The sequence below is a fragment of the Zingiber officinale genome, chromosome 6A, assembly GCF_018446385.1.
Source record: "Zingiber officinale cultivar Zhangliang chromosome 6A, Zo_v1.1, whole genome shotgun sequence".
Taxonomy (NCBI): domain Eukaryota; kingdom Viridiplantae; phylum Streptophyta; class Magnoliopsida; order Zingiberales; family Zingiberaceae; genus Zingiber; species Zingiber officinale.
In genome coordinates, this window is record NC_055997.1 from 106,260,191 (window position 1) to 106,332,279 (window position 72,089).

The following is a 72,089-nucleotide window of genomic DNA, read 5'->3' on the forward strand; positions in this document are numbered from 1 at the left end:
AGAAGGATTCGCCTCACTCCGGGTCCTCAAAATTGAAAAAGGCGTCCGGATATCATCAATCATAGGCGGGAATGTGCATTCCCGAAGGTGGCCACCCTTCTTCAAGTACGCCATGGTGACCTTGACCGCCTCGGCGAAAGTTGATGAGACGTTGCCGAATTTTGCGCCGAACCGTTCCGAGCGGAGGTATTCTTGCTAGGCAACTCGGCTCCCCTTCCTTATACTTTTTGAAAGCCGCTCGGGAAGCGTTAAGTGAATCTTGGACGCCTTTCAAGTCCACTTCCGCTTTAGTGCGCTCAGCCGAGCGGTCCTCCCGCTCGGCAGCTAGTTGGGCCTCCAGATCCTTGGATCGCTGATCTAGCGCACGGACATCTACTTTCATCTTGTCCAGATCAGCTATTGCTCGCTTCTTCCGGGCAGTAGCGCGTTTGGCATCCGCTTCGCGCTTCTTGACTTGGCCCTCTAGCCGAGCCACCTCTGTAGCCAGGTCTGTTCGGCCTCGAGGGTTTGTTTCTCCCGTTCGGCGATGGACCCTCCGACACTTGGAGTTTTTCCAGGAGACCCTCCAGTCGGCATCAGAAGCCAAGTGGCGAGCATGGCACAGGAAGAAAAATGAATTTACCTGAGTCGCCTGCTGCATGTTGTTATCGCCGAGCTGCTTGGGCGTCATGAGGGCCACCTGAATCTGCACGTCCTCGAAAAGCTTGGCGAGCGGACCCGTTAGGGTTATTTCATGAACGGGGCTTGCGGGCCGATCGGCTGACAGTAAATATTCCTCCGTTGGGAATCGAAGGGTAGTCTTGATGGTCGGGTGGCCGGCCGGCGCTTCCTCAGCCGCAGTCGCCTAGCCTGAAGACTCCCCTATGGTAGAGGTTTCGCCCAACCGTCGTAAGCGACGACGAGTTTGGGGAGGAGAGCCAGAGGGCTGTGCGGTGGGCGAAGCCACGGGGGTCCCGATCTGCGGCGGCGTGCGGTCTGGCGAATCTACCCCGATCGGCACCTGTGGTTCCCCCTCTTGGGTCGGCGGGAGGCTGGGGTCTCTTCGACGTTTCCGCCGAACTTCCAGTGGGGGATCCCCGACCTGGGGGACTCCCAGCTCTGCTGGAGCAGAGGAAACAGGATCCGCCTCAACCTCCGTTGAAGCGGCTGAGGTAACTTCTGTTTCAGGGGCGGACTGCGTCCCCCCCTCTCCGGTAGCTGCCGGGCGGCTGGGAATAAGACCCCGCTCGGCGAGTTCTTTTTTAGTCGCCGCCTCAATTTCCACGGCCTTCAACTTCAGATGATCGGTGGCCTTGGAGCGCCACATGACTTCAACTGTAATGGAAGAAATTAAAATCAGTTAGACAAAAAAGGCGAAGAGAGTAAAAAGTTCTTACTCATGCGGTAGGGGAGATTGGCCCGAACGGGAGATAATCCGAAAATATACAACACCCCCTTAAGAAGCAACTGGTCGATTTTGTACCGCTGACCGGACAACCAGTTCGCCGCATGAAGGTAGGCCGGATTGCTTCTGAATTTGCCGAGCTCCGGCTGGGTCGGCACAGCGGTCTGCCATTTGGTTCTGAATGCTGGCCGCTCGGGAAGTCGTATGTAGAAGAAGAACTCCTTCCAGTGCTTGTTGGAGGTCGGCATATTATCAAAAAATTTAAAGCCTATTCTACTCTGGAAAATGAAAGTGGGATACTATGCAGCTTAAAGAGGACAACCACCCCGCTCAGCAACCTAAAGGAGTTCGACACAAGTTGGCCGAGCGGGATGCGGAAATAATTACAAACCTCCAAAATGAATGGATGGGTAGGAAATCTAAGGCCGCCCTGGAATTAGTCTAGAAAAAAGCAAATGGTGCCGATCGGCGGGTTATGGGGCCGATCAGACGGGTCGGCTAAAATTATTTCGTGGTCATCAGGGATCCCATACGTCCGAACAAGACGCCGAGCGCCCTCTTCATCAAACCGACTCTCCATGGTCATATACCAAGGGCCATGAACACCAACAGCGGGCGCAGAGGAGCTTGCCATCTCGGGGAAGCAATAAGATGGCAAGAAACTAGAGGAACGGGAACGAAAGAGGCAAAACGACTTGGGAAGACCTTGTAAACGAAGGGAGAAGACTCACTGAGAAGGAAACGGGCGGAAAGGATCACCGGTGGGATGGTAGCCGCCGAAAAACAGGAACTGGATCGTCTGAGGTCGCAGCAGAAGAAGAGGCGGAAGGACAACGCACAAGCAAACATGCGGCGAAGGAAGTACACGGAGGCTTTATACGGCCGAGGCTGGTCGGCCTCCGCCGTCGGATGCAGGTCACGAGAGACGAGGTCATCATCTAACCGTCCATTTCAAAGTAATCGGCGTCCCATCGTACGGATCATCACCGCCACGCAGGAAGAGCCACGTGGCACTCTGTCACCAGGCGCAATTAATGCGCCCATACCACGCATGCTTCGACTTAATGGAAAAGATTTGCGCGATTTTCGAGAAGATTTAAACAAGCAAACATCCACGCTGGAGGCCAAGACATTCAGAACGAAGAGCCGAGCGGATGATGAGTTATGAGGGCCGAACGACTTTGGGTATATCATAAGCGGCGGTAAGATGACGACCGCCCGTTCGGACACATAGTCCAGTCAGTCGGACTCACTAGACTTGAAGAGGAGGCAAGTGATCCGGCAGTAAGAATGGGGGACCCCATTTAGCAGAGTCAACGCCGCGAGGAGGGCCACAGGCCTTGGCCGAGCGGATAAGGAGGGTGACGACCAGCTGAGGCTTCCGAGCAGAAGCAATATACCTCGCCGGAGGCGTGGTTCCGACGCTCATGATGAACAGTAGGAAAGGCAGAGCAGAGGGCCTGCTCGGCCGAAGGAATAAAACATCAACTCTGCGAACAGTCCAGAGCACATGACCCGGAAGCTCCCGTGCAGATCAGAACGTCCGATCGGCCGGACGCGAGGAAACGACCGACCGGTCGGACGATTGACGGGGAGTAAAAAAAGGCAAGGATAGGAACATCTTCTGATATGCAGGATCCTAGGACATGGGCTCACTGTCCCATCAAAGACATGCTCACTGTCCCATCAAAGACATGCTCACTGTCCCATCAAAGACGTGCTCGTACTGTAGCAGTAAGGAGTTAGGCAAGCTCCTCTGACAAGCCCATACTGGGTATGGGTTGAGGACACGTGTGTGTGCCTCGGCATATGTACATCAGCCTCCTCAGAAGTCTATATAAGGCCTCCACTTCTTCAACCGGAGGTACACGAGTCTTCTGCTTCTAAGCCACTTCTTTGTTATTCCTCGCCTGACTTGAGCGTCAGAGGGCTGTCGCCGGGACACCCCTCCCGGCTCGGTTTTGTTGCAGGTTCGCCGGAGCACTCGAGGATTCAGCAGGGAGCGCCACGTCCCCAGCGTTCGTTGACCCCTGGTTCGGACAGGATCAAGTGGTATAAGAGCCAGGTTGGCGATACTTGTTTGATTTCCGTGTGTTGGATTTTCGAGATTTATCTTATACCAATTTATTAGTATCAGAGCGGGTTATGATACCTACTTTTGGTGTTCTGGATATTTGGATATCTATTTCGGTTTGTACGGATTTCCGTTATGGTTATGTTTCGGACTTCCGTTTCGGATTTATATGGATTTCCGGCGACTTTCTCGTTCAGAATTTTGAGGTCAAATTGGGGACTGGACAGCGACGGAATATCTCTAGACGACAAATAGGTATGATGTTATTTTATGATTATTATACTGGCAATGATATCTGTGATATAACTTAACAGATATGAGGAGGTCTACACATATTGCTGCGAGACATAGTGTTGGACGACCACGTGCGAGGACCGTGGGATCTCTGGACTTGCCAGAGATGCCTACTAGTGCTGAGCCTGTCAGTCAGGGACAGACTCAGGATGCTGCAGGTGCGTCGGGCTCTCAGATCCCGATGGCTCCTTTAGAGGTATCTACCTCGGCTGCACCGACTATATCCACCCCTACCGTATTTACGGTACCACCAGGGGTGCTACCGACATACCCCGCACCTGTTCCGGCCCAGTCTACGGTGTACTCGGCACCACCGCCACTTGGATCTACAGTGTATCCGACACCAGTGGCACCTGTGCCCCCAATACTTACAGTATACCCAGCAGCACCTGCACCAGCGATACCGGCTGCTCTACATCTGGTACCATTACCTACCGTACATCCAGCTGCGACCACTTATGTTCATCCTACAGTGCCACCGACGGCTTATGCTCCAGTTTATACAGCAGCACCGGGAGTACCTCCTCCGGTTTATTCAGCGGTACCACTTGTAGCACCAGCTCCAATAGTTCCGCCAGTTCCTGCAGCCGTCCCGACACACCTCACTGACATTGTCGCGGCACGAACTAGGATTCCAGTATTAGCAGAGTTGATGAAGAGTCGATTCACACTCTTCCAAGGAGACCTTAACCCGAGTATGACTCTATCATGGATAGAGACTATGGAGCAAACCTTCTTCTATATGGCTTGCTCCGAGTGGGAGAAAGCAGAGCTGGCTGCTTTTCATTTACGGGATGAGGCTAACGCCTGGTGGATTACTCAGCGTTCCATCATTGGCGAGCGGAGCATTACTTGGGCTAGGTTCAAAGAGGCTTTTGAGAGCCGTTTCTTTCCACTAGCATATCAGATGGCTCGCCAGCAGGATTTCATGAGTCTGCGGCAGAACAATCGCTCGGTGACAGAGTATAATACTGAATTCAACCGGTTGGCTAGGTTTTGTCCAGAGTTAGTTGCGGAGGACAGATCCTGCATGATGCAGTTTATTCAGGGACTGGACAGTCATCTGCAGTTAAGGCTTGCCGGTTTAGGGATCGCATGTTACTCAGATGCACTGGATCGAGCCTTGATGATAGAGTTAGCTCAGTAGAGAGCATTTCCGGACAAGAAGAGGAAGCATACGGGTCAGGCATCCGGGTAGATCCAGCAGACACAGGCGACAGGACAGTATCAGAGTGGTCGCAGTCGGCCAGGTCAGGGTACTTCTGGGGTCTTGCGTAGGCCTCAGAAGTGAAGGCAGTCTTCTTCAGGACGTTCCAGGTTTTCTCAGCAGAACCGGCAACCACCTTCCAGTGATACTCACTGTTTCCGATGTGGGTCCAGGGATCACCTTACCCCAGCCTGCTCTCTGGGACAACCAGTTTGCTTTTAGTGCAAACTACCTGGGCACCAGAGCCGAGATTGTCAGCTAAAGGCTCAGCACACGGCTTCCAGAGGGTCGGGTCAGAGGGGACAGTCTAGTTAGACGGGGGCATATCGAGGAGGGCAGAAAGCCCAATCTTCACATCGTCATCAGGGGATAGCTTCACCTGCAGTAGCGGCATTTGGTATGCTTGGACAGGAGTACTCTAGTGCTTCCATAGCACCCCAGAGTTCTTTTCCAGGACCTTATTATCCAACGCAGGGGCAGTATCAGATGCAGCCTCAGCCTCTAGGTCAGTACCAGACTCAGTCCTAGCCATCGGCACAGTATCAGTCACCGCCCTCTCAGTCTTCTCTTGCACATTATCCAGCATGGCTTCAGTGGCAGGCTTCTGCCCAGCCGCAGCAGCCGCTTGCAGCATTACCACCTCCTCCTCCGCCAGGGACTGGACGTATTCATGCGATTACCAAAGAGGATGCGCAGCGAGCCGACGGATCCGTTTTCCGCGGTACGATTTCCATTTATGCATTTTCCGCTGATATATTGATTGATACTGGTAGCTCGCATTCTTTTATATCCCGTACCTTTATGCGGGAGATTGGTAGATTACCTACTTTTAGACTGCAGCGACTGACCGTCTCCCTACCGTTTGGTGATACTTTAGACGTCACCCAGGAGGTCAGAGGTTGCCCGTTAGACTTTGGCAACATGATACTTACGGTAGATCTTTTAGTATTGGAGATGGTCGAGTTTGATATCATACTTGGCATGGATTGGCTGTCAGTATATCATGCTACCGTTGATTGCCAAACGAGGGTGGTCACCTTCCAGCCTCCGAACCAACCCTCGTGGAGTTTCACTGGCATCAGAGACGACGACATCTCGATTATTTCGGCGATCCAGGCGCAGAAGTTGTTGTCTTACGGCTGTCACGGTTTCCTATTATCTCCGATTAGTACTGAAGACAGCAGTAGTTCGCAGCTCTCCGACGTTCCTGTGGTCCGTGAGTACCCGGATGTGTTTCCAGAGGAGCTACCTGGTTTGCCTCCCAGAAGGCCAGTGGAGTTCGCTATTGAGCTGATTCCGGGAACCGCGCCGACGTCAAAAGCTCCGTATCGTATGTCACCAAAAGAGTTGAACGAGCTGAAGGTTCAACTCCAGGAGCTTTTAGACAGGGGATTTATTCGCCCTAGTGTTTCTCCATGGGGTTCTCCGGTATTATTTGTCAAGAAAAAGGATGGCACTATGAGGTTATGTATTAACTACAGATAGCTGAATGCAGTGACCGTCAGAAATAAATATCCTTTACCACGGATCGAGGATTTGTTTGATCAGCTCAGAGGTACATCAGTGTATTCTAAGATTGATCTGCGATCTGGATATCATCAGTTGAGGGTCAGAGACTCAAATATTCAGAAGACAGCTTTCCGTACGAGATACGGTCATTACGAGTTTTTGGTAATGCCATTTGGGCTTACCAATGCTCCAGCGGTGTTTATGGACTTGATGAACCGCATATTTCTGGAGTATCTGGATCAGTTTGTTATCGTTTTCATTGATGACATATTGGTCTACTCGTATTCCGAGGAGGAGCATGCATAGCATCTTCGTATAGTCTTGGAGATTCTTAGACGACATCAGCTGTACGCGAAGTTCAGCAAGTGTGCATTTTGGCTATCTTCAGTCGATTTTCTGGGACATGTGGTCTCGAGCAGAGGTATTTCAGTAGACCCTCAGAAGATCGAGGTTGTCACCAGTTGGGAGTAGCTGAAGTCAGTACAGGAGATCCGCAGTTTTCTGGGACTGGTCGGTTATTATCGACGTTTTGTCGAGGGTTTCTCGCGTATTGCTATGCCGTTGACACGTCTTACCAGGAAAGGCGTGAAGTTTACGTGGTCCGAGGATTGTGAGACCAGCTTTCAGGAGCTGAAGCGGAGATTAGTGTCGGCTCCGATTTTGGTTTTACCTTCTGGAGAGGATGGATTTGTACTCTACACCGACGCGTCTCTTCAGGGTTTGGGCGCTGTTCTGATGCAGCATGACAGGGTAGTCTCCTATGTTTCTCGATAGTTGAAGGAGCATGAGAAGAACTACCCAGTTCATGATCTGAAGTTAGCTGCCATCATCTTTGCTCTGAAGCTTTGGCGGCATCATTTATACGGTATTACATTTGAGATTCTCACTGATCATAAGAGTCTCAAATATATTTTCACTCAGAAGGAGCTTAATCTCCGATAGAGGAGATGGATGGAGTTCCTGAAGGATTACGATTGTACCATTAGCTACCACCCGGGGAAAGCTAATGTGGTTGGAAATCCAGAGGGACTTTAGCTTGCCACCGAGTTTCAGTTACAGACTTGGTTCAGGGTTTCTCTGAGTTAGACCTTGAGGAGCAGGGACAGACAGAGTAGGGTATTCTTGTTACCATGGTTGCTCAGTCGTCGATCAGGACGAGGATCCAAGAGGCCCAGGCCAGTGATCAGCATTTGCAGTTTATTGGCAGTCAGATAGCTTTCGAGCAGCAGACCGAGTTTACACGAGATGAGGAGGGTATTATATACTTCCGAGGCAGATTGTGCGTACCTCAGTCTCATCCGGTCTTACAGGAGCTACTTCAGGAGGCTCACCGCTCTCGATTTGCGATCCACCCAGGCGGGACTCGTATGTATCGAGACTTGAGGCGTTCCTACTGGTGGAACGACATGAAGAAAGACATCGCATATTTCGTAGCTAGATGTCTTGTTTGTCAGCAGGTGAAGGCTGAGCACCAGAGACCTGCAGGATTACTTCAGCGGATTTCTATTCTTGAGTGGAAGTGGGATCAGATTACCATGGACTTTGTGGTGGGTTTGCCGAAGACACGACGAGGTCATGACGCGATTTGGGTAATCGTTGATCGATTAACCAAATCCGCGCACTTCTTAGCGATCCGGAGGACTGATTCCCTGGATCGATTAGTAGATCTGTATTGCCGAGAGATCATCAGACTACATGGTGTTCTGCTGAGTATTATTTCAGATAGAGATCCACGGTTCATGTCTCATTTTTGGCAGAGTCTGTAGCAGGCCTTGGGCACACAGCTCCGTTTTAGTACAGCTTTCAATCCACAGACAGATGGACAGTCAGAGCGGACCATTCAGACTTTAGAGGATCTGTTGAGGTCATGTGTTATGGATTTCGGAGGTAGTTGGGAGGACCATCTGCTATTGGTAGAGTTTGCCTACAACAACAGCTTTCATTCGGCTATCCAGATGGCACCGTTTGAGGTGTTGTATGGTAGGTCTTGTCGGACACTCGTCCTCTAGGATGAGGTTGGAGAGGCTCAGATGTTGGGACCTCATAGAGCTCAGCAGAATGCAAAGTTGGTCCGTACTATCAGACGGAGGATGTCAGAGGCGCAGGACCGCCAGAAGAGTTATGCTGATCGGAGACGCAGACCACTAGAGTTCTCTGTTGGCGACCATGTATTTCTGCGAGTTTCACCCACGAAAGGGGTGAAGAGATTTGGCCTCAAAGGTAAGCTAGCTCCGTGGTACATTGGCCATTTCGAGATCTTGGAGAGGATCAGAGCGGTAGCTTACCGACTGCATTACCACCGTCCCTGTCAGGCATTCACGATGTATTCCACGTATCGATGCTGAGGAGATACGTACATGACCCGACACATGTGCTGACAGATGTCTCAGTTCCAGTTCAGCCTGATGTCACTTATGAGGAGGTTCCGGTACGGATTTTGGACCGGAAGGAGCGTCAGTTGCGGAACAAGACTATCCGACTGGTTAAAATCGGATGGCAACATCATTCGGATGAGGAGGCTACTTGGGAGCTTGAGGATACTATCCGAGCTCGATACCCCCATCTTTTCACTTGAGGTATGTGATTTAATTTACCGTTCAACATTTATACTCTATATCTGTTGTTAGTACTTGCTGATGGTAGATAACGAAATTTAGGGACCAAATTTTTATTAGTGGGGGAGAATGTAAAATACCAGAAATAGGCGAAAATTAATAAGGGAATTTTTTGGAATTTTTAGAAATTTTTCGGGAATTTTTCGGAGCTCGTACGAATGAGTTAACGCGGATAAAGACGGGGCCGGGAAAAAGCCTGTTTAGGCGACCCATTTAAGCAAGGAAAAGTTGGATTTATTTTTTTCTTTTTCTATTCTCTTTTCCTTATTTTTCTTTTTCCCCCGCTGTTTCCTTCCTTCGACGTCGAACCCGTGCCCGACTTCTCCTCCTCCCCCCGCGCGGGCGACGCCCTCCTCCGAGCCCTAACCGCCGAGCGGTTTCCTCCTTTTTCTCTTCCTCTATTTCCTTCCCGAGCCGCCGCCACAGCCGACACCGTACGAAGCAGTGCCGACCCAGCGCCGACGCTGGCCTTTCCCGCGTATAAGCCCTCGGCCAAGGAAACCCTAGCGTCGGCAACCATCTTCCCTCTGCCCCAATTCCGACTCACAGTCGCCGGTGCAAACCTTCAACCAAGGGCCGAGTCGAGCCCTAGTTTTCCTTTGCGTGCCACTACCGAGGGTGAGTTTGCTTCTCCCCTCACAGGAGCAAGGAGCACGGAGCCGAGGCCCTCTTTCCCCCTGCCTTAGTGTTGACTGCCATTTTCCCTGTGCCCTAGCGCCGGCAGCAGCCTTTCACTTTGCCCTAGATCGCCGGAATCTGGAAGCTTGAGTAGGTCTTCGGTTAGGAGAAGCAACCCAAGCCTTGGTGTCCCTTTCCGTGCCCTAATTCCACTGTGGGGTCTTCATTTGGTTCTGGCAGCACTCCGGTGAGCAGCTTCCCTTGTTCCAGCATCAAGAGGGGCTGTGAATTGAGGTAAGATTCGGGTATCAAAAGTTTTCTTGCTGTAATTCAGTTGTTTGGACTAATTCTAAGAGGAATGTATGTTTTGTTGTTCTTTAGGTAGTTGTCGACAGAAGCTTTAGGGCAGTGAGCTGGATTTCCAGCAGTCACCTTGTTTATAGCTGTGAGTTTGAGGTATGTTGTAGGAATTTGGCTGCGTGTTGTAGTGGATAATGGATTGATTTAGGTATGATTTAATTACATGATTATGTGTAGGTTTGAATTGGAGGTTGTAATTCGTGGTCGAATGTGGATTAGGTTTATGTTATGTTGATTAGGGTTTTGCCCTAATTTAGGGTTAAAGAATTTATTTAGCTATTTATAGGAATTTAGCTAAATAATCGTATATATATTGGATACAGGACTTTGACGCGAGACGAGTATCTCGATGTCGGATTTGGACATTTCTATTGGAGGCGGGTACTTCTGACTTTATGTCGTTTGATATGCATAGTAGTGAATTTAACAAATTACAATAATTATGTTTCTTATCTGTTTTGGTTAGTCACTACCCGATACTTGTAACATGTTTGGTTGATACTTGTTTTGCATATCATGTTATTTCTTACCTGCTTATACATGCTTATAAGGGGTAGTAATATACCATGTTTCACCATGTTCAGGACCTAGGTTTTATACCTTATCTTATCTGTGTACCTTTGATTTAATTCATTGACCTAAGGTGCACCTTCTATATATATATATGGTTTAGCTCAGGATATTACATGGTTAGTGTCATGCACCATTCGCATGATTGCATGCTGTGCGATAGTCCGCTCCATTATTGTTGAGCAGATCGCCAGTTACATGGATCTGCACACACCACCACTCATGGGTTAGTGGTCGATTCAGGCAGAGTGTGTTGCAGCAGGGACTTTGTTTGGTTTCGTTGGTCCGCTCATGGGTAGTGTGACGCAGCGTGGTAGCCGACAGAGATTTCCTCCCCGTCATCGTGTACCGGGAGTTGAGAGCATTGCACTCCCCCATTTATGATTTGGGGTATGAGGATAGGTGTACTCCGACAGCATCCCGTCCACTCGGTCACTCATCAGGAGCAGTGACGACAGAGTGCACGGTTGTCACAGCCCTACCCACTCTGTCTCACTATTGTGTGTGAGATGGTTGACTGGCGTCAGGGGTGACCAGGATGCATCATTGGCATCATACGCATTGATGCATTTATTTCTTGTGATTGTGTTTGCTGCATTTATTTGCTGCATTTTGGTTGGATGTCCATGCTTGACATGCATATAGGATTTCTATACCTCTCGGACTGTTTATCCTTGTACCAGGTTCTGGTTAGTACAGTATTCTCCTGTTTATTTCTGTTTGCATTTACCTTTATTACGTCAGGAGACTGTACGCATGATTAGTGCTAGATGTTATTTCCTTACTATGTATATCAGTTGTTACCCGCTGAGGAGTTGACTCACCCCGTGGATATTTACTATTTTCAGGTTGATGCTGTCAGGAGAGAGTTCCAGTTGCTAGTCCCCTGCAGTCCACGAGGATGAGCGTTGATCTTGTGGTTTTCTTTATTAGACTGTATTTAGACTTGTTACGTTTTGATGCTTGGATCTTGTGTATGGATTATTTTACTTATCGATGGGTTTGAATTTGAATTTGTTTTACTACATGCTTGCCTAGACTGCAGAAGAGGTAAGTTGATCTTATCGTCGGATTTGAGATTTATGAGTGTAGTTGAGTAGGGTGGATTTTGAGTCATATTATCATTGTTCAGTTTGTTTACTATTAAACTGCGTGGTTGTATCAGCCAGAGGCTGAAATTGATATAAACTGCGTGGATGTCTGTGTTATTGTTTTGTTTATTATTGTTATTAATCCAGCCGCATGTGGCTGAGGTATATGGTGATGTAGTAAAGTTTCAGATTGTCCGCCGTACAAGGGAGATGCTGCCGAAATTTCTTCGGACAGGGACTCTTCCGGGGCGTGACAACCCTATCGGGTAGGTTATTTTTTTTTAGAGGTGCCAATTAATTTGGAGCATCCCCCTGAATTATTGATCTGCTTTAGGTTTTAGTTTTGGGTTTATGTTGATTACTTTTATAATCATAATATACTTGATTATAATCTAGGTCTGATTAATTCCTACTTGCGTGGTTAAGCACACTTTTGGAACCCAAGTTTTGGTTCGTTTTTTATTTTGCGTTATTAGTGATATAAATTATTTATTTGAGTTTGACTTGTATCCAAGTCTAGATTTATTGTATACAACCTTTTGATTATTTAAGATGAGATCTAAATTTTTAGATCTAATTGTAAAGTTTTCTAATAACCCTTTTAGTCTGTTAATTTCATCTTTTAATGTTGAATTTTCCTCCTCGAGTGTTAAAACTTGATTTGGATTAGATTTCTCAATTTGTTTCTTGAGTTGTTGGTTTTCCTCAAGGAGCAATTTATTTTGATTTTCTTGTTCGGTTAATTTTCTATTTAAACAAGAAATAACTTTAAAAAACTTTTTGCTTAAATAAAAATTTACCTCATCGAAACCTTCGGAAATGAGTACGGGCTCGTGGCTCGATTCGGGTTCAGACCTGTCTTCCAATTCATCCTCCGATTCTGATTTGCGGGCCATCAGCGCGAGGTAGCTTCGGTTCTTCTGCTCTTCGACTTCTGATTCCTCTGAAGATGATTTGTCTAACGTTGCTTTGAGCGCCTGCTTTTTGGTTGTCTTTGACTTGTCATTCTTCAATTTTGGGCACTCGTTCTTGTAGTGGCCCTTCTTGTTGCACCCGAAGCAGGTCACATTTCTTGGTTCGTCGGTGGAGTTGATCTTCTACAGGTCTTTTCTGTTGAAGTTCTTCTTTCTCCTGGTGAACATCTTTCTTACCAAGTTCACTAGGTACTCTTCATTTTCTAAATCTTGGTTAGACTCATCTTCAGGTTCAGGCTTGGTCTTTGTCCTTTCCTTAGAGGAACCTACAAAAAGAGCAACACCTTTCTCGATTTTGGTGTTAGTTTGCTCGTGTAACTCAAGTTCACAAAACAGCTCATCTAACTTTAACTTTGAAAGATTCTTCGATATCTTATAGGCATCCACGATGGATGACCACAATGCATTTCGAGAAAACACGTTTAAAGCGTACCTAATTAAATCGCGGTTCTCCATTTGGTGGTCGATAGCATGGAGCCCGTTGAGGATATCTTTTATTCTTGCGTGGAGCTGACTTGCCGTTTCTCCTTCCTGCATTTTAATATTATACAATTTATTTAAGAAAAGGTCTCGTTTGGTTACCTTAGCGTCGCTCGTTCCCTCGTGCAGTTCGATGAGTTTGTCCCACAGTTCTTTTGCATTTTGGTGTGGGCCCACTCGGTTCAGCTCTTCCTTTGTTAGCCCGCATTACAATGTATTGAGGGCTTTGAAGTTCGTCTGGGCTTTCTTCTTCATGTCTGGATTTCACTGTTCTGAGTCCAATGGATTTTCGGAGTTGTCGATAGGAGCCTTGTAACCTCTGGTGACGCTAAACCATTGGTCAAAGTTAATCTTCAGATAAACCTCCATTCGTTTCTTCCAATATAGGAAGTCATCACCGTTGAATAGAGGAGGACAGACGGTGCTATATCCTTCATTCTGGGTCATTAATTCTGCACGCAAGGAGAGAAAGGACAAACAGATCCCAAGACTTGGTCTTGGATTAGTAGTGCGGGATAAAATTTAGAAAAAGTCTAAAACTGAATTGATGTTGCATCAGTTCAGTTTAATTTGCTACGAAAAAAAATTCCAAAGAGGCAATTATACCAATTTGGATTAAGATGAAAAACTTAAAACTGAAAAGAAAAAAAAAATAGAATTCACCCCCTTTGTCTAATTGGTGGTTGCACCAAATCAGAGCGGTACATACTCTGATACTACTTGTTGGACCATGAAAACACTAGAGGGGGGGGGGTGAATAACGATCGCCGAAAATTCAAAAATTGAATCAAGTTTGCAGTGGAAAATTTAAAAGCACAACGCTAACACAAACCAATTTTACTTGGTTTGGAGCCTTCGTCGACTCTTACTCTAAGGCCAACACTCGTCGAGTGCTTTCGTTGGACAATTCACTAGTAGTTCGAAGAATGATTACAAATGTAAGTACAAAAACTCTTTTAAAAAATACCGACAACAGGAAAATAAACTCGAGTCGCAGGTTGTCAAAGAAGCTTCACAGCGTCGCAGGAGCAGTGCACAATAGAGCAGTCGCAGAAGAAGTTGTTGTTCTTTGCTCCAAGTGGTGGCCTCCTTATATAGGAAGCTCCGGGCGCCCGAATCCCTTCCGGGCGCCTAGAGTGTGATGTCATCCCAACCAATCAGCGTGCTCCACATTGCGTCAAGATAAAATTTTACATTCCGGGCGCCCGGACCATCATTTTCCAGCAACTCAATTTCCTGCAAGAAAATGTTAGTCTGAGGTAAATACAAATTATACTACCCTGCAAGACAAAGTGCTAGCACAATTACAAAGTAGTAATTAGATTCTGTCTCACCGAGACCGAAATCTAGTCACGAGCTCAACCTAGATTCCAAAAATGATTCTAAGTTGGATCGAGGCCTAAGTTCCCTAACTAGGAACGCGTCCTCACCAAGTCACTCCCTCCAGTGACTTACCTTAACTTACCAGCTAGACATCCGGTCAGCCCGTCGACCTGTGTGGACTTCGTGTCAACTATCCCGTCAGCCCATCGACCTAACTATCTGGTCGGCCCGTTGACCTAGCTGGATTTTGTGCCAGCTATCCGGTCGGCCCGTCGACCTAGCTAGGGTTCGTGCCAGACATCCGGTCAGCCCGTCAATCTATATATCTAGACTTCTCCTGTACACTCAGTCAAAGTGTTAGATAACAACGAAACTAACTTAACCTACTTTGTCATTCAACAAAATATGAGTTAGATCGTTAGTGTTAACTGCACCAACAGGAGAAAGGTTCCACTCCCAGTGTGTGGCAGAATACTGGAATATTTCTTGACTTATAGTAGTTATTTTCTGATAGGAGATTACGATTCTTTGACACTGTTGTCACTTTTATCCATCCCGCCTGGGTTAATACTGCAGACAACTCAAGATGATTGCTCAGATGTGCCGCAAGGACTGATCCTCGACGAAGAAGATGAGTTGTGCATAACTGGACGAGGCTCATATGAGACTATGACTAGGGACCCCACCTTCATGACTTGATTGTTGAAGAGTCGGTCGGGGCGGTTTAGTAAAGGTGCTAGGGCCATATGTAAAGCCTGAGCTGGAGAGATCAGATCAGTAGGGGGCCGACCAGGAACTAGTCCAAATCTCGTGCCAGAGCTTAGATCCACGGCCCCGCCTGCTTACTATCGACTGGGAATTATATGGCTGGCAATACGAGAAGGCCTAACTCCCGTCTTCTCTTGACTGTTACCGTAACGTCCTCTTGACTATTGACTTTCTAATCTTATCAGATCCCTCGTTTACACACCGTATCAGTTGTGTTTGTGATAAATGCTATTAATATAGTATCTATTTTCATTCTATATTATGCTGTTTTTATCTGTGATTTATGTTTAACACATGAAAGGTTGAATTGAATGGTTCTACTGAATCTATTGTAGCAGACTTGCATTAGAACTGCATGCCCTTTTAAATTTTCATTCAAATATTTGGATGACCAAATTTCCTTTGGAATGATGATTTAATTTCAATCACTAGACTGATAATTTTGTTTCATCCATTTCAAAATTTAGCTTGTAGACGAACTATCTTGAACACCATAAGTATCACTTTAACCATCACCATAATCAAGCCATATAAGTCTCATATACGTGAGATCAATTGCATGAATTCGATCTCTCTATAGCATACAATGAATACTAGAGAAACTTAATAATGGGAATCGATTTTCTAAAATTCATTCAGACATAAAAAACTGAAATCATTTCATTCAATTCTTGGTTGCTAATGAGTTCACTATTTGGCCTGGTCCCAGCAGGATGCGCCTACATGACCTCGTTCTGAGTCACTATTATTTGGTCACACTTGGCCGAGCTGAAATGATCTTAGCTACCGACCTGCCGACCTACCGACTTGTCAACTTGCCGACCTGCCAATCTAATTTGACTGATCGATGAGCCGTCTGAGCTTGTTGAGCCAGACTCAACACGGGCACAAGCAAACATAGGACATGACCCTTATTTTCTTATGATCTCTTTCCTACTTTCTCATTGATACGACGTGTTGCGAGCGGCCCCAAAAGAAAGATGAGTTTCATACCACTCACCTATGAGGTAAGATGACAATCAAAGTCAATACGAGATGACAGCCAACGTCAAGGATGCAGTCAGGGTGCACATCATCATGCATACCACTCACCTATGAGGCTTAGCTCCTCGCTTTTCAAACACAAGTCGCTCAGTATAGCTCGGTCGGCCCCAAAGCCGATAAGATTTAATTTGAGGGACTCAACTCCCCACTCTTTAAGTGCAAGTCTCTTAGTATATAGCCAGTCGGATCTAGAGACGGTCGGACTTAAGGGACTCAGCTCTCCACTCTTCAAGGGTAAGTCTCTTAGCATATAGCCGGTCGGTCCCAGAGCTAGTCAAACTTAAGGAACTTTGCTCTTCACTCTTCAAGTGCAAATCTCTTAGCATACAGCCAGTCGGACCCAGAGCCGGTTGGACTTAAGGGACTCAGCTCTCTACTCTTCAAGAGCATGTCTCTTAGCATAAAGTCAGTCAGCCTCGAAACCAGTCGGACTTAAGGGACTCAACTCTCCACTTTTCAAGTGCAAGTCTCTTAGTATACAGTCATCTGGTCCAAGAGTCGGTCAGACTTATATGGCTCAGCCCCCCATTTCTTAGCGCCAAGACACTCAGTATATAGCTGGTTGACCTAAGAGTCAATTGGACTTACGAGGCTCAGCTCCCTACTTTGTAGCGTCGAGGCACTCAGCACACGACTAGTTGGCCATAGCGTCGGTTGGACCTTCGGAGTTAAGTTCTCCACTCCTTATGTGTATGTTTCCCAACATATAGCTTGTCGGCCACAAGGTAGGTCAGATTTCCTCCAGAAGACAATATTGTCAGATAATCGCAATAACCTATTAGAGAATAACGGCTACTCATCTGGGAATATTCTAATACTCTGACATGTACATGCAAAAAAACCTTCTTTTGAAGGTGGTCGTACATCCTTCGCTACTCGATATATTTTGACACCAGACATTCTCTGACTTCAGCTAGGTATGCTCTCTTAGCACACTCACGTACACACATTTACTGTTTTACCGTTCATCTTTTTTCTCTCCTTTTCGTCACCGGTCTGACTTGAGCGTCAGAATGTTTGTACCAAAGACTTCTTTCCTGGTTCTCACTTTAACATTTTCATTTGTTCTCTCTAATGTGCGCATAAAGGAGTTCTCCAAGTCATCTTCTTCCACTTTAAAGTTTTCTCATGATCAACAATAGAGTCATCTATCAACGCACCACCTCCCCGATTTCAAACAAATCACTCATGATTTTCATGGATAGCTCACACTTATAAATACCAGGTTTGTGCTCCGGAAAAGGAGTTTGACTTTCTAAAACTCTCTCTATTTTTCTTTTTTCTTTTATTATATATAAAAAAAGATAGATCCACTATTTTAATGGTCTCTCTAGTGTCGGTTCTATGAATATAGAAGGAGATACATACAGGTACACAGGTCATAAGTACATGATAAAGATAAATTTTAGATCGTCAATTTCTAAAAATCGACTCTTAATCTTTACATCAGACAAAGATATCATATATGTTTACCGTTACGTCTTAGGTTCTTCGTCCTTTCATTATAGATTTGGGGATACGATGTTGACTTAAAAACGGAAGGAGTCTCATCGGGATGGCTCCGATGAGCCATCTCATGAGTATTATTCCTCACAAAGTCGACGAAGAAAAAAGTATTTTCATTAATTTCAAAAGCTTCACGTGATCTCAAATGCGGCGGCGAATTTCTGCTGCATAAGGCATTCCTTAAAAGAATGTCAAATGGAATGAGATGCCACAGGTTACATTTGAGCTTTTTTTTAATTTAAATTTGTTATTGCCTCTTTCGGATAAAACAAAATAAAGAAGAATTGATCCCATTCAAAATTGATGAAGGTAATTGGCTGAAAATGCGGTTCAAATAAAAATTTCAAATTTTCTTATATGTTACAAAGAGAGTAAGTTGTTAGGACAAGGAGTCATAGATATTGATTCTCTGATATTCAAATCAAGTAGATGGATAGTAAAATGAACAGTAGTTATAAGCGTGTCAAAAAATATAGCATCACATACTTTTATATATAGATGGAGACCCCTTTTTATAACACCTTGATCTTATAGTGTCTATACACGAATCTCAAAGTATTTTCGAAAAAGGTCAGGTCATATAGAGATTCTGACACTTTTCCTAAAATGGGCTCCCAATCTTTGCAATTGACTGGGTGGAAGCTTTGAATATGCAGAGTACTTGTAGAATATTTTTTATTTGTCGTGGCACAAAATGTCAAAAATAAATACGAGGCTGATGGACTACAGACCCACAATAACCTTCTTTGGCCAATCGATCGAGTCATTGAAATAGTTCGATCGACCATCCCTCTCGAGGGTTACTTGGTCGACTTTTATGAATTCAGTCGATGACTCGACCTTTACTTGATTTCTTCAGTTGAGTTAGAGAACTGAAATAGACTGAGTGCCTAGCTAGTCCGATCGAACATATGGTCCGATCAGTTATATCACTCTATCGAGCTGATTTATTGTGCTATTTTAGAATCAGGGATAAAGATGGCTTAACAGAATACCGACTTAGCTCAAAGCTCTATGAACATTGCATGGATGAGCGTCCAATCAAATCCTTAGCTTAGTCAGTTTGACGACCCAATTGACTATCTTTTGACCAAAGTCACCATCTATGTTGACTTAAAAGATTGACTTTTTTTTTTTTATCTATGGGGCTATGGTGTCACGGTAGGACATCTAGTTTATCACTCAGACATCCGCGGTTCGAACCCTAGTTATGACGTATTTGTAAGAATTTTTTCTCCAAATGAGGGGAAGACACAATCAAAGGATGCTAGACTTCTAGGTTGACCGTCGCATGTACTTTCCAATTTACCCTGACGGCCGATAAAAAATTTCTATAACATCAACTCGATCATCTTAGTAATAATCAATAAAACGGAGCACCAAATTCAATATTGCACAATTTTTTTGGTTCCAACTTTGCCTATGAAGCCCGAGCCCAAGCCCAGGCCCAACACAATTTTCAGACGGGATGCAACTACTTTCTCACGTACCTATCACGTGCCACTCTCTAAGGATTCGGCCGCCCATCACGTGCGACATATCCTTCCGAGCAACAGAGGAAAACACCGGAGAGAGAGAGGAGAGAGAGAGGAGCGGAGCATCCGGAATGGGCAACACGAAAGCGGCCACAACGACAAGGAAGACGAAGAAGAAGGGGCGACCCTCTCTCTTGGACCTCCAGCGCCGCAGCCTCCGCCTCCAACAGCAACGGGAGCAGCAGTGCGATCCTGGCTCCGATGACGATCCCCGCCTCCGTGACTCAGCCGCGGCGGTAGCGGACGATGACGAAGAATCGGACCATGGGAGGCGGGAGAAGAAGCTCCGCTTGGTCCTTCGCCTCCACAATAACCCTAACGCTGCTGATTCGGCTGTCTCTGGCTCCGAATCCGATGACCGCAGAAGCAGAAACCTCGGGGCCGGCGGGAATGGTGCCGAGGTATTTTTATCTCAATTCTCTCCCTCCCCTGCTTTTCTCCGACTGTAGATCTGTTGAGACAAAATTGGGAATTTGATGGTCCGGAAAGACGGATACCATTAGATTTTTCTATTTGGAGGATTTGGGGGCAAATCTGATGCTGATTTTGTTTCAGTACGGTTTCGGCTTCGAATCGTTAGTGTTTGCGTGCTTCTCGGGTGGGGTATTTCTTCTGTTGGAGGGATCCTTGGATTCCGTCCTATTTTCCTTTTTATTCTTTTTCGTTTTCGTTTGAGAAGGAGAGGGACTGTGTGGTGGTGGTTTTGACTTGGTCAACCTCATGGTAACATGTTTCTCGTATGGAACAAAAGATACCCTTTTCTATCTTTTAGGGTTTTTCTCTCTCACCTGGTGATGTTTTTCCTCTACCAAACCCTTTTTAGCTCCTGATCAATCTTTTTTATTTGATTTTCGCTGATATGGCCTGGGTTAATTCCCTTGTTTCAGACAGAAAGGCAGAATCCTACATCGAAAGTGACGGATCTTCCACAAGGTATTTCGTTCGTCATATATTTAGTGATAACTCTAAATCAAAGAAAAAGAATTCCGTGGCTTTCATTATTTATGCCTTGCCAATGATGAATGTTTGTGTCCTTAACTACAGATTTTGGACCCACTACACCATTTCCGGACAAAAAGTTGTTGGTTTTCATCCTGGATAGATTGCAGAAGTGAGTGCTGTGTTTTCTTTGTTCGAAGCTCACCTGAACTGCCTTCTTCCTCTTCTTGGACCTTGGTCAATGTGTATTCTGTTCATTTATGAACCTTTTCATTAGATTTATTGGTTTGTTATATCCATATCAGGAAAGATACTTATGGTGTCTTTGCGGAACCTGTTGATCCTGAGGAGGTGCGTTGTCTTCCAATATGATTATCTTGTTTTGTGGACATGGCTATTGAATGATATTCTGGATTGGCCATTGTGGCAGCTTCCAGATTATCATGACATTATCAAACATCCCATGGATTTTGCTACGGTCAGAAAGAAGCTTTCTGATGGAGCTTATACCAACCTGGAGCAGTTTGAGGTCAGTTATTATGAATGCAGAATGTCTGAGTTTTTCTCTGGACTATTGATCACCTGATATTTTTTTCCTACCAAAATGTCCTCGGAAGATGCTGTATTTGTATATTTATCTATCATGTTCAACTTTGGTAATTCTGTTTTAACTGGAAGGTCCGGAAATCGTTCACTAACTAATAGTAGGATCATATGGAATTCTCGAAGCATCAAAATATTTTTTTTTGAAATCCTTTATTATTTTGTCCTTTGTGCATTGTGCTACAGAACCTTTATTTTCTTTCCTATTTGACTTCCATGTTAACTTGGTCTTAGCTTACTTTTTTTCTTTTCATTTGTTGAGTAGCATTTGAGTGAGTCTGCAGCTTTCTGTTAGTGTTCCTTTTTCCTGTCAAGGCATTTTCTGTCATGCTGAAAATGAAGATAGTAGCTAATGTTTTTTGCTTTTATAAATATCAATCAATAGTTACACTACTGTGATATTTCCGCTAAAAGAGGCCATGGATTCTCCTGCCAAGAATGCTTTAACATAAAACTTATGTTTCTACTTCAATTCATTCCCCTAAAAGTGTACTTGGGTTTGTAGTTTATTTGCTGCAACTGGAAAAAGTTAGTTGTTGTCCTTCTGGAAAAAACTAGCAGCTCGTGTATTTTTTTAATGTTCTGTTTTTTTTGCTTATCCAATGACTGAGAGCTAATGTGAAATCAGATTACTTTGTTCTTTTACTTTAGCATTTGGTGGTTCATGTGAGATCAAGGTGTTTTACTAGAACTGTAGAAAATTCCAATATCCAAGACTCGGCTCATTTGTCTATTTTTCTTCTTCTTTATACTCTCCACTTGAGATCAATTATACTGCAAATTGTTCACAAATTCAGTTACATGGGATCTATTCCACCATGCTGTTTCTTATATATTTGTTCATAAAATAAAGAATATGGGTGTTTTAGAAAATTTATTGAAATGGACTTAGACGTACTTATTTTTCATGGTCATGTCATGTACTGGGATGATGGTGAAACTAGCCATAAGATGTACTTACTGTTAATGATTTTTTTTATTGGGCCAAAGAATATGCTATTGATGGGTTTGATTGTATAAGCTTCAAGGAACTGTTTTAGGGGACTGCAAAGGAGAATTGCAACTTTGGACATTCTTTCCTTTCTTCCACTGGCTTTTCTTTTAACTACTATGCACTAAGAGGCGTTTCTAAATTGATACAAGAATTCTCTTGGTTCTGAGTTCAGAGTCATCTTCCCACAATTCATTCTTGGGATGTTTCTCTATTTCTGTTAAATTTCTTAATGCAGGTTTAATTTCCTTTTGGTCACTACATTTTGACAATTCTCTCCATTTATTCTGAAAGCTTATTGTCTGAATTTATGCATATAGTTTAGAAAAATATTTCATTTTCCCCATCTAACTTCAAATCAATAATGATGACATTTTTTCCTCATAACTCCAAGGTTCTTGTCATCATCAGGTCATGCAAATCCCAACTATTTGTGGGCATTGATATCATTATGATATATTGTTGGATTGATATGTTTTTGAAGTATATTGTAATGTTGCTATTAATATTTGACCTAGCGAGAATGGAGCTAATGCTTCTCTGTAGGTGTTGGATTACATCAAAGGTTATCATTTTAACTCCAAGCCCCTATCTTAGTCGAGAAGGAAAATATATTTTGATGAAGTAGTCGTATTAACATAGTTTTGTATGGGTATTGCATCTTTAGCATACTCAATAGGAGCTCAACAAGCAAACTGAATAATTCGCATATCATAAGCTCACTATATTTTTCTTCAATACTAAGGGATGTGAGAAATGGATAGTAATGCTTGACCTGATAATACTGCTTTCATGACTTTGAGATCCAATGATTCCAATCCCCAACCTCTTAAAATGTTTGAGCTTTCAGTCAGGTTTGCCACTCTGGCAGCCATATGACATTGAAGCCAGACATAGAGAGATGGGTTCCTAGGGAGTAGAGAGGGCAATAAAAAACTGTCGACAGAAGGAAGAGGGCTTAACTGATATGTCCATCCCCTATGATATGTTATACTGGATCTTCGAAACCCAAGATACATGGATGGACTGGATGGTTCCAATTTCTTCCCTTTTAGCTAGGCGTTCAGTGACCTTTGAGGCTGCTAGGAAGATTTCTTCCTTCCAGCATTTGTTGTTCCCCTCCTTGTTTGTCACATGGTACTGTCATTGCTTTTAATGAACATTATATAGATATTTTGATTTTAGAGACTGAAAAGTATGATAAGTTTAATAGTCATAGGTTTCTTGGTAATATTAAGATCAAGTGAGATTAAGAAAGCTTTATACAAAACTAAAGTAGATAAATGTGTATGTCCTAATGATATTATATTGAATTTTGGTAGAACTTAGGTGGTCAAGGGTATAATTTAATTAAATAAGTTATTTAGTAACATTTTGAAAAATAACAAGATGCTTAAAGAATGTAAGAAAAGTTTTTTTAGTACCTATTTATAGCTAGAAAGTGATATATATTATTGTTCTAATCATGGTTTAAGGTTCCGTTCCATTTCAACGGACACTTAGTGAAACATTTTGTTGACTAACTGACCGACATGTTGAACAACCTGACACCACTAAACTACTCGGTTATGTCTTTGACGTCAGATGACAAGGAGTGGAGGAGATGCAATGTCAATTGTAGGTGAGAAACATGTATTACCAACAGCCGGTGGATACAAGGCAGTGCTCCATGTGCAAATAAGGTTAACCATTTGATGCCGGGCAGACGGGCAGACGGGCAGACGGGTTGACGAGAAGTGGAAATTGAGAAGAAGACAAGAAGCCTCCAGATTTTTTGGAAAAATGACCTGTATTTAATAACTGAGGATTATTCCTCAAACAACTAAACACATGTTTATATACACTCTAAACCTTAAGACACAAATAAAAGAAATAAATCCCAACATATAGATCTAAATTCCAAACTTGTAAAGAAAGGAAAAGAATCCTAACAAAAAGGAAAAAGACTCACAATCCTAAAATCCCTTAACGAACTCAAAATCTAAAAAAAATATTAAAGATAAAAATTACTAAAAATACCAAACATACTTTAAATACTAAAAAAAATAAAAATTATCAAAAATAATAATAATAAATCCTCGGTTCCTCTTGCATCAGTCATCCCGGGTTGAAAAGATTCGTCCTTGAGTTTAGAGTAGTTTCAGGTGGTAGCCTAGGAGGAAGATCATCAGACACCAAATTGACAATTGTTTGTTGCGGATAAATGTGAGTTTCCTTTTGGGTGATAAGAGTGTTTGCGGTTCCATCTTCAAAAAAAACCATCACGATTGGATGTTGGAACTGGGAAATGATCTTAGCTTCTCCATCTATTGCCTTCTTCATGTATCTACGCAATTTGGACTCCTGCACAATCGTATCTTCGACAACGTTAGGTTTCCCATATTCAGACTTTGAAAGAGCATGTTGAGATTGGGATTTTTGCATCTTTGTCACTTGTTTAGAACCCTTTAGATTACTGATGGCTGCCAGAACTGTACTTGCTACCGCTTCATTTTGGTCATGCCAATTGTTAGTAATAAAATTCATAGGCTGCAACGAATAGTTACTGTTTCTGATTCCCTTTGAATTGGAATTGGTTCAATATAGATTGTCTTGATTGATTGCATTTTCCCCTTTCTCATGCTTTTTCTTCCATAAATCCATAAAGGACGGGCAGGCTTCCTTTAAATGTGAGGCACAAAATTTTCAGAAAAAGATATGAAATCTTGGAAAGGGTCCATGTCAAAACCAGCTGCAGCAACTTGGTTTCCATTATCAGCAATGATGCCTTCATTCAGATCAAAGTTAAGTTTACTAGTCTGATGCAGACATAACAACAGATGAGGTCTTTGTAGGTGATGAGACATAATCTTTAGCACCTTCTATAGCCTCAGTGATGCCTTCATTCAGATCAAAGTTAAGTTTACTAGAGTCTGATGCGGACATAACAACAGATGAGGTCTTTGTAGGTGATGAGACATAATCTTTAGCACCTTCTATAGCCTCAGATAACATAGAATCTGCAGATTTTGACACATGCGCAATTTCTTGGCTAATCCCATTGAAGTCTCATGAGATTCTTTCGTCTTATTATCATTGATGGCTCCAACGGTGCAGTTGGAGATAGTTGGTTCTCTTACTGATTCATCAGTGTTAGACGGAATGGGGTTGTTATTCTCATCATTACCATTCAACTCCATGTCACGACATTCCATGTTCAGCCATACAATTTCTAGACTTATAGTGATTTTCATGAAACAGAACATCTGGAGCGTCAGATGAAATAACCACTTTACTCCCTTGCAAAGGTCTCAACCATCTCTTTAGCTGGAGTATGTGATTGAGATTCACCAACGACTAGCTTTTCTGATTCTTCACAACCTGAAGCAGCATTCTCAAGTTGACATCCATCTTTGGGAGGAACTTCAGAGGAACATATATTGAAATTCCATCTTTTTCATTCTGCTCCTTTTCGTCAAACTCTTCTTCATCTTGGTACTCTTCTGGGTTAAATTCTTCCTCCAAATTATCTTCAAATCCGTCCAGGTCATTTCGGGGCGTCGAAGCTATCGTCCTCCATAGCAAATCCTAATCAGCCTTGGAACGAAGTTTGAATGTACCCAAAAGGAAGAAAATGATCTTTATCTTTTCTTCATCTTCTTCCCATCCGTAATCTTGGTTTTGTCTTGTTTTGTCTCATGAGCACTGTAAGTGCTCCCATCACGTCGATGCTCGACCCTTGTGTCTGATGGCAATAAGCTTCACCTTCATCCGATCTGGAACTTGCTTATAGTCGAGGATCCGCTCCACTTTGTTGATTCAATTAACAAAATTCTCTATCTATGACGTACTAGAAAATTCGAGTAGATCAACTCGAAATCCGAGGTCTCCATGTGGATCCTCTCAACCACATACCTCATGATCATAAAGATTTCGTGTCATTGTCGCTACACACTGGGTTAAATCTGCGACTTGCCTCTATAAAACCTCAATCTCGTCTTGGGTGCTACAACCACAGTACGAGGCTTTCTTATTTGGAACCTACCTTGTACGATCACGATGACCTTCCATTAGATCTAACACTTGACTTTCTCAATCGGAATTTGCCAGCTTTGATACTTGTCTTATCCTGCGGGCTAACGAGAAGTAAAAATTAAGGAGAAAACAAGAAGAGAAAACCGTTATCCTACATATTTTTTTGAGAAAAGCAAACTTTATTTAATAATTGAGGATATTCCTCAAACAACTAAACACATGTTTATATAAACTCTAAACCTTAAAACACAAAGAAAGAAAACAAAACTCAACATATAGACCCCAATTCTTAACTTGTAAAGAAAGGAAAGGAATTCTAACAAAAAGGAAAAAGGCACACAATCCTAAAATCTCTAAACGAACTCAAAATCTAAAAAATATAAAAGATAGAAATTACTAAAAATACCTACAACAACAACCAAGCCTAATCCCACTAAGTAGGGTAGACTACATGGATCCTTTTACGCCATTGAGTTCTATCTCCTATCATTATCTATACTTAAATAAATTTTATTTTGTTTTATTGTTGCTAACCAGACCATTTTTAGTCTTACTCTTCCTTGTTTGATATGTGTGTTTGTCATAGTTTCATATCGTCTAACTGGAGTATTTATTGGTCGTCTAAGTACATGTCCGTACCATCTTAAACATGTCTCTTGGAGCATTTCTTATTCTATCCATCCTCGTATGTCCACACATCCACCTTAACATTCTCATCTCTGCAACTCTCATCTTCTGCTCATGTGCTCTATATAACATAGCAAGTCTAATTGCAGTTTTGCATAACTTTCCTTTAAGTTTTATAGGTACTTTACAATCACATAAAACACCTAAAATAAAAAAAATATCTTAAAAAATTAAAATGACCAATAATAATAATAATAATAATAATAATTCGTCGGTTCCTTCGGCATCACCATTGTTGCGTCCAAGAGTTAGATGATAGTCCACGCACACGTGTTATAGGTGATGGCGTCATGGGGTGTAAACACAGGGTTGCGGCACAAGTGGCTTTTGTGCAAGGCAATGGATGGTTGGTGGCTTGCACAAGAGCAAAGGAGGTTGGGTGGCTCACAAAAGGATAGTGGGTTGCAGCGACACTCGACGATTGTGGGAGTGAAGTGGCACGATGGTCGCTAGGGACAATGCGGAGGCATTTGGGTGTGAGTATGAGCCAAGTGGGGAGTGAAAAAGAAGAAAAGGGTTTTTCTACTCCTTTGAAAATTAACTTGTCCATTTATTCAATTAACATGGCCTAGCCTAGGTATGAATTTGGTTTAGCTTTAATCTACTCATTATAAGTCCAAATCTAGAGCAAGTCGTTTGGACCTGCATGATTGTAATATCTATGCTTACCTAATGAAGTCCCCAAAACTTAATTAGACACTAGATCCCCAAAAGTCAATAAGTTGGTTTAGTTCAATGTAATTGGTCATCTAAAATTTAAAATAAATTATGGTGAGCAATTAAATAGAATAAAAATTTGATATCTAATGCCCTCCAACTGAAGTTATTTGATTCTCAAATTCAGTTATCTAAGGGAACAAGTCATACTAAGTAAAATTAATCATGTTATCATTAATAATTCAAAGCCAAAATTGTACCGGTATGACACAATACGGTACGAAAATCATATTGTTCTTCTCAATGATCAAAATGATAGCATAAGTTGAGATTTTAAAACTTGGTTCTAATTGTGAGAATGTTTGATAAGTCACATTATAGAAAGAGTGATCAAACGAAGAATAAGAGATGCGATGAATATTTTTGAGAATTTAGTTGGTTTCATATTTAGATAATGAATCATAGATATTATTTATTTAATAAGACAACTGATGAAGAAATATAGAGATAGAGGGATTTGCATATATTTTATCTACTTAGAAAAAATTTGTGATAGAGTCCTTAGATTATTATTATGGTGGAATTTGAGATAGAAAAGGAATTTCTAGTAATTATGTTGATGAGATTAAAAATAATATAAGATAATGTTATCACTAGCATTATACCTACTTGAAATTTGACAAATGATTTTCCTTTAGTTATTTTTTGTGCTTATATCAAGGTTCAATTCTAGGTTAATATTATTTTATGTTAGGACAAGCTAACACATCATATTCAAGATTAACTTCAACGTGTGCTATTTGCCACATTATGGTGTTAATTGATGAGTCTAATTAGATTTGATTCACATCTTAAATTATCGAGGAAAATTTTGAAACTGTGGTTTTTAAGATCAGCAGAACAAGTAAAAAAAAGAAGAATATATAAAATGTATCTTTTGAGTAATAAGAGAAGAACCAATGGAACAATTAACATCGGTGGAAATGAAGTTCTGTATATCATATTATTTAACTAGAGATGATTGAGTATATGGACCCTGTAGTCTCTGTTCAATAATCTGCTTTTTGCCAAGTTGGCTAAAGGGTGGTAGATTTGTTATAATGGGGCAGATCAAATTCCAGCGGGCGCATGCCCTCAGGGAAAAACTTCTCCCACCTCCTAGCCACTTGCGGTCGGTTATAAGCTGACCCCGTGATTTACCTCCCTTCATATAGGGGACGGGGTGTGAAGAGCGTCTGGGGTAAGCGTAATCACTTTTTGCTACAATAATCCGTAATGAAAAAGGGTGTGAGGGACGCCTAGGGTAAGCAGAATCACCTTTTGCTACAATAATCCGCTTTATAATGAAAAAGGGTAAATATGGTATTCCAGGAGTTGGTATATCCTTGTGTGTTTAGCTTGGATATAGTAAGATGCTGTTAATGACTTTTTTTCCTTGTGCTTTAAAATTCTAGTTAAATATTTCTTGGAACTTGTTTCATCTACTACAGCACTGTAATTTTGCCATATTGTACTTCATCATGGAACTCCGCCCATGATGACCGGTCATGGCCGGTCTCAAGCCCGGATAAAGGAGGAGGGTCGCGTTAGGTTGCCAGCCAGTGTCAAACTATGGCAAATATTCAATGAATGAATCCATTAAACTATTGTGCTAATGCTAGGTTGTTCCCCGGAAGGAACGCGTTGCAGGGTCCGACTGTAACGTCTCGGCAAGGACCGCTACATCTCCAGAACTCGGGTGTAATGATAAATATACAAGGTCTTACTGTAACGTCTCGACAAGGACCGCTACATCTCCATGAGAACTTGGGTGTAGTGTTAAATAGGCAAAAGTTCTCACACCATAGGTTGAACAAGAACAAATATGATAGGAAAACTAATAATCTAAAATTTGGAACATAGAATATAAGAACTCTCACTGATAAATCAATGGAGGTAGTAGATATGATGATTAGGAGAAAAATTAGTATTTTGTGTGTACAAGAGACAAAATGGATAGGCGAGAAGACAAAGATGATAGAGAACTCGGGTTTTAAGTTATGGTACACTGAAAAGAGTAAAGCAAGAAATGGAGTGAGTATCATTATAGATAGTTTGTTAAAGGATGAAGTTGTAGGAGTAGTTAGAAAAGGGGATAGAATTATAGCCCTTAAGATAATAGTGGCGAAAGAAACTATGAACATAATTAGCGTATATGCACCACAAGTAGGATTAGATGAAGCTACCAAATTAAGGTTTTGGGAGGACTTAGATGAAATATTACAAAATATTCCACCAAATGAAATGATTTTAATAGGAGGTGATCTAAATGGGCATGTCGGAGGGAAAAATGAGGAATATGAGAGAGTACATGGAAGTTATGGGTTTGGAACGAGGAATGAGGAAGGGAAAACTATATTAGATTTTGCGATAGCATATGACCTTATATTAGCTAATACGTTTTTTAAGAAAAGAGAAGAACACTTAGTCACATTCAAAAGTGGGAATAATAAATCGCAAATTGACTTTCTTATGGTTAGGAAGAAGGATAGAAAGATTTGTAAAGATTGCAAAGTCATCCCTGGAGAAAGCTTAACTACCCAACATAGGGTAGTAGCATTGGATATACGCTTCAAACATAGTATCAATAGAAATAAAATATATACAATTTCTAGAATTAAGTGGTGGAAGTTAAAGGATGGGAAACAAAATATATTTAAGGAGAAGGTAGAAGTACAAGCATTAGGTGAAATATACGATGACTCTAATATAACATGGGATAAGATGGTATCAAAGTTGAAAATAGTAGCTAAGAGTGTACTCGGTGAGTCAAAGGGACATGCACCACTAAGTAAAGAATCTTGGTGGTGGAATGAGAAAGTACAAGAGAAAGTGAAGAAAAAACGAATAACTTATAAAGAATTATATATTTGTAAGAACGAGGAAAACTTAAAAAAATATACAATAGCCAAGAAAGAAGCTAAGAAAGTAGTGAGTGAAGCAAAAAATGAAACTTTTGAACGCTTATATAAAAAATTGGATACAAAAGAAAGGGAAAGAGACATTTATAGAATAGCTAAAGTGAGAGAAAGGAAAACAAGAGATCTTAGCCAAATAAAATGTATTAAAGATGAATGTAATAGGGTATTAGTAAATGATAGAGAAATAAAAGAGCGGTGGAAGAGGTATTTTCATCAACTTTTTAATAAAGGTTTAGGTGACCAACTTAACTTAGGTAATTTAATTAGGTCAAATGAGCATAGAAATTTTAATTTTTATCGTAGAATTCAAACTTCAGATGTAAAACAAATTTTAAATGAGATGCACAATGGAAAAGCCGTTGGACCAGATGATATTCCGATAGAGGTATGGAAGTGCTTAGGGAAACAAGGTATTGAATGACTTACAAAATTATTTAACATGATATTGAAAACGAAAAGAATGTCTGATCAATGGAGGATAAGTACTCTAGTTCCCTTATATAAGAACAAGGGAGACATATAAAATTGTGCAAATTATAGGGGTATTAAACTAATGAGTCATACTATGAAACTTTGGGAAAAAGTAATAGTAAAAAGATTAAGGAAGGAGACCACAGTGACAGAAAATCAATTTGGGTTCATGCTTGGAAGGTCGACAATAGAAGCTATACATCTCCTTAGATAATTAATTGAAAAATATCGGGAGCAAAAACAAGATCTACATATGGTATTCATTGACTTAGAAAAACTTATGATAGAGTCCCAAGAGAAATTATATGGAGAATTTTAGAAAAGAGAGGTGTTAGCGTAACATATATTGAACTAATTAAGGATATGTATGAGGATGTAATGACCAGAGTAAAGACTTCAGGTGGCGTAACTGAAGCATTTCCAATAAAGATAGAGTTACATCAAGGATCAACCCTAAGTCCCTATCTTTTTACACTAATTATGGATGAACTCACTGCACACATTCAAGACATAGTACCGTGGTGCATGTTGTTTGCAGATGATATTATTTTGGTAGATGAGACACGTGAAGGAGTAAATGCTAAGCTTGAATCTTGGAGGGAAACACTAGAAGGGAAAAATTTTAAGCTTAGTAGATTAAAGACAGAATATATGAAATTTAAGTTTAGCAATATTAGAAGTAATGAAACAATTGTTAAGATAGGAGAGGACGAGTTGCCCGAAATCGAGAGATTTAAATATTTAGGATCATTTTTACAAAATGATGGAGGGATTGAGAGAGATGTCTTACATAGAATACAAGCAGGATGGGTGAAATGGAGGGGAGCGTCGGGTGTTTTATGTGACCGTAAAGTACCTCTTAAACTTAAAGATAAGTCCTATAAAACCGCAGTTAGACCTGCTATGTTATATGGAGCTGAATGTTGGGCTATGACTCGAGCACATGAGCATAAGATGAGAGTTGCAGAGATGAGGATGTTAAGGTGGATGTGTGGACATACGAAGATGGATAAAATAAGGAAGGAGAGCATTAGAGAGAAAGTCGGAGTTGCATCTATTGAGGACAAACTCCGAGAGACACGTTTAAGATGGTACGGACATGTACTTAGACGACCAATAAATGTTCCAGTTAGGCGATGTGAAACCATGATAAACATGTATATCAAACGAGGAAGAGGACGACCAAAAAAGACTTGGTTAGCAACAATAAAACAAGATAAAATTTATTTAAATATAGATAATAATATAATAGGAGATAGGGCTCAATGGCGTAAAAAGATTCATACAGCCGACCCCACCTAGTGGGAAAAGGCTTAGTTGTTGTTGTTGTTGTTGTTATGCTTGAAATTTTGAAGACAAGCATCCTTGGAACTCTTTTTGTGTACTGCTGTTTTGGCATATTCTACCTCGCTTCCTTTTTCTTTGCCTCTTTGCTTGATGATTTCTATTGCGATGAATAGGCCTTTCGTAACTTGTTCCTTTTATTAGCATATCAGTGGTGACCTTCTATTTATCTGATAACATATTCGTTTCATGTTTTTTGCAGAAAGATGTCTTTTTAATCAGCTCAAATGCAATGCAATACAATGCACCAGACACAATTTACTACAGACAGGTGTCAGCTGTCTCTATCATTTGTTTGTTTCCATTAACTTTCTGGTAGTGATATATGCACTTTGTTACTTTCATGTTGATGAGTATTTTGTCTGTACAGGCTCGAGCAATACAAGAGCTTGCAAAAAAGAATTTCGATAATCTAAGACAAGAAAGTGATGATAATGATGAAGAACCAAAGCCAGCAAGGAGAGGCAGGCCACCGACTAAAAATATCTTCAAGAAATTAGGTCGGCCCACTGTTGACAATGTTTGCTCCAATGTCTCTTCCAATGCGACGCTTGCTAATGCAGGAGACAATCATCAATCAACCAACTTGTTGAACAATTTATTTCATACTGGATTGGATAAAACCAAGTTAACCAACCTGCCTACAAAACCTTATGCTCTTCGCAATACTGAACCTCATAGTTTCCCCAATGAGCATACGCTTGAAAGGGAAGACAATTCAGGTTCTTAAATTGTGTTTGTTTAATAATAAATTTAGACAAAAATATGACCATTTGTGAAATATATCACAATTATTCTTTTGGGATCTTTTTGTAGGTTCTGCCTATAAAAGTGGTCCATTGAAATATCTAAAGAAGTCCTTTGTTATGGATGAAAATCGTCGCAGTACATATACCCTACCTGAGGTGGTCAACTCCCTAATGGTGCCATCAGTGTTAACGACATTTGATGGAGAGAGAAAGCAGCTGATTCCTGTAAGTATTAAGTTAGATTGAAGCATGAAAATTTCAATTGGCCATTGTTTCATGGTCTAACGATGTGGTTATCCTATCCAACATTCGTATCTTACTAAGAAATAACTCTATTCATGGTAATTACCTACACCGGAAGATTATCAGTAGACTTTAGCTGTTCACTCTCCTTAATTTCTTCCTTAGCTTCTGATAAAGTTTCACATTGTGGCTATACCATGTCATACTATGCTGCGTATTAATTTCTCAAGTTGATGTTCTGACTGTTAAAATTAGGTCGGCCTTTACACGGAGCATGTTTATGCAAGGAGCTTGGCACGATTTGCTGCAAAACTTGGTCCAATTGCCTGGGAAATTGCTGCTAAACGAATTGAGCGCCTTCTCCCTCCTGGGACAAAGTTTGGCCGTGGTTGGATTGGAGAGAAAGAGGCACTGCAACAGTCTCATCCTCTACCATCTAAATCCCCGAATTCATCCCAACCTGAAAACTTGGCAACCACAAGTGCATCGGCATCTGAACATGCGTCTGATGATGCAGCGATCGAAGTTAACACAGGCTCAAGTTCACCAGCTATGCCCCTTTCTCATCCAAGAAGATCCATAGATTCTGCAGAAGTCAGTGCTAGAAGTCAAGCTAGTTCTTTGAAACCACATAACGCTGTAGGCCTACATGGTATGTGGCAAAAGACAGGAAACCAACTTCCACAAGTAGTTGGTTTAGGGTTTAATCGTCTTTCTCAAGTCGGAAATACTGTCAAGGTATCAGCAGCATCTGGGAGTTTTAGTTCAGAGGCAACAATATTGCATTCTCACACATCGACAGACATGCTGTCAAGAACTAACATTCAAGCGTCGACTAGTAATTTAAACACTGATTCTGTATATTCAGTTACTGATCCAAGTACCTCATCAGTTTCCGGCAGCCACCTGCCTGATGGCCCCCATGATTCTCAGGGAATAAGGAGAGTGACCTTGATGCCGAAGTCGGTTTCTATTTCTCCTGACCTAAATTTAGGCTTTCAATCAACAGGATCACCAGTTTCAGGGGTTCGATTAGATTCGAAAAACCCAAACCTAGCATTGGGGCTCTGAAACTGTACACCTTTCCTTTCCACTTGGTAGAAGTTAGAGAACAGAAACGGCTTATGGCTCATGTTGTTACAAATAGCGCCCCCTAGTGATGCAGGTGTTTTAACAATTGATGAAACCCGCATTCCGTTGTAAAAGTAGAAGGGTGTTTGTACAGATTAATCATTATCGATATTAATTCTTAACAAGTCTTTTGTTGTTCTCTCTCGCTGGTGAAATTTACTTGTATTTCTTTTCATGGGTTGAAGTTGAACAGAGGACCGGATCCTCTGGTCCCCTTGTCCTGGTCCGTACTTGGACCGGGATAAGGAGATTGATGGGAGATAATGATCCCTACCTGTTAATAAGTGGGGGCCTATTGCTCTTCACCAATATAAAGGTTGGACTATGAAGTGATCCAACTTTTTCGGACAAGAGGATCCGCCTCTGAAAGAAGAGGCCGTCTTAGTATTAGGCCTATCAATGAATTATAAGATAATTAAGTTTATTATATTAATGATTATGGATTGGTTTATTAGGTCAATGGTTAATTTAAGGGTTAAAATTTTATTTAATTTAATGAGATTTATTATGTATTTAAGAAGGAAGATAAAAAATTTGAAATATTTAATATTTATTGGATGAATATAAAAGTCTTTTGAGTGAAATATTTAAAGAGACTTTTCTTCTTCTTGTTCTTGGTCGAACATCTGTGTGTGATTAGTATCACGAAGGTGGTTTTTCTTTGAATCTAAGTTCGTGCGACGAATGAAAAATGTGTTCGTGTGGATGCCATAGATGCGCGAGTGTTCTGATCGTGTTGAGATCTACATCCGAATCAAAGTTGCTGTCGAAAGTATCGTTCACGCGACAAAGGTAACCTAATTATGTCATAGAGTAGCAAAAATGAGTATACTATATTCGCATGAATCTCTGGAGGTATCCTTTTTCTGCTATGTTATGTATTATTTTATGCATAAGATCTTTACAGTGATATCAGAACCGCTTGCAAATACATATACATAATTTTAGTTCTATTTTATATGTGACATAGATGAAGAATGTGTTTATTATGATTTGCACAATTATATGAGTGTTTTTGTCGGGAATGAATCCCACATAAACATGAACGACAACTTATGTTGCCGCTGGATGTTGCCTTTTGCTCCAAACATAGACAACAATTCTGAACAACAACTCGCTAGTTGCTCCAAACATGGAAAGCAACTCACATTTAGAACAACAAGGATTGAGGCTTTGAACAGCGACTACAAGGGTCCCTTTGTTGGTGCAATATTCCCTAGGTCAAGGTTGATCTGGTTGACTGAGCTTGAATTGGTTTAAGCTCGAGTCTTGATGTTTGGGTTTCGATGTTTGACAATACATGGACACAAGACATGGAGATTGCAGGTGCAATTGTTCATGTGGTGAGATTGTGAAGGAGAGTCAAGTAGGTCAAGGTTAACTGGATACTTGACTGGAAAATCCTGGTGAGTGAAGCCAGGTGAAAGTCCTAACTGGGAGGTTAGACAGACTGAAAGTCCTGGTGAGTGAAGTCAGGCAGAAGGAAAAACCCTAGTGAGTGAAGCTAGGTGAAAGTCTCGATGAGTGAAGCCGGGCAGCTGGAAAATCCTAGTGAGTGAAGCCAGGTGAAAGTCCTGGTAAGTGAAGCCAGACAGAAGGAAAATCCTGGTGAGTGAAGCCAGGTGAAAGACCTAGTGAGTGAAGCTAGGCAGCATGGAAAGTCCTGGTGAGTGAAGCCAGACAAATGAGAAACCCTAGTGAGTGAAGCTAGGTAGAAGGAAGTCCTGGTAAGTGAAGCCAGGCAGGTGAAAGACCTGGTGAGTGAAGCCAGGTGAAAGACCTAGTGAGTGAAGTTAGGCAGAAGGAAAGTCCTGATGAGTGAAGCCAGGCACAGGAAATCCAGATGGGTCAAGGTTGATCAGACATCTGGTGTTGGGAAACCCAAGTAGGTCAAAGGGATTGACCGGATACTGGGCACGGGAAATCCAGGTGGATCAAGGTTGATTGGACACCTGGTGGAGATAAGTCCAAGTGGGTCAAGAATGACCAGACACTTGACATGAGGAGAAAAGTCCAAGTGGGTCAAAGGGAATGACCGGACACTTGGTGAGAGAGTTCTAGCAGGTCAAGGGTGACCAGATGCTAGGCATGATGTATCAACAGATCATGGTTGACCGGATGTTGGTTTAGGGGACTTATTTTTGGGCAAAAACAAGAGCTGGATTGATCAACCGATCGATTGGCTCATGCCCAATCGATCAGTCGATCGATTGGGAGAGTCCCCGCGACAAGCCTTCTCCAAATCGATCGGTGGATCGATTGGAGAGAAGTGTCGCGCGAACAGAAAGCCTCCCAATCGATCAGCCGATCGAATGGGAGCCTCCGATCGATTGAGAGCCTCCGATCGATCAGTCGATCGATTGGGAGTCGTGATTCTGCGCGATAAACCCTGGATTGATCAGCCGATTGATCCAGGCATTTCCCGAGAGCACAGAGGCGCTTTGGATCGATTGATCGATCGATCCAAAGTCTCCTCGATCAATTGGGAGCAATCCGATCAATCGGAAGCAATCCGATCGATCGGGATTTGACCGTTGGCACAGGATATAGTTGTTGTCGTGTGTTCGTCTTCGGTAAAGAACTTCTAGAGCTCATTTTTTCAGCCCAGATCTTCACAGCGACTCCACAAAGCTCTCACGCCAGATCTTGAAGGTTCTTGGAGGGTGCTGGTGCACATCCAAGTCAAGAGGCGAGAAAGAAGCTAGGGTTAGGGTTTTTGTGCATCTCTTGTAAGCTTTTGCTTGTATTGTATTTCCCTTCCCTTTCTTCTTATACTGTGAGCTTGTAGGGCTTCTCCGCCTTCGGTAGTTATCGAAAAGGAGTGTTTTATTAGTGGAGGGTACGTGAGTGTGTGGATCCTTGGACTAGTCACCTCTTCTTGAGGTGGATACCAAGTAAATCTATGAGTTAGCGTTGTGTGGTTGTTTCTTTGTATTTTCCGCTGCATTTCATCACAAGAAGCCAGCAACGACGAGCACGAGATCGCGCCGAGCTATTCACCCCCCTCTAGCTACATTTTGGTCCCAACAAGTGGTATCAGAGTGAGGTCGCTCTTTACCGGAATCATTGCCGGAAGGAGCAACAAAGCTAGAGGATGTAGAAGTTGGAGCAAATTCTATCAAGTCAAAGACTTCATCATCAAGTTCAACTTCAAATGGAATTCCAAGATGGTCTTGGATTCGACACAAGGGTGCCTCCACCATTCACAATGATGAGCTTCGATCTTTGGAGATCAAGGATCGAGAATTTCTTAATAGTGGAGATAGAGCAATGATTTTCTCTAATGGAAGGCTTCAAAGCTCCAAAGAATTCAAGGGGCAAAATTCTCAAGAGGAGCAAGTGGAGCCAAGACCAAATCCAAAGATGTGAGGCCAATGATAAAGTAACCAAGCTTTTGGTCAATCTATTGCCGAGCAACATCTTGGAGCAAATTGGAGATTTTGAAGATGCCAAAGAGCTATGGAGCAAATTGGCCAAGATTCATGAGATCCCCTCCACTGTACCAAGCCAAGAAAAATCCAAAGAGGGTGACTCATTAGAGCAAGACCAAGAGGAGGAGAATTCCGAAGGTGAGAGATGCTCATCTTCCGAAGAAGAAGTCCAAGAAGCTTCATCTTCAAAGGAATGCAATGAAGAGGGCAAGGAGAGGGCATACTCCTTGTTTCATGTACAAGATGAAGATGAAGAAGCCTCCACCTCTAGGATTGAGGGGGAGTGTAGATCATTGACACCGGAGCAAGAAGAAGCCTCCATATCCGGGTCAAGAGAAGAAGAGGATGAAGAAGCATCCACCTCCACAAGTCAAGTAAAATCAAATGGAGGATCAAGTGTCATCTCTACACATGAAGGTATAAATATTTCAATTAAAGATAAAAATCACATTATATGTTTTGAGTGTAGGGAACATGGGCACTACAAGAGCAAGTGCCCTAAATTGGCCAAGAAGAAGGGTCAAGTAGCACTAAAGGGCAAGGAGAAGTCCAAAGAGACCGTCCCCGGAACAAAGAAGAGCAAGGAGCACATTGTGTGCTTTTCTTGCAATCAAAAGGGACATTATAGGAGCCAATGTCCCAAGGGGAAGAAAGCGGTCAAGGCTCAAGGAGGAAGCACAAGTCAAGGGGGAGCCTTCAAGGTAAAACGAAAGGTATCATTTATTGAGCCTACTCCTTTAAATAATGGTAAAAAGCATGTTAATTCTAATTTTTATCATTTTAATGCTATTTACCACAAAAATAGAGAGCATAATAGTATTAAAGAAAAACATATGGCTCTCCATGCTAAGACTACCACATCTAGGGTTAAAAAGGTAGATAATCAACTAGGAAGTAATCCTAAGGATTTTAGGTATTTACCTAAGAAAAAGAAAAATCAAGGGTTTAGTGAAAAATCCAAGGTTGAGGGATTATGGAGAGAAAATCAAGTCTTAAGGTCAAGACTTGATAAATTGGAGAGGACTCTTAGGAAAATCACAAATGATACACAAGGATTCAAGAGTCAAAACCTAGGTCTAGGACAACAAGGGTTATCCAATGGTCATAAAGGTTTGGGATACAAACCTAAGACAAAGAAGGATGTACCTTCTTATCATAGGGTTCCATATAGTTATGGAACCAACCCTAGGTCAAATGGTCAAGTCAAAAATACTAGGAAGGTTATTCCTAAGAGTATTTTTGTAACAAAAGTAACTAAGACTTCTAAGAAGTCCAAGAAAGTCACAAAGAAGGTCACAAGGGAAGAAATCCCTAGGGTTGACCTAGAAAGTGTGACCAAGGCTTCTAAGAAGCCTCACAAGGTCACTAGGAAGGTATCTAGGGAGGTTATCCCTAGCGAGTACCTAGAACATCCAAGGAGCACCAATAGGTTTTAGGTTCCTAGGAGCATTTTCTCTACCCCATAGATGGGTTAGAGAGTGTCAAATCAAATTGAAAGGGTAGTTAACCTAATCATGATGAAGTTGACACTCTAAGAGCATTTTCAAGGTTATTGTTAACTTTTGAAAATGATAAGGATTAATGGCTTACTCTTGGAAAGAGTAAGATGTGCCAAAAATTTGAATTTTTGGATATAATTTTAATTGGCACAAGAAATCAAGTCTAAAGAAATGTCAAGTTGGGAGTTTGATAATTTATGAGGGACTTAAGGGCAATCTAGGACTTAAAGTTTAAGTTAGCCAAGGTTTTAGGATACTTAGATAGGTAATCTAGGTATTTTATTTATGCTAAAACTTGTCATGATTGTTTGCCTTTTATATGTCATGACATCATATTTATTTGTTTTGACATTCATACTTTATTATGAAAAATACAAAAATACCATGTCATGTCATACATACATCATATAGTCATAGGAGATTTTCTTTTGAAAATTATTTTTTTTTTATGTATGCCATAACATTATCATGCATTAGTTTATTCCTTGCAATTAAGAACTAATGTCATTTATTAACAAGTAACATCCTTGGTAGATGTTCATAACCTCAAAATGCCTAGATAGATATGCATGACCCTTAGATTAGGGCAAAACCAAAGTTTACATCTCACTAAGAACTATAAGGTGACTTGTATGTGGTTTCGTACACATTAAATACAAGTGAGATGTTAGGATGATGAACACAACTCAAGATATTGATTTAGTGCATTTTTGTGAGTTTTAGGTTCATCAAAACACATAGTTATGTGTTTTCCAATCATTGGGAAAGCTAATGTACAAGTTATGTGCATTGAGTCCAAGGAACATGGTTGGATATTGGTTTTGAAAATCATTTTAAAATACTTTTGAAAAACCTTGGTGAAAACTATCTTTTGATAGTAATCATCATTGAATAGTTGAACACAAACTAAAAGAAAACACTAACGTTTTTATAAGTTTTCTAGTTTGTGTCAATCTTGGAAAATATGAAGTATTTTCTTAGAAAACTATTTTTCCTTGATGGTATATGCCCTAAATAATGTCTACAATGATTTTTATGATTTTTAGAATTTTGTAGATTTTTCTAGGAGTTTCTGAAATTGACTGAAATGGAATTTCAGCTTTTTCAGAGTTTCAATCGATCACCCGATCGATTGAAGGGTCTCAATTGATCGAGCGATCGATTGAGAGCAAGCTTCTCGCGAACAGAAGCTTCCTGGATCGATCCACCAATCGATCCAGCCCTCCTGAATCGATCAGTAGATCGATTTAAGCAAGTTCAATCGATTGGGACCCAACTCCAATCGATTGGGAATGTTGATTTTGGCTGGTAAAGCCTGATTTCAGCATTTTGGACCATCTTTAGTCTAGGTAACCATTCCTAACCTCTCAAAACACATTTGTATACAATTAGGGGGAGTTTTCATGATGAAAACAAGGACAGATTGGTTAAGGAAGACTAAGTAGAAGTTTAGGTTGAGGTTTGGTTTCAATATTGAATTGTTGAACCTCAAAACTTCTAATTTTGGGTTTCCTAAAGGTTTAGGGATTCCAAGTCATTGTTGGTGCAATGACAGAAGTTTCGTGCATGTCTTTAGGGGAAGTTACTCTTTAAGGACATGAAATATATTTTTCATACACCTTGGAAGGTGGTTAACTTTCTTTCGCGAAAATGCTCAAGGTTGGACTTTTGAATATAATGGAGAGTGGATATCTTCATTATTCAAGTGGTGTATGCTCACGGATGAGCGTTTAGAATAATGAAGGGTATGAGACCTTCATTATTATGTTGTGAACAACGAGTGAAGTTGTCAACAACGTTGGGAAACTCTTCAGGAGGAGAGTTTTTTTTGATGTGTGCCAATAGGGGGAGAATGTAGGGTTAAGTTAGTCCTTCATTACCTAAGAGGGAGTTTGCCCTCTAGAAAAGGAGGAGAATGAAGGAAACCATCATTCTCATATTGGCATGAAGGGAGTTGAGGCTATGGGATTAGCCTAACTTACTAGTGGTATTGTCAAACATCAAAAAGGGGGAGATTGTTGGTGCAATATTCCCTAGGTCAAGGTTGACCTGGTTGACTGAGCTTGAATTGGTTCAAGCTCGAGTCTTGATATTTGGGTTTCGATGTTTGACAATACATGGAGACAAGACATGGAGATTGCAGGTGCAATTGTTCATGTGGTGAGATTGTGAAGGAGAGTCAAGTAGGTCAAGGTTGACTGGATACTTGACTTAAAAATCCTGGTGAGTGAAGCCAGGTGAAAGTCCTAACTGGGAGATTAGGCAGACTGAAAGTCCTGGTGAGTGAAGCCAGGCAGAAGGAAAAACCCTAGTGAGTGAAGCTAGGTGAAAGTCCCGATGAGTGAAGCCGGGCAGCTAGAAAATCCTGGTGAGTGAATCCAGGTGAAAGTCTTGGTGAGTGAAGCCAGGCAGAAGGAAAATTCTGGTGAGTGAAGCCAGGTGAAAGACCTAGTGAGTGAAGCTACGCAGCATGGAAAGTCCTGGTGAATGAAGCCAGGCAATTGAGAAGCCCTAGTGAGTGAAGCTAGGCAGAAGGAAGTCCTGATGAGTGAAGCCAGGCAGGTGAAAGACCTGGTGAGTGAAGCCGGACAGGTGAAAGACCTGGTGAGTGAAGCCAGGTGAAAGACCTAGTGAGTGAAGCTAGGCAGAAGGAAAGTCCTGGTGAGTGAAGCCAGACACAGGAAATCCAGATGGATCAAGGTTGATCAAACATCTGGTGTTAGGAAGCCCAAGTAGGTCAAAGGGATTGATCGAATACTGGGCACGAGAAATCCAGGTGGATCAAGGTTGATCAGACACCTGGTGGAGATAAGTCCAAGTGGGTCAAGTATGACCGGACACTTGGCACGAGAAGAAAAATCCAAGTGGGTTAAAGGGATTGACCGGACACTTGGTGAGGGAGTTCTAGCAGGTCAGGGTGACCAGATGCTAGGCATGATGTACCAACAGGTCATGGTTGATTGGATGTTGGTTTAGGGGACTTTGGACTTGTTTTTGGGCAAAAACAAGAGCTGGATCGATCAGCCGATCGATTGGCTCATGCCCAATCGATCGACCGATCGATTGGGAGAGTCCTCGTGACAAGCCTTCTCCAAATCGATCGGTGGATCGATTGGAGAGAATTGTCGCGCGAATAGAAAGACTCCCAATCGATCAACCGATCGATTGGGAGCCTCCGATCGATCAGTCGATCGATTGGGAGTCACAATTCTACGCGTTAAGCCCTGGATCGATCAGCCGATCGATCCAGGCATTTCTCGAGAGCACAAAGGCGCTCTGGATCGATCGGTCGATCGATTCAAAGCCTCCCTGATCGATTGGGAGCAATCCGATCGATCGAGATTTGACCATTGGCGCAGGATATAGCTGTTGGCGTGTGTTCATCTTCGGTAGAGAACTTCTAGAGCTCATTTTTTCAGCCCAGATCTTCACAGCGACTCCACAAAGCTCTCACGCCAGATCATGAAGGTTCTTGGAGGGTGCTGGTGCACATCCAAGTCAAGAGGCGAGGAAGAAGCTAGGGTTAGGGTTTTTGTGCATCTCTTGTAAGCTTTTGCTTGTATTGTATTTCCCTTCCCTTTCTTCTTGTACTGTGAGCTTGTAGGGCTTCTCCGCCTTCGGTAGTTATCGAAAAGGAGTGTTTTATTAGTGGAGGGTGCGTGAGTGTGTGGATCTTTGGACTAGTCACCTCTTCTTGAGGTGGATACCAAGTAAATCTATGAGTTAGCGTTGTGTGGTTGTTTCTTTGTATTTTCCGCTGCATTTCATCACAAGAAGCAAGCAACGACGAGCACGAGATCGCGCCGAGCTATTCACCCCCCTCTAGCTACATTTTGGTCCCAACACCCTTGACCCACCCCCCTGCTAATCGGCTTGTGGGACCACCGTAAGGTTGTGTCTCATAAATCGTTGCTTAGAATCATAATAAAATTTATGTCATAGATTTATTAAGAATAATGTGTTGGACCCCGTGGTAGTTTTGATGTGATCAATCAAGTTGGTTAGGTCCTGCGTTGTGTTTGATCCCTGTGTCTGAGTGTGCAAGAACTTAGGAGCACAGGAAGTTGAGCGGAAGACGCAGCTAGCGAGAAGGACGACACGGGAAAGGAGCCGACGGGCTCGGTGCGTCCGAAGGACGAGAGAGCTGCGGAAGAGTACTTTGGTGGGCGTGAAGAGCGTGCGCGGTGTTCGAGGGACATTAAGCCGGGACGGAAGACTGCTCGAGGAGAAGGCCGGGAATTGGGTTCGGGTGAGCCCTATTCCGGTTGGCCGAAATCACCCAAAAGATCGGAGCATCGGAAGCCCACACAAAGGAGCTGGAAAAAGGAGTTGTGCTGGAAAATCTAGCTCAAGGCGCCTTCAACAGTCTTGAAGGCGCCTTCAAGGCTTGTTCAAGGCGCCTTCAACAGTCAAAGTTGACCGTTTGTGCAGCGGATAAAATTTATCCGCTGACCGAGCTGGAGGCGCCTTGAACCCAGTTGGAGGCGCCTTGGACTCTCGGGATAAGATTTTCAGGACCTATATAAAGGCCCCTGGAGCTAGGAAAGAAAGAATAACTCAAGCAATCATTGTGTAGTCATTCCTAGCAATAGTTCTAAGCTTCCAAAGTGTAAAAGGCTTCTCCGCCTTCAAAGAAGGAGAATTTTTCTACTAAGCTTTTCATCGCCCTGGATGAACAACCGTCTTGGTTGTAACTAGGTTAAATCCCGGTCTTCTCTATCTTTCTATATTTTCGTATTGCTTTATTAATTTATCACTATTGCACTAATTGAGTTGAAAGTATGAGGAGGGTATATTTTATTTTTGTTTACAGCAATTCACCCCCCTCTTGCCGGCCTCCGCTGCACCTACAATTGGTATCAGAGCATGATCGCCCTAGAAGGGCTAACCGCCAACTGAAGCATTACGATCAAGACGATGGCCGGAGCGAACATCCATCCCCCGAAGTTCGACGGAGACTTCGCCACATGGAAGCGCAAAATGGAGGTATTTTTGAAAACTGAATTTGACATTCTTTTAATAATGAAATATGGCTATACAGTTCTGAAAGATAAAGAGGAAAATACCTGGACGAAAAAGGAGCAAGCAGATTTCGTCGCCAACGGAAAGGCTGAGTTCCACCTACTCAGCGTTCTGTCGCCTCAGGAGGTAAATCGGATCGGAAGCTACGACTCCGCGAAAGATCTCTGGGAAAAATTCCTGGAGCTTCACGAAGGTACCTCCGAAGCGAAGCTAGCGAGGCGCGACATCCTCCGGAACCAGTTGACAAACCTCCGGATGAACCAAGGTGAGAAGGTAGCGCAACTCCAAGCGAGAATCAAGGAGCTAATAACGCAACTAAAGAACCTTGGAGAAGAAGTAACCAACCGGGATTCCATCCGATACGCGCTCAATGTCTTCCCGAGAACTCCAGAGTGGACCTCCTTAGTAGATGCACACTACATCTCTAAAAACCTCGAGGTAAGTACTTTAGAACAATTGTTTTCCATTTTTGAACTTCACGAATCTCGAGTTTCAGAGCCAAACGGAGTAGAGAAGACCAGTCAGAACATTGCCTTAAAGGCAAAAATGAACAGTTCTGACTCCAAAGCCTCAGTCGACGAATCCGAAGCAGCACTACTGGTAAGACACTTCAATAAGTTTTTCAGTAATAATAAATTTAAATCGCAGAGACATCATCGAAAGAAAAGGACGGTTCGTTGCTACAACTGCAACGAAGAGGGGCACATCAAAGATGATTGCCCAAAGCTAAAGAGAAAGGAGAAAGAAAGGGAAAAGTCAAAATACAAGAAACCAGAACCCTCCAAGCACAAGAACCTGAAGGTTACTTGGTCAGATTCGTCATCCTCTGAGTCAGACATCGAAGAATTCTCGGGGTTAGCGCTAATGGCGAACCATCAGCCGGAAGAAGACTCAAGCACAGAGATGAGCATCGATGAAGGGGGAGGAACATCAGAAGAAGAAAGCAGCAGTGAAGGGGGAGCATCACCGAGTCAGGTAAATAAGGTACGTAATTTAACCCCGACTCAGTCCTTTAAATTTATAAAAGTACTTTCTAAAGAGTTAGATAAATTTGAAAAGGAAAATGAAAATTTGAAATTAGAAAATACAAAATTAAAAAATAATATTGAAAAACTGAAAAATGATGCATGCTTAAAGAAGTTTCCAAATTCAAAAATTAGGATTTATGGTAAATTAAATTGGTACATTAGAAATCATCAGGGTCAACTTAGAAAAGTATCAAGAAACTATGTACCCCCTAAATTTTTGAATAACCATGTAGGAAGGAACCTCTATTGGGTTCCAAAATCTGTGCTAAATTAATGTTTTTTTTTATTAAAAGCTTTAAGAGAGAAAATTAAACATTGAAATTCTTTATGGAAGCTTTGTCTAAGGAAGTGGTTGTTGCTCCAATAACCAAGAAGGCCTAGTGCCTCGCCACGACCTGGAAGCTAAAATATTGAAAGAAAATGTTTAATTAACTTTCTGAAAAAGCATTAAAAACAAGAATTAAATAATGCTTTGAAAGTTTATCAAACATTTTTTTATTTAGAAACTATTCTTGAAAATTCTAACTTAGAAATTTTTTTTGGTTAGAATTTTTTTTTTCCTGGAGAAATTCTAAATAACTTCATTTGACTTAGAAATTTTTTGGGAACATTCAAAAAGTTTACTTAGGATTTTTTTTTTTTGTTAATTGACTTAGAAGTTTTTTTTTGAAAATTCAGTTTAAACTTAGAAATTTTTTTGTAAATTCTAAAAATTCATTTTTGCTTAGAAGTTTTTTTAGAATTCAATTTAACTTCGAAATTTTTTCTAAAAAATTTATTTTTGCTCAAAATTTTTTCTAACTTAATAATTTGCTTAATATTCTCTTATTGGTACCCCATTGTTACTGTGATCAAAGGGGGAGAGAAAGGTACAAGTTTAGGGGGAGTACGGAAATTTAATATTTTTTCTAAACTGTGTTGTAATTTATTTATTGCAAATTTATGCTTAATTATATTAGTTTAGTAATTTCCTTTAAAATTATTATTTATGTCTATTTTAACCCTAACTTGAACTTGGGTTGATGCACATCAAAAAGGGGGAGATTGTTGGACCTCGTGGTAGTTTTGATGTGATCAACCAAGTTGGTTAGGTCCTGCGTTGTGTTTGATTCCTGTGTCTGAGTGTGCAGGAACTTAGGAGCACAGGAAGTCGAGCGGAAGACGCAGCTAGCGAGAATGACGACACGAGAAAGGAGCCGACGGGCTCGGTGCGTCCGAAGGACGAGAGAGCTGCGGAAGAGTACTCCGGTGGGCGTGAAGAGCGTGCGCGACGTTCGAGGGACGTTAAGCCGGGACGGAAGGCTGCTCAAGGAGAAGGCCGGGAATTGGGTTCGGGTGGGCCCTATTCCGGTTGACCGAAATCACCCAAAAGATCGGAGCATCGGAAGCCCACGCAAAGGAGCTGGAAAAAGGAGCTGTGCTGGAAAATCCAGCTCAAGGCGCCTTCAATAGTCTTGAAGGCGCCTTCAAGGCTTGATCAAGGCGCCTTCAACAGTCAAAGTTGACCGTTTGCGCAGCGGATAAAATTTTATCCGCTGACCGAGCTGGAGGCGCCTTGAACCCAGTTGGAGGCGCCTTGGACTCTCGGGATAAGATTTTCAGGACCTATATAAAGGCCCCTGGAGCTAGGAAAGAAACAACAACTCAAGCAATCATTGTGTAGCCATTCCTAGCAATAGTTCTAAGCTTCCAAAGTGTAAAAGGCTTCTCCGCCTTCAGAGAAGGAGAATTTTTCTACTGAGCTTTTCATCACCCTGGATTAATAACCGTCTTGGTTGTAACCAGGTTAAATCCCGGTCTTCTCTATCTTTCTATATTTTCGTATTGCTTTATTAATTTATCACTATTGCACTAATTTAGTTGAAAGTACGAGGAGGGTATATTTTATTTTTGTTTACAGCAATTCACCCCTCTCTTGCCGGCTTCCGCTGCACCTACATAATGTATGCCATGGTGCATGGCTATGCCCCTTACACTAATGTGATTGGATAATTATGTGTGTATGTTGTAAATCATAATATAGCTTGTGAGTCGTGCCTTACACCTTTATACTTCTAGTTGTAAAATTAGACTACTCTTGAATATAACTCGAGGTTTTTTTTTTCATTGTAATGTACAATTAAAAATAATACTAGTCTACTAAACGACAATGGAAAAAAGGAGAATGCCAACAACACATAGCAAGCGAGGAAGTATTTGGAGAAGATGCAATTCCTTAGGTTGACCTTTCGATCTTCTCATTGGCTTGAGAAGATCTAGTATATGGGTCATAACCATGTATATATATATATATATATATATTTTGATGTATGTCACGCCTATATATGATGCATGTTTTAGTTAGAATATGATTAGGTCAATTTCATATGCCTAACAAAGTTTGGTACTCACTACTATCTGTTGGAACCCCAAGGTTGTTTTGGTGTGATCAACAAGTTAAGTTAGTTCCTGTGTATTTCTAACTTTGTCTCTAAGTGTGCAGGAGCTTAGAAGCACAGGTAGTCGAGCGGAAGACGCAGCTAACGAGAAGGACGACACGCGGTGCGTCCGAGGGACGAGGCGCTGTGGAAGAGTACGCCGGCGGACGAGAAGGAAGCATGCGGTGGTTCCGAGGGACGAAAGCCGGAGTGGAAGACTGCTCGAGGAGCAAGAGATGCAGCTAGTGAGAAGGACAGCACGTGGTGCATCCGAGGGACGAAGACTGCAGATGAGTACACCGGCAGACGAGAAGGAAACACACGGCGATTCCGAGGGACGAGAAGCCGGAGCGGAAGCCCACTCGAGAAGACCGGAAGTTGGGTTCGGGCGAGCCCTTTTCCGGATGTCTGAGATCACCCAAACGAGCGGATCCGGAGTTGACTTTTGGGTCTGGGGCGCCCGGAGCTGACCGAGATGCCCGAACCCCTCCGGGGCGCCCGGAACGTACCGGGGCACCCGGAAGTTGATATTTGACCAAATCGAGTCAAAACTCGATCTGAACGTTGGGGGATTGATAATGCGAATCTGTCACATCCGCTAATCAAATTGTAAAAATGTATTATCCACTGAACCCCTTAATTAAACAATAATATCGTAGTAACGAGCCCAGGATCGCTCTCGAGGAACCAACAATATGATGTAATCTTAGGATCGTATTTTTATTCTTATTTTTGGGGTTTTCGATATAAAAATGGAGTTGGGGGTTTTAAAGCTTTGAATATAAATCTACAAAGGAAAACACAGCAGTAAAGAAATTAATCTAAAGCATAACTAAAACCTACCTATGTGTCAACAATCAAACCTTAACGCATTGTCACTCCTACATTGAGATTAAATCATTGACACACTCTTAAACTAAGGAATGAAATACAAGACAGAAATAAAATTTAATCTAAAGCATGATTTAAACCCTAATTTGGAACTTAAACTCTAAACACTTAACCAAGCATCAAATTAAGTTAAACTAAGCTTCACTTAAGTAATGAAATACTAAATTACTGCTAAAAACATAACAAACAATTAATGGATCCAATCTAAGCTATAAAACAGAAATGAAATGAACTGAAAAGGTAAACCAATCCAATCTCTCAACCAATCTAACAAGCTCACACTCTTGCCGTCACACAAGAGTGCCAAAGTCGAGACCACCCAATTTCGGACCTCAGTGGAGCATCTCAGTGGCGTATCAGTTCAAGTAATGCTCAAGAACACCGACGGACCACCCCCGGCGAGCTAAGAACATCCCTAAACCCACTCAAGTGCCGAAAATCTGGAAATCTGCCATCCTTGACCTCTGAATCTGGAATGGGAGCTACGGAATGTGAATTGTGGTCGGATGAAGCTCAGGAACGCCGGAGGACCACCGCCGAGCGTTGATGATGGAAATCGGAGCTCAGATTTGGAAGAACACCTCCAAATCTGAGGTGAACAGAGGCATCGAAGAAATGGAGATTGCGCCGGAGGGAACACCCAAATTGGTTCCAGAGAATCGGGATAAAGCTGCTGGGACGTCCTTCACCAAGGTAGAAGCTCGGGAAATTGATCGAAGAAGGAAAGGGGTCGGAATCCGGAGAAACGCCGCGGGACGAAGAAGCTCAGCACTGTGGAGGATCGATGAAGCAGAAAGAACACTGTAGCTTCTGTTTTGAACCTGTTCCAGATCTAAACGGACGGCTGGGATCAATTTGGAGCTAAATCAACGGTGAAAGTTTGCCTAAAATCCGATCCGAAGGTACTGATCTTGATCTAGAGTCTGGATCTACCCTCCCGTAGGTCGGATCGATCAGATCATCACTGGATGGCCCAGATCTGCCGATCTTCAATGAACGGCCCAGATTAATCCGGATGGATCAATGGCTGGATGAACTCAGATCTGGATCAAAACTTCTGGATCTTCATCAATGGCTCATATCTGCTCCCCATTAGGTTGGATCGGCCAGATCTTCAACGGATGGTCCAGATCTCTCCTATTCTTGATGAATGGCCCAAATCGACCCAAAGCTTGATCTTGTCGTTTAAACTCCGATTCGAGCTCAATTTCGGTCCAAATAAATCCAAATCCAAGATTCTTTGATGCCTACAAAATAAGAATCAAATATTAGCATCAAATAGTACCAAAAATAATATAATTTGTAATTAAGTCCAAAAATACACACAATGCACAAAATGTGATGTAACCATGATTTAAACTATGAAATCAACATCAAACCATGCATATATGAATCAAAATAATGCAGTAAAATCATGGTTATCAAATCCCCCACACTTAGCCTTGAACGTCCCGTGCAAGTAAAGAAAACTCAAAATCATCTCCGTAGAAAATTCCCTAGCAATATCTAGAAGATAGTAAAAAGAATTTAACTAAGACCATCTAAAGATCACAAACAATCATGAATACAATCCAAACAATAATCAGTAGGTATGGTAGTTTCAATCCACTTGAAAAATTAAGCAAATTACAATCTCACAAAGGATTTACCTATTCTAGTTCTCACACTCAAAAATGTGTATAAGGGGAGCTCACTCAATGCAACTCACAACATTTCACTACCATAAGCTTGCTTATTTTCTAATTCTCCACCACCATAGAACATAGCATACATGAATCAAAAGGATTTTATCATCAAAAATTTAAAATGGAGCAATAAGAACAATTTAAGTGAATGAAGTGGCAAAGGAAAAGGCTTAAATGAAGAAAATGAGAGAATGAGAGTATGGGAGGAATCTACTTGATGAGTTGACCATTTGATGTGAAAAGAGATGAATACCATTTGTTTTTAACAATTCAACATATCAAGCTAACCTCCCCTTCAATTTGATGGCAAACAAAGAATCTTGATACTCTTTTGATACCATTTCTTTGGATGTGCCATTTTTTCTCTTCTCTTCTTCACTGTTTTTTTTTTTATCACTGTTCTTCCACTTCAATTCTAGCATTTTGAAACAAAAACAAACTCACATTAGCTAATGGAAAATAGCTCCCTCCCCCACACTTAAAACAATGTCCGTCTCGGACAATGAAACAAATCAAACTTGTAAGGAGTTGCTGTTGTTGTAAATAGAATCTGAATCAAACATATACAACAACAAATTCTGCCAAAAGCTAAGAAGAACTTTCTGATCTGGTAACAGCAGAAATACAGCTTAAATCAGTAGCAAAACTTAGTTATTTGGGCAGAGTTTCAGGAAATTCAAAACTTGGCACACAACATGAAATTGGCACACTAATTGGCACACAAATGCACATAGATTTGAATTCTGGATTCTGTATCCAGCATGTCATTCTGTTCCAAAATTCTGCTAAAAGGAAATTTCAGAATTGAAACTAAGCTCTGAATTCTAATCTTTCAGCACTTCAGAATGTTATTTGGCACTAAGGTAATAGGATGTTAATTGAACATACTGCTAGGCTCTGATTAGTATCAACTCAACAATCCATCTCAGCAACTTCCAGCCACAAACAGTTGTTTCTGCATCTCTGAAACTTTCTATTTTTTCCATCTGGTTTTCCTTTGAAAAGCATGAAAAGGAAATAACATCTATTTCTGAGAACACAAGAGCTTCACTTAATTACCATTGGTTTCAAAAACTGATGGCAAGGAAATGATACAAACTTGATTCACAATCAGATTTCAGCATTCTTGACTTTTCAGCAAAACCTTAATCTCCATTTCCGAATTCTACAAAGGCTGCATAAGAACAATGTTTATAATCAATCATGTTACTGAAATCATTGTCATTACCATTTCATTAGTAGCATTTCAAAGTTATTGCCCAACAACTACTTCCATAATCAGCCATACTTTGTTTCTGAATGCAACAAAGTAAGCTCAATCTTATAACATTCAATTTCTGGCAAGTACAAACTCGCTTCCCAGCTTCCATAATGAACTTATACAGCTTTGGATTCATTTGTTTCAAATCCCCAACCTTACTCTTTAACTTGATACATATTCTTTGTATCACTATTCTTCTTCATGAAATGAATCAAACCAAGTTTCCTTCAGAATTTCAGTACTGCAGGAATAAAATCAGATTTCTGTTTACAAATGCACTTGTTGTTTGAACTTGCAGTGAGTTTTCTGTATGCACTTTAAATCAGTATGCACTTTCTTTTGCAGATATTCACTTCTTTTCTCTTAACATTCTCTTCTACAATTGTACAGCTGCAAGGCTTACCCTCTTTTCCTTCAATGGCACAAAAATTTCAGCTTGAATTTTACTCCCTTCCGCTGCCAAAAACTGTCCAAAACCAAAGCTGTAGTTTTATTTCAGTTTCAGTTCTTAGCTTGTGTTTCTGATTTGCATCCAATTCTCAGTTTCGTTTTGTAAACTATGGAGAAGTAAATTCATCATTTAACAATGCTTGAACAACAGTTGGATTATAATTTTTCAGCGATCCAATGGCTCTAAACACCATGTATCACAGAACTTGCAGGTTTCCAGAATCTCTATACAGCTTCCTGACTTTGTGCTAACTAGTCATCATTTAGCCACCAAAAATTCTAATTCCTCTTCACTTAGCCTCTTAAGAACCCTATCAATTCATCCTCCAAAAATTTCCAGATTTAAACAACTCTAGTTTGTCATAACCCCCACTCCAAAATGGCACAGAAAAATTTCCAGATTACAACAACCTGCATTTATCCAGATTACTATTTCCTTGCCTCTCATTCTCTTGATGACTTAACTTCCAATGTGTCTTCAAGAATTCAATAGTGCTACTAACATTAGCTAAGAGTTCTTTAAAATATAACCAAACTTATGCATTCCACAATCACATTTGCAAGGTTCAGCTGACATTTGTAAATGGACTCTGATTTCTGCAATCTGCCGCTACAGATTCTAACATCACCAAATTCCAGCTTCATGAAATACCAATTCAAACTCCATGCACTTGCAACAGCAGAATTTCAGCTCAAATATTAGCAACTCAGAAATATAGCTGATAGTTCTTTGCTTCTTCAACAGCAGCAAACTTTCTATAGCTCTCACTTATTTGCAACCATCCAAAAGTAGAATACAGTTCAGCAACATTCTGCTCTTTGCATTTCTCTTTGAAAGCAATGGATTGGAGTTATATTACATCAGTAATGAATCCCCAAACAAGGTTTAATACTCCAATAGTAGCTTTGATCCCAAAGTTAAAGCTACAGAAACTCAAGTTTCCCAGACTTGCAAATTTGAACTGTTTCATCTTCAAAAACTCTGCCAAGATCAACTATAAAGTCTCTAAAATAGAGTTGATATATATAATTCATGAATTCATAAATCTGATTCAGAGACTAAACCAAAGAATTTAGAATTAAGGCTGCCTTTTTTTTAATTCTGGATTTCTGAACCTTAGTTAAGAATCTTGGTTCTGATCAGCAAATGGGTTGAAAGGTTGGCACACAATGTTGAAGTTGACAATGAGACTTTTTAGGAGTCAAAATTCAGTTTGCTGATTTCTGCACTGCCATCTTGTTGCTCAGATGGAGGAATTGCTAGCTATACCAACTGCTATAATCCAATTTCAAAAATCAGATTCCAGAATGCTCACTGATCAGATTATTTCAGCATTCTACAGCTTTCCCATTACGTTTCAATTCCCAAAATTTAGTGACTTGATATTTCCAGAATCAATCTTGAATGTTGATGCTTCTAGTTTCTGAAAAATTCAATTTGAAAAAAAAGCATGGAGTAAAATGAGAAACCATTTGTGTGTTACTACAGCCTTCAATTTCCTGCAGAATTCAGCACAACAGCATCTATCCTATTTGAATTCAGATTCTTAACCATAGCTCTTCAATTCAGAAATGAATTCAGAATTCTGGTTTTCAGATCAGAGAGGTAATCCGAAGTTGATATAGATTTTGTGCAGTAAGCATTTCCAGTATCCTTCAACTTTTCATTACTATAGTCTTCCTTTTGCATTTTGCATTTATTCCACAGCAAGACTGAACCATATTCAGCTCAAATTACACCATTAAAAATTGCAGATTTAGAAATCTAACCTAATCATAGAACGGGCAGATTCAATTTCCAGCTTCAAGAACATCCTGCATTTTGATTTCAGCAAGATTTAGCAATTCAAGACTTCAATTCATTTCACTTTCTTTTCACTACACTCTTCATTGACGCAATTGGCAAATAAACTCATGTTACATTAGTAGAAACCCACTTTGATTCAATGTAACAATAACAGCAAATTAGCTTATAATTCTCAGTTTGTTTCAGCAGATTCCCACATTTCCAGCTAGCCACTGTTTTAAGTTCTAAATGTTGCCCTTTCCTTCAACTTTTCAGAGTAATTGACACTCCATTCGAATGCTTAGTTGATGAAATAATAACCACCCATTGAATTCCGAATTTTGATCCATTTAAATCACATTCTAGTGGCTATACAACTCACTATTCTTGCATTGTTTTGTGTCCAGATAAATCCCTGAATTCATCTTTTCTCATCTTGCAAATGCTATACAAGGTAAGCATACCATTTGTTATTGAGCATACAATACATTTGCTTGAATTTCTCAATGATTTGAGATTTTAAAGAGAAAGTTGGCACAAAAGTGGCACAAACCAGTGTACACAATTTTCAGCTTCAAAATTTCACTAAACAACTCATAATCAAGTGATTGTGCCAATATTTCGTGAATCCTTGCAACATTCTTCAATATTTCCAAAAATTATCATCTCATCATCCTTCCCCCACACTTAAGACATTGTCCATCTAAGTCAAGCTAACTCATCAAGCAATTCATCCAAACATCTCAATGAAATTATGACAAGCAAAGATAATCAAGGGTTTGAATGCTAGATGAAATGAAATTGTTTAAAGAGAATTGTGAGGAAAGGAATTAAAAAGTATGAAGGGAAACAAAATTGACAAAATCCTCAATTTTCATGCATACATATGCTATTATGACTTTGAAAAGAAACTAAGCAAGTTCTAGAGTTTCAATTGCTATGGGTGCATGCCACACAAAAATAAAATAGTGTTTAGGCTTAAAGTGGTCCTCTCTAGGTAATTTTCATGCAATCTAACTTAATTAATCAAATTGGAATCCACTACCTCATTAACCAATATCATGTAAGAAAAGTATCCAATCATGTCACATGACCTAAAATTGATGATCAAATTTAAAACAACTTTTACCATCTTAAAAGTATCACTAAACAATTCATGGAGACTTTTATTCAAATGAAATGCTATGTATACCAAACTAAATGCAAATATGAAAGCAAAGTGCAAAATGCAAATGTAATATATGAAACTAAAGAAACGTATAAAGAATTTATTAAACTCAAAGCATGAATTAAAATGCAAGAGAAAACAAAATTAGAACCAACTCCCCTTTCATTCCCGGTGGTTGAAGAAGGTTTAGAAGTAGTAGCCACCCCGGAAGTAGAGTAATCGTGGTTCCACTCAAATTCTTCTTATTCATCCTTTTTCCTTTGAAAATTTCTTCCGGAGGTCGTAGACGATTTAGTTTTAACACCCACTCCGGAAGCTTAATTTCTCCTACCACATCAATAAAAGAAAATACCTCCCACATACATGTGGGATCAAAAGAAAATAGGAGAATATTAGTGTGGGCAAAAGATATATCCAGAAATAAATCACAACTAATAAAATCAACAATTGGTACCTCAATAAAATTTTCTGAAAAATTACACAAAATACTCACCTTGTCATCTTGAGAGGTACCTAGAGTGGTGATTGTTACCTCTTTTTCCTCAAATAAATGCTCAGACTCCAGTTCTGGCGAATGTTCAACTTCATGTAGTGATTCTTGGGTGCTTGGCTCCATAGCACAAGTCCCTACACTTACATCCTCCATTCTTGGTGATTCTTGAGGTAATGCTTCCAGTAAGCATTCCCCTACACATAAATCATCTTCTGCAACAATACCTACATCACTCACAACATCTAAAGCAACAACATCAGTAGAATCAACAATTTGAACAATTACATCATCATCACAAATAATATTAGATAAATCTTGTGAATAAATGGGAATAGGGTCAGGCCTGACAAAATCACTACTCTCCATCTCTCCACTGGAGTTTTGCATTTGTAACTGATTGATGGATGATGCAATCTGACCTAACTGACTCTGAATATTCTGTATCCTTGCAAATTGTTGCTCTTGATGCTCTCTCATTTGTTGCATAACTTCATTGCATTTCCACATTGATTCTTCAATTTGTTCTTGTACTTCCTCATACCTATTCCGTTGCTCCATAGGTAGGTAGGACTGATAGAACTGAGTCTGAGGCTGATAAAAATAATTCTCCATCCCATCTCCAAAATACTGATGATATGGATCCATGGTCACATGAATTTCCTGTTCTTACACTGAAACACTAGCAAATAAAATCAGAAGACTCAGGAACAAATAAAATCAACACATGAATATATAATCATGAAAGCAATCAAAACAACAATCCTAAAATTACTAAACATTGCATATTACAATTTCCCCGGCAACGGCGCCAAAATTTGATAATGCGAATCTGTCACATCCGCTAATCAAATTGTAAAAATGTATTATCCACTGAACCCCTTAATTAAACAATAATGTCGTAGTAACGAGCCCAGGATCGCTCTCGAGGAACCAACAATATGATGTAATCTTAGGATCGTATTTTTATTCTTATTTTTGGGATTTTCGATATAAAAATGGAGTTGGGGGTTTTAAAGCTTTGAATATAAATCTACAAAGGAAAACACAGCAGTAAAAAAATTAATCTAAAGCATAACTAAAACCTACCTATGTGCCAACAATCAAACCTTAACACATTGTCACTCCTACATTGAGATTAAATCATTGACACACTCTTAAACTAAGGAATGAAATACAAGACAGAAATAAAATTTAATCTAAAGCATGATTTAAACCCTAATTTGGAACTTAAACTCTAAACATTTTTTCTCAAATTAAGTTAAACTAAGCTTCACTTAAGTAATGAAATACTAAATTACTGCTAAAAACATAACAAACAATTAATGGATCCAATCTAAGCTATAAAACAGAAATGAAATGAACTGAAAAGGTAAACCAATCCAATCTCTCAACCAATCTAACAAGCTCACACTCTTGCCGTCACACAAGAGTGCCAAAGTCGAGACCACCCAATTTCGGACCTCAGTGGAGCATCTCAGTGGCGTATCAGTTCAAGTAATGCTCAAGAACACCGAAGGACCACCCCCGGCGAGCTAAGAACATCCCTAAACCCACTCAAGTGCCGAAAATCTGGAAATCTGCCATCCTTGACCTCTGAATCTGGAATGGGAGCTACGGAATGTGAATTGTGGTCGGATGAAGCTCAGGAACGCCGGAGGACCACCGCCGAGCGTTGATGATGAAAATCGGAGCTCAGATTTGGAAGAACACCTCCAAATATGAGGTGAACAGAGGCATCGAAGAAATGGAGATTGCGCCGGAGGGAACACCCAAATTGGTTCCAGAGAATCGGGATGAAGCTGCTGGGACGTCCTTCATCAAGGTAGAAGCTCGGGAAATTGATCGGAGAAGGAAAGGGGTCGGAATCCGGAGAAACGCCGCGGGACGAAGAAGCTCAGCGCTGTGGAGGATCGACGAAGCAGAAAGAACACTGTAGCTTCTGTTTTGAACCTGTTCCAGATCTAAACGGACGGCTGGGATCAATTTGGAGCTAAATCAACGGTGAAAGTTTGCCTAAAATCCGATCCGAAGGTACTGATCTTGATCTAGAGTCTGGATCTACCCTCCCGTAGGTCGGATCGATCAGATCATCACTGGATGGCCCAGATCTGCCGATCTTCAATGAACGGCCCAGATTAATCCGGCTGGATCAATGGCTGGATGAACTCAGATCTGGATCAAAACTTCTGGATCTTCATCAATGGCTCATATCTGCTCCCCATTAGGTTGGATCGGCCAGATCTTCAACGGATGGTCCAGATCTCTCCTATTCTTGATGAATGGCCCAAATCGACCCAAAGCTTGATCTTGTCGTTTAAACTCCGATTCGAGCTCAATTTCGGTCCAAATAAATCCAAATCCAAGATCCTTTGATGCCTACAAAATAAGAATCAAATATTAGCATCAAATAGTACCAAAAATAATATAATTTGCAATTAAGCCCAAAAATATACACAATGCACAAAATGTGATGTAACCATGATTTAAACTATGAAATCAATATCAAACCATGCATATATGAATCAAAATAATGCAGTAAAATCATGGTTATCAGGGATCAAACTTATCCCCCCAGGGCGCCCGAAACCCTCAAGGTGCCCTGACCAAGGCTATAATATAGCCTTGGTCCAGAAGCTTTCAACAACTCAGAGCAATTCATTTCCAACGCTTGTACGCTTCAGTTTTAGATTAGCTTCTTTATTTTGCGCTTTCATTACTGTAAGAGGCTTCTCCGTCCGAAGGAGATACTAGTGCGACATTCCTTGGATTAACAACCTCTTTGGTTGTAACCAAGTCAAATCCGGTGCCTCGTTTTTCTGATTTACTTTCTGCTTACTTTAATTTACAAGTGTTAGTTTAAGAGTTCGAGAATGATGTTTTTGTTTTTATTTTACAGGGCTATTCAACCCCTCCTTCTAGCCGGCCACAACGGTCCTACACTATCTTGATCAATTGTAGACATGTTTGCTAAAGGAAAGTGACTCGATTTATCTTGATAGAGTGTGATAAGACAATTGTGATGTCTGACTACTGAACTTTGGGTAAAACTTAACTATGTTACCTCAATTGGATTGAAAACTTAGAGGTATATCTCATACTATGGGCAAACGAATAAATAGTATTGTTCACATAACTATCCAAGAGTTACATACGATGTAATTGGTACATATTGCTGTTAGAGTGTATACTAAAAGCCTAGCTTTTGGTATAAACATTTATCTAGAAATAAGAATCACATTGGTCAAATGTCTACATGTAGTTGTTCAATTAATTTATATTGTAGATAACATGGTGTGTGGTGTCACACACAGAAGATCATGTTATCGGTTCCTTATAAATTATAAACAGTAGCTCACGACCAAGATGGAAAGGAACAAACCATTGGAAGGTCGTAGTGTAATTAGGTATTAGTTTATCTTAACTATATAATTACATTAGTACACTTAGAGTGTATTGAGTAGGACCATTTGAGGTCGTTCCTTTTATACTGACTTTATGAAGGAACAAAGACCTCAGTTATTATGGAAGTGTGTGCTCTTAATCCTAATATAATAACAAGCACATATATTTGATATTTATTTCTTTAATTTATCAATGGGTGAGATTTAGTTCGATAAATCAATAAGCCCGATAAGTTGGGAAATGATATCACTTATAATGTGTGTTGTTGATTATAGAAGGAAACTGTGTCCTAGTGATCTAGGTTGAGAATGTCCCCAATAGGAGCTCATAAGGATTGTCATGTTAAACCCTGCAGGTGGACTTAGTCCGACATGACGATGAAGTTGAGTGGTACTACTTTTGGAGCTAGATATTAATTAAGTGAGTTGTCAGTAACTTACTTAATTAGTGGACATTTGTTATCTTAAACACAGGGAGACTAACACACTCATAATAAGAAGGAGCCCAAAATGTAATTTGGGATTGGTGCGGTAGTTCAATAATAGTTCTTTAGTGGAATGAATTATTATTGATGAAATTAAGTTGTGTGTTCGGGGCGAACACGGGACGTTTAATTTCATCGGGAGACCAAAACCAATTCCTCCTCTCGGTCCCTATCGTAGCCTCTAGTATATAGAGATTTATACCCACCGCATACTCACCTTCTTACCCATCCAATGGGGCCGACCAAGCTAGCTTGGAACCCAAGCTAGGGCCGGCCAAGATCAAGTGGATGAGTCATGTAGGTGGCCGGCCAAAGCTTGGGTCCCAAGCTTAGGTGGCCGGCCACTAGAATATTAAAAGGATTTTTATTAAAATTATTTCTTATGTGGATATCATGATTTTAAAAGAGAGTTTAAAAATTAAAAATTTCCTTTTATAACTTTCTACAAAAGATTAAGAGAAGAGATTAATCTCTTTCCTTATTTGTAGTTTAAAAGGATGGTTTTAATTTTTGGTAAAAACTTTTCTTATTTGTAAATCATCTACATGTTTAAAAGAGAGTTTAAAATTTGAAATCTTTCCTTATTTGTTGATTAAAGGAGGATTTTAAATTTTAAGAAAACTTTCCTTTTTAACCATGTTCATGATTTAAAAGAGAGTTTAAAATTAAATATTCTCTTTTATAAGTTTCTACAAAAGATTAAGAAAAGATTTGATATCTTTCCTTATTTGTAGATTAAAAGAGATTTTAATTTTTAGAGATAACTTTCTTTTTATCCACATGTTTAAAAGAAAGATTTTATTTTATTAAATTTCCTTTTTATAAACCAATCATGAAGGGATAAAATTATTGGAGAAATTTTTATAAATTTCTGGAAGCAAATAAGGAAGTTTTAATTGGTGTTTAAAATTTTATTTGCTTGGAGAATTTATTTGTTGTGGCCAGCCATTAAAATTTGAAAAGAGAAAATTATTTTAATTAAATAAATTTTCCTTTTCAATGGCAAAAGAATTAAGGAAGTTTTTATTAAATTTTCCTTATTTGCCAAAACCAAGGATTATAAAAGAGGGGGTAGAGGAGGCTTCAAGGCGAATGACTCTATTCTATTTTTCTCTCTCTTTTCCTTGGTGGTGTGGCCGGCCCTTCCTTCTTCTCTTCTTCTTCTCTTTGTGGCCAAACCTCTTCATGCTCATGGAGTTTTAATTGGTGGCCGGATCTAGCTTGAGGAAGAAGGAGAGAAAGCTTACATCCCTTGGAGCTTGGTTGGTGGAAAAGATCTTCATCTTTTGGAAGCTTTGTGCTTGGCCGAAATTTGAAGAAAGGAAAAGAAGGTGCTTTGGTGGTTTCTCATCTCGGAAGATTGTTGCTCACACAACGTCCGAGGTTAGAAGAGGAATACGGTAGAAGATCAAGAGGTCTTTCTAAAAGGTATAACTAGTAATTTTTCTTTCCGCATCATACTAGTTATTTTTGGAAATAATACCAAATACAAGAGGCATGCGATTCTAGTATTTCGAATATATTTTTCGATGTTGTGTTCTTTTATTTTTTTCCTTGTGATTTGATTGTTCTTTTCGGTTAACCTAAAGTTATTTTAGGAAATTAAATATTAGCTTTCCATAAAAGGTTTTGTCTAGTCGGTGGTGGTTGCTCCCATATCCAAGAAGGCCATGTGCCTCGCCACGTCAGTACTGGGAACCAATTATGGAAATTAATATTTAATGGAATTAATAACTTAAGGTGATTTGGGTCGAATGTGTTAAGTTCCGTAGGAGACCTAAGTCAAAACCTAAAAGAACGAATAGATTAAGTTTTGGATCAAATGTGTTAAGTTCCGCAGGCGATCCAAAATTTCATTTAAAAGAACACATGGTAGCTAGGAAAAGGTTCAGACCTTTGTACAAAATTTTTGTACAGTGGAACCTCTAGGTTTTCCGAGTAGCAACCAACAATTGCCTACCTAAATTATACAAGTCTTGGGCGATTAGTTAAAGCTAACTTAAGAAGAGGTATAATATGAATCTTGTCCCACTTAATGTCATTGCTTTTGGGTATAGACCTAGTAGTGTGGGTAAACTATGATTGCTCACATCCATGATTTGCTCCTACCAAGTTTTACAATTCAACGGGAGAATAATTTAATTAAAGACCTAATTAAATGATTAAAATATATATTTATTTCTGTATTTTTGTTGTAGATCACTATGTCAACAAATACGTCTAATACACTCTCACTCCGATCTGTCCTTAATAAGGATAAGCTCAATGGAGTTAATTTCATAGACTGATACAGAAACTTGTGAATTGTCCTCAACCAAGAAAGAAAACTGTATGTCCTAGATTAACCCATTCCTGAACCACCTGCCACTACTGCTACTTGTGCTGATAAGGATGCTTATAAGAAGCATCAAGATGATGCATTGGATGTGTCATGCTTTATGCTTGCCAACATGAACCAGAAGCTTTAGAAGCAACATGAGAACATGGATGCTTATGGTATGGTTGAACATCTTAGACAATTATATCAAGGGCAGGTAAGACATGAGAGATTTGAGATATCTAAGACTTTGTTTCATGCAAAATGCAAGAAGGAAGTCTCGTACGAATTCATGCACTTAAAATGATTGGGTACGTAGAGAACCTTGAAAGATTAGGATTTCCATTGGGCCAAGAATGGGCCACTGATCTAGTTCTGCAATCATTGCAGAAGGCTATAGTCAATTTGTTATGAACTATAACATGAATGAAATTGATAAGTCATTGCCTTAGATGTTAAGTATGTTAAGAACTGTCGAACTCAACCTTAAGAAGACAAAGCCTAATACTATTTTGATGGTGCAAAAGGGCAAAGGCAAACGACAACCCAAGCCAAAGGCATGTCCAAATCTCATGCATTGAAATCTAAAAGCGGGGTGCCTAAGTAAGGAACCTGCTTTTATTGTGGTGAGACCGGACATTAGAAGAGGAACTATAAATTGTATATGGAGGAAGATAAAAGGAAGAGAAGTGAGATTTCTACCTCAGGGCTATAGAAAGAGTAGCTCGTTGACAAAGGATGAAGTGGACCTATGAGTAGGCAATGGTGCAAGAGTTACTGTTATAGCTATAGGAACATATTCTTTATCTTTGCCCACTGGGTTTATTTTAGAACTTGAAGAGTGTTTTTATGTGTCTACTTTAACTAAGAACTTTATCTCTATTTCTTGTTTGGACAAGAAAGATTTTTCATTTATAATAAAGGACAAATGTTGTTCTATTTATTTAAATGAAATGTTCTATTACAGTGCACATCTTATAAATGGATTTTATGTTCTAGACTTTAAAAACTTAATCTATAATATAAAATGATTTAAATCTAATGATTTAAACTAAACATATCGCTGACATTGTCACTTGGGTCATATAAATGAGAATCATATATCACAACTCTATAAGGATGAACTCTTAGACTCATTTGATTTTGAATCATATGAGGTATGCAAATCTTGTCTACTAAGCAAGATGACAAAGGCTCCTTTTAGTAGACACAGTGAAAGAGCTAATGATTTGTTAAGACTCATACATACTAATGTTACTAGCCCTTTCAATACAGCAGCTAGAGGAGGTCATCAATACTTCATTACTTTTACTGATGATTTAAGTAGATATGACTATGTGTATCTCATGAAACACAAGTCAGAATTCTTTGAAAAGTTCAAAGAATTCAATAATGAAGTATAAAAGCAACTTGGTAAGCGTATTAAAATGATTCGATCAGATCGAGGTGGGGAATACTTTCGCCAAGAGTTTCGTGACCATCTCGTTGTGTTTGGGATCATATCTCAACTCACTCCACCTGGAACACCACAGTGGAATGGTGTATCAGAAAGGAGAAATCGTACTTTATTAGATGTGGTAAGATCAATAATGCGTCAAATAGATCTTCTTACTTCATTTTGGGAGCATACTCTAGAGACGGCTGCTTTCACACTTACCCGCGTTTCGTCTAAAGCCGTCATAAAGACACCATATATAATATAGACTGGGAAGAATCCTAAGATGTCTTTTATGAAGATTTGGGATTATAGGGGCTTACGTTCAATGTCAAGTCTCAGAGAAATTAGGACCCAAATCAGATAAGTCCTATTTTGTAGGATATCCCAAAGAAACAAAGGAATATTACTTTTATGATCTCATACAAGGCAAAGTGTTTGTTATCAGAAATGATATTTTTTTGGAAAGGAAATTTATTTCTAAAAGAGCTAGTGGGAGTAAAGTTGATCTTGAGGAAATTTGAGATATACAAATTAGCACTGAGGCATTGATGGAAATTGAATAGACACTAAAAAGTGTTGTGGATTATAAATCTGTTACACTGCAAGAAGTTGTGGAACAACAACCTGTTCGAGTAAAACAATCTCTACGTAGATCTGATAGGATGCATGTCAACTTGAGATATATTCTTTTCTCTTGTCTGACCACGGTGATGTAATGCTTGTTGATCTCAACGAGCTTACATCCTATCAGATTTTGAGAAATGGCTAGAGGCCTTGAGATCCGAAATGGAATCCATGTATACTAACCAAGTATGAGCTTTGGTTGATCCACCTAAAAAGATCAAACCCATTTGGTGTAAGTGGATCTTTAAGTGAAAGAGTGACATAGATGGTCATATGCATACCTATAAGGGATGATTAGTAGCTAAAGGATACAAGCAGATTCATAATATATACTATGATGAAACCTTTTTACCAATTGCAATGTTTAAGTCTGTTTGGATCATGCTTGCTATTACGACTTACCATGATTATGAGATCTGACAGATGGATGTCAAAACTGTATTTCTAAATTGAAATATACTCGAGGACATGTATATGACACAACTTGAGGGTTTTGTAGATCCAATAGATGCTGGAAAGTTATGTAAGTTGTAAAGGTTCATTTATGGTTTAAAAAAAGTTTTTAGAAGCTAGAATATTTGATTTGATGATGCAATCAAATAGTTTTATTTCATTAAGAATGAAGATGAACCTTGTGTCTACAAAAGAGTTAGTAGGTGCATAGTTATCTTTCTCATCTTGTATGTAGATGACACACTTCTCATTGGAAATGATATCCCTATACTGTAGTATGTGATGACATAGCTTGGGAATTATTTCTCAATGAAAGACTCAGAGAAGTCAGAGTATATATATTGACAAAGTACTTAATCATTTTGCCATGTAGAATTCCAAAAGGGGATTCCTACCAATGTCACATAGTGTGAGCCTTTCGAAGGCTCAATGCTCCTCTTTTAAGGAAGCAAGGGGTTGCATGGATCAGATTCTTATGCATCTGCTATAAGGTCTATCATGTATGTCATGCTTTGTACTCATCTTGATGTCTCATATGCATTAAGCATGATGAGTAGATATTAGTTAGATTTACGTGAAGGTCATTGGACAGCAGTCAATAATATTCTTAAGTACTCGAAGAATAAAAGAATATTTCTGGATATTTGAAGGTGATGAGGAGCTCATTGTAAAGGGTTACAACGATGCAAACTTCCAAACTGACAAGGATGATTACATATCGTAATCAGGGTATGTATTTGTTTAAATGGTGGTGTCGTGAGCTAGAAGACTTCACGGTAAGACATAATATTTCGAGAGATTATCGAGTGAGGATATGCAGAGTACCGACTGATGCTAACATTACGGATCTTTTGATCAAGGCTTTGGCACAGAACAAGCATGATGGTCACACTAGGTCATTAGATATTAGATATTTTAGTGATTGACTCTAATGCTGGTGGAAGATTGTTAGTGTAACCTCTAAGTGTCAATCAAGAGTTGATTGACTTAGCACATATTGTTTCATATTTCATTAATATAAGACAATGGTTATTATATTTATTCAGATCAGTGCTAGATGAATAAGTATAATAATATCCTAGGGAGTAAGTTCTAGCCTACAACATATCAATTGGTTGAATTGATCATGGAGACTATAGATATATATAGAAGATTACTTTTAACTATTCCTAGTCAAGCATTAATATACAAGGGTAATATTAATGTGTTGAGACTAACATGTAGGTCAATTGATGACTTAATCTCACAAGTTATGGATATAAGATATCAAATTGACACATGAGTATATATTAAAGAATATGTATTAAATTGACCTATCATAAGAATATTTCATGAATTATTATATGAGTGTCATAAACATTATCATAATGACTATTGGTATGCATAGTCCTTAGACCTGAAATCACTACGGTTCCTTACATAAGGAGTTGTGTACTTTGGTATTAGTAAACGTCGCCTATAATAAGGTGGACTATAAAATCGATCACTGAGTATGCAATAAATTATGTTGAGGGATGTGAGTGATATAAATGAGATCTATACATTTCATATAACGGAAATGATATTTGTGGGTCCCTTGATTATGTAGGATACAAGAATGTATGACCATGTTCAAATTAGTCAATATGAGATATTGTGATTATTTGATTGAGTGTGTCTTCTTAGAGATCAATAAACACAAAGATTGATAAGAGGATGACATATTCTATGCCTTATTGATTAATCTAGATATCAAAATAAAATGACTCAGTTATACAAGATAATAGACATAGATATGTTAGGTTGGATCTCGACATTCTTGTCATTTGGATAGCAATGATGCATTGCTTGATGCTACTTATTGCTTATGTATCTAAAATAATTTTAGATACATTGCCAACGTTATGAGATCCTATTGCGTCACACACAAAGAACGTTTTATTTTAGAGATGAGTTTATTTTAGTTTGACTAAAATACTATGGACCTTAAGAATAATGGGTTAATCCAAAGTATTGGTGTTATCTTTGTAGTGATTGACACTAGTGTTAGTGGGAGATTATTAGTATTATCCCTAAGAGCAATTATAATATGATTAGGTTCATTGGGTTAATGTATATAGATTAACTTATTGGGTTAATAGTTAATTCAATATGCTAAAATCTAACTCATTAGAGATAATTAATGGAGATTAATTATACATTGAAGGAGGAAGATCAAAAGGCATGAAACCCTTGGTATTCATTTGATGAATATAAAAGTCTTTTGAGTGAAATTTTTAAAAGAGACATTTTATCTTCTTTTTCTTCCTCTTCTTTTTGATCTTGGCCGAACACCCTTGTGTGGCTAGCACCACTAAATTGGTTCTTCCCTGAATCTGAGTTCGTGCGACGAACGGAAAACGTGTTCGTGTGGATACCTAATAATTAGTATTTTGGTGTGTTAGGGTCGAAATGTGCTAGAGGGGAGGGGGTGAATAGCTCGTCGTACGCTCGTCGTCTTGTCGTCGCTTGTTTCTTGGTGATGATATACAGAGGAAAATACAAGAAACACAAATACAACGCTAACACAAGGATTTACTTGGTATTCACCTCAAGAAAAGGTGACTAATCCAAGGATCCACACACGACGCACACTCTTCACTATGAAAACACTCCTTCTCGGTCACAGCTGGAGGTGGAGAAACCTCGTACAAACTCACTCAACAACAAGAAGAAAAGAAGAAGCAAATACAAGTAAATCTTACAAGATTTTATAGCATAAAACCCTAGCTAGCTTCTCCTTCTTGTTTGGAACGCCTCTTGACCTTGGAAGTACAAAAACACCTTGCTCCAAGAAGCTTCAAGATCTGACAGTGAGTGGTGGAGAAGGCACTGTGAAGATTGGAGATGAATCGGGCTGTAGCCGTGTGTATGCTACGAAGAAGAACACTCGCCAATGGATATAATTTGCGCCAACGGTCGGATCCCAATCGATTAGGAGGCTTTGGATCGATCGGTCGATCGATCCAGAGTGCCTCTGTGCTATTTGGAAAGAATTGGAATCGATTGCCCGATCGATTCAAGCCTCTCCTGCGATTTCAAACCTCCCAATCGATCGCCCGATCGATTGGAGGCTCCCAATCGATCAGGTGATCGATTGGGAGGGCTTCTGTGCAATCGGCGATAGTTCCCCAATAGATCACCCGATCAATTGGAGGCTCCCAATTGATCGGGTGATCGATTGGGAGAGCCTTTTGTCTCGACACCAGTCCAATCGATCAGCCAATCGATTGGACATGATTCAATCGATCGACTGATCGATTGAATCAACTTGATTCGTCCTAATCAAGTTCCAAGCCCCTAAAAACTCAACATCTGGTCAACCATGACCTGTTAGGACATCATGCCTAGCATCCGGTCACCCTCGACCTGCTAGGACTTCCTCACCAAGTGTCCGATCAATCCCTTTGATCCACTTGGACTTTTCTCCTCGTGCCAAGTATCCGGTCAACCCTTTGACCTACTTGGACTTCTCAATACCAGGTGTCCGGTCAACCTTGACCCACCTAGATTTCCATGTGTCTGGCTTCATTCACCAGGTCTTCCCTTCTGCCTAGCTTCACTCATTAGAACTTCCCATCTGCGTAGCTTCACTCATCAGGACTTTCACCTAGCTTCACTCACTAGGGTTTTCATACTGCCTAGCTTCACTCACTAGGTCTTTTCACCTGGATTCACTCACCAGGATTTTCCAACTGCCTGACTTCACTCACCAAGACTTCTGCTCTGCCTAGCTTTACTCATTAGGTCTTTCACTAGAGCCGTCAATTTGGGTTGGGCCCGTCAGGTTGGCCCGCCCCGCCAAATAATTTAAGCGGGTTGGGTTGGAATTTTATCAACCCAAGTCCGCCGTGGGCCGACCCGCCTAGGACCGCGACCCGCGCGGGTCGGCCCACTCGGGCTTGGGTTGACTCGCGGGTTGAAAAACACATGTAAGATAAGTTTTAGGTCAATTTATTATTTTTTTTTGTTATAATTTTGAAATAAAATAGTACTCGTTTGTGTTCATTTATATTTAAAATACATGTTGTTGTATACATTTAATTGTAGAAAACTTTTTCGAAGTAAAATGTTGAAGATATGAAATATTTTTTAATTTTTTTAAAAATTTTTTATGGCCCCGCGGGTTGGCCCGCCAAACCCGTAACCCGCCTTAGAATGGGTTGGGTTGGAAATTTCCCAACCCGCCAAGTGGCGGGTTGGCCCGCCACGGGCCGACCCGCCCCGCCACGGGTTGACCGGTCTGACAGCTCTATCTTTCACATTGCCTAGCTTCACTCACTAGGTCTTTCACCTGACTTCACTCATCAGGATTTTCCAACTGCCTGGCTTCACTCACCAGGACTCTCAATCAAGTATCCAGTCAGTTTTGACATACTTGACTCTTCTTCAACATGTAACTGGTCAATCTTGACCAGAGGAGAATTGTACCAATAATCTTCCCAAATGAACGATTGCACCTGTAATCTCCACGTATTATCAATGTATTGTCAAACATCGAAACTCAAACATCAAGACTCAAGTTTGAGCCTTCTCAAGCTTAGTTAACCAGGTCAACCTTGACCTAGGGAATATTGCACCAACAATCTCCCCCTTTTTGATGTTTGACAGTACCTTTAAGTTAAGCTAATTTCATAGCCTCAACTTCCTTCATGTCATGAATGAGAGTTTCCTTTATTCTCCCCCTTTCCTAGAGGGCAAACTCCCTCTTTAGGTAATGAAGGCCTAACTTAAACCCTACATTCTCCCCCTATTGGCATACATCAAAAGAACTCTCCCCCTGAAGAGTTACTCACCGTTGTTTACAACTTCACTCGTTGTTCACAACACTATAATGAAAGTCCCATACCCTTCATTATTTTCAACGCTCACCCTTGAGCGTTAACCAATCTAACAATGAAGGTCTCATACCCTTTATTGTATAAAATGCTCACCCTAGATCATTTTTCCACGTTATGATGCTCATCCTAGAGCATCTATAACCCCACAATGAAGATATCCACTCTCCATTATTTTCCAACGCCCAACCTTGAGCATTGTTTTTCTAAAACGAAGATTTAACCACCTTCAATGGTGTCGAAAAATAAATTTCATGCCCTTAAAGAGTAACTCCCTCTAAAGACATGCACGTAACTTCTGTCATTGCACCAATAATGACTTGGAATCCCTAAATATTTAGGAAACCCAAAATTTCGAAGTTTTGAGATTCAAAAATTCAATAATGAAACCAAACCTCAACCTAAACTTTTAGTTAGTCTTTCTTAACCAATCCAATCTTGTTTTCATCATGAAAATTCCCCCTTAATGTAAACAAATATGTCTTGAGGCGTTAGGAATGGTTACCTAGACTCAACATGGTCTAAAATGCTGAAACAGGCTTTCCTAGTTAAATTCAGCACTTCAATCGATCAATGGATTGATTGAAGCAGTGTGGATCGATCGGTGGATCAATCCACTGCGTTTCTATTCGCGTAAAACACCTTCTCAATCGATCACTCGATCGATTGAGACACTTCAATCGATCGGGTGATCGATTGAATGCCTGGCATTTCTGAAAATTAATTTAAGCAAACTTCAGAAACTCCCAAAAAATTCTATAAGATTCTAAAAATTGTGAAAATTCATGTAGACATTACTTAGGGTATACACTATCAAGGAAAAATAGCTTTCTATGAACATACTTCCTATTTTAAAGATTGACACAAACTTGTAAAAACTTTAGTGTTTTTTTCAAGTTTGTGTCTAACTTTTCAATGATGATTACTATCAAAAGATAATCTTCATCAAGGTTTTCCAAAGTGTATTTGAAATCATTTTCAAAACCAATATCCAATCATGTTCTTTGGGCTCAATGCACATGACTTGTACATTAGCTTTCCCAATGATTGGAAAACACATAACTATGTATTTTGATGAACCTAAAACTCAACTAGATGCACTAAATCAACATCTTGAGTTTTGTTCATCATCCTAACATCTTACTTGTATCTAATGTACAATAAAACACATACAAGTCACCTTATAAATCTTTGTGAGATGCAAAGTTTGGTTTTGTCCTAAACTAGGGTTCATGCATTTCTATCTAGACATTTTGAGAATTTTGAACATCCACCAAGGATGTTAATTGTTAATAAATGTCGTTTGTCCTTGATTACAAGGAATTAAAAATAATTCATGATGTGCTATGACATACATCAAAATACATAATTTTTAAAAGAAAATTTTCTATAACTACATGATTATGTATGATATGACATGGTATTTTTGTGTTTTTCATAATAAAGCATGAATGTAAAACATGATGTCATGGCATTTGATCAACAAAAAAAGCATGGCAATTAGCATAAATAAAATATACCTAGATTACCTATCTAAGTATCCTTAAATCTTAGCTAACTTAAAATTTTAAATCTTAGATTTCCCATGGTTTCCCAAGAAGATGTCAAAACCCAACATGGCATTTCTTTTGTACTTGATTAATTGTGCCAATTAAAATTAAGTATATTCCTCAATGTTTGGCACACATTACTCTTTCAAAGAGTAATAACTTTAAATTAAGGCTTAGATTTGCCTTTAAATCCCTAAGAAAATACCAAAACTCCAACTTGGTATTTCTTATGTTTTCCCAATTTGTGCCAATTTAAAGTAAAATCAATATTTTCAAATTATGACATATTTTACTCTTTTAAAGAGTAAATGAAAATCCACTTCATTTTCAAAGGTTAATAATAACCTTGAAAATGCTCTACGAGTGTCAACTTCATCAAGATTGGATTAACTATCCTTCCAATTTGAGTTGACACTCTTTAACCCATCTAAGGGGTAGAGAAAATGCTCCTAGGAACCCAAAACCTATTAGTGCTCCTTGGATGTTCCAGGTACTCACTAGGGATAACTTCCCTAGATACCTTCCTAATGACCTTGTTAGGCTTCTTAGAAGCCTTGGTCACCTTTTCTAGGTCAACTCTAAGGATTGTCTCCCTCGTGACATTCTTAGTGACTTTCTTAGACTTCTTTGATGTTTTAGTCATATTTGTCGTAAAAATACTCTTAGGGATAACTTCCCTAGTATTTTTGACTTGGCCACTAAACCTAGACTTTGTTCCATAGCTATATGGAACCCTATGGTAAGAAGACACATCCTTCTTGGTTTTAGGTTTGTAATCCAAACCCCTATGACCATTGGATGACCCTTGTTGCTTTCCTAGACCTAGTTTATGCTCATTTTGTCTTTTTAGGATATTTTCCATCCTTTTTAGGGTCTTTTCCATTTTATCAAGTCTTGACCTCAAGACTTGATTTTCTTTCCATAAATCCCTAGATTTTGATTTTTCATTGTGTCCTTGAGCATCTTTATTTTTAGGCTTATAACTAAAATCCTTAGAGTTCTTACCTAAATTTTTATCTACCTTCCTAACCTTAGGTGTGGTAGTTTTAGCATGAAGAGTGTTGGGATCTTAGATGGCTAGAGGGGGGTGAATAGCCTCTTAAAAAACTTAGACAGAGAGTTCTACACAAAAACTGTTAGCACAGCGGAAGTGGAAAACTAAAACGAAGGAAGAAAAACACACACACAGCAGACACAAAGATATACGAGGTTCGGGGATAACTTGCCCCTACTCCTCGGCGTGTCCGTAAGGTGGACGACTCCTTGATCTTCAGTAGATCGCACCCCAGATAACTTCCGGCTAAAGATGTCTCCTTCTCGGTGGAGCAACCTCTCAACAGAGTCTCAAGAAAGATCTAAATTAAAGCACGAGACTTACAGAAACTCGGTGGCAAAGGAGAATAGAAATGCTTACAACCACGCGAGTATCAGTAGCAGAAAACAGAGATCGCAGTTCACCCGAGAGCTCAAGAACTTCGCACAACAGCACAGACTTTTCTTTCAAGCTTTCTTCGTTGTTTTGTTCTTGTTCCCCTCTCACTGTTTTTACTGCTTCTCAAATCTGATCTTCTGCTGTCACAGATCTGGTCAAAACTGCGCAAATCAGCGCTGCAGCCAATCCCTCTTTCTCCTTACCTGGTTCTATGAACTCACACCAATGATATCACAGTCATCACTGGCGTCTTCTGAGCTC

The 72,089-nt window shown here is 40.3% G+C and overlaps 1 protein-coding gene across 2 annotated transcripts; it reads left to right on the top strand.

Annotated features, from left to right (window-relative positions):
• The first annotated feature begins 19,344 nt into the window (after positions 1–19,344).
• On the top strand, positions 19,345–34,280 carry LOC121997270. Of its 2 annotated transcripts, XM_042551597.1 has the most exons (10): positions 19,345–19,753; positions 20,240–20,285; positions 20,397–20,463; positions 20,597–20,642; positions 20,722–20,820; positions 32,221–32,289; positions 32,389–32,518; positions 32,582–32,740; positions 32,835–32,992; positions 33,266–34,280. In XM_042551597.1, the coding sequence occupies exons 1-10, from the start codon at positions 19,424–19,426 to the stop codon at positions 34,079–34,081; spliced, it is 1,920 nt and encodes a 639-aa protein (XP_042407531.1). In that variant the 5' UTR covers positions 19,345–19,423; the 3' UTR covers positions 34,082–34,280. The 2 variants fall into 2 exon arrangements, with proteins under 2 accessions (XP_042407531.1, XP_042407529.1); XM_042551595.1 differs by having other exon boundaries at positions 32,389–32,740.
• Positions 34,281–72,089: the final 37,809 nt, after the last annotated feature.

Excerpts from the sequence above, each read along its gene's own strand:
- LOC121997270 (XM_042551595.1), top strand. The coding sequence starts at position 19,424 with ATGGGCAACACGAAAGCGGCCACAACGACAAGGAAGACGAAGAAGAAG. Across the intron at positions 20,821-32,220 it reads CCAACCTGGAGCAGTTTGAG|AAAGATGTCTTTTTAATCAG; the intron begins GTCAGTTATTAT and ends TGTTTTTTGCAG. Across the intron at positions 32,741-32,834 it reads TGAAAGGGAAGACAATTCAG|GTTCTGCCTATAAAAGTGGT; the intron begins GTTCTTAAATTG and ends ATCTTTTTGTAG.